General features: G+C 52.5%; 2 protein-coding genes and 1 long non-coding RNA gene across 16 annotated transcripts; 2 read left to right on the top strand and 1 right to left on the bottom strand.

Annotated features, from left to right (window-relative positions):
- Window positions 1-12,186: 12,186 nt before the first annotated feature.
- Window positions 12,187-17,434, bottom strand: LOC309452586 (olfactory receptor 14A16-like; the record flags this gene model as incomplete). The annotated part of the gene is made up of 3 exons (XM_082077211.1): window positions 12,187-12,219; window positions 13,155-13,915; window positions 17,431-17,434. 3 exons carry the CDS (start codon window positions 17,432-17,434, stop codon window positions 12,187-12,189), a joined length of 798 nt encoding a protein of 265 aa, XP_081933337.1.
- Window positions 17,435-18,272: 838 nt separating this feature from the next.
- On the top strand, window positions 18,273-30,449 carry LOC309452583 (ubiquitin carboxyl-terminal hydrolase 42-like; the record flags this gene model as incomplete). Its single annotated transcript, XM_082077210.1, has 13 exons — window positions 18,273-18,459; window positions 18,903-19,013; window positions 19,089-19,191; window positions 19,336-19,403; window positions 19,564-19,634; window positions 20,165-20,247; window positions 20,485-20,596; window positions 20,851-20,991; window positions 21,209-21,309; window positions 21,560-21,656; window positions 28,463-28,533; window positions 29,897-29,982; window positions 30,376-30,449. The coding sequence occupies 13 exons, from the start codon at window positions 18,273-18,275 to the stop codon at window positions 30,447-30,449; spliced, it is 1,305 nt and encodes a 434-aa protein (XP_081933336.1).
- Window positions 30,450-42,288: 11,839 nt separating this feature from the next.
- Window positions 42,289-50,335, top strand: LOC309452584. 14 transcript variants are annotated; one of them, XR_014186586.1, is made up of 7 exons: window positions 42,306-42,320; window positions 42,864-42,949; window positions 44,437-44,719; window positions 46,969-47,252; window positions 48,634-48,873; window positions 49,789-49,927; window positions 50,297-50,335. It is a non-coding gene; the product is annotated as an uncharacterized lncRNA (long non-coding RNA). The 14 variants fall into 14 exon arrangements; XR_014186587.1 differs by lacking the exon at window positions 42,864-42,949 and adding an exon at window positions 42,483-42,768; XR_014186585.1 differs by lacking the exon at window positions 42,864-42,949 and having other exon boundaries at window positions 42,291-42,316.
- The last annotated feature ends 19,151 nt before the right edge of the window (window positions 50,336-69,486 follow it).

Below are 69,486 nucleotides of genomic sequence, written 5' to 3'. Positions count from 1 at the left end.
TGCAGAGTGTGCACCCTGTGGCTTAACGTGGCCAGTCACTGCCATTCTGCCTTCTCCCTGGGAGAAGCGCATGAGCACAGGCTGCTTCAAGGCACCATGCGAACGGTTTGGATCTCCGGGTCTCTGAGGGCGAGAGTAATAAATGTGATCTGTGTGTGGCGCAGGAACTTCCCGTCCACTTGCTCCTCCATTCAGTCAGGTGCTGCAAGAGAGGGACAGAGAAAGAAACAGTTAGGACTGGATTAACAACCTCGTCATCCCTGTCCCCAAACCTGCAGGCGTCCTAGGAGGCCTGATCTGTTTTGCTCTTCTCCCTCTCTTTGCTGGAATACTTTACTGCACAAATTTCTGTCATGAACACTCTCTGAACCAATCTGATGTGTTCACAGTTCCCAGCCCAGCATCCATTCCTCAAGGTACCTCAGCATTTCCCTTTGAAACCAACCTTAGTGCCATCCCATCCTGAGCTACCTCAGCATTGCCCACTGCAGCCTCCCCGACGCCATCTCCTCCCTGAGGTTCCTCAGCGCTCCTCGGCCCACGCGCTTCTGCAGCATGGCCCCGCCCATCCCGCACAGGAGCCAATCCCGTCTGTGCCCGCCACCGGGCCCCGCCCCCCCTCCCGGCCCGGGAGTAGTTACAGCTTCCTTACCATCCCAAACCCGATGTCTTCCAAAACAAAGCTTGCAAGCAGTGGAGGAACAAGCTGAGACGACTCAATGTGAGTGATAGAGCATAGTTCACTTTATTGGGCCAGGGTACACATATCCGCCTCAGACCACTACACATCTCACTGTTTTCTAAGGTCTCAGCACCCCACGTTTAGCCCAGGACACACATGGCTCATTTCACAAACCCAGCAATATTTTCTTTCTTGTAGGATCTCTGTGGTTCTCCACTGGGTATTGAGATAATACGAAGATGTTGTAGGACAGGTTTGTATCCTGGAGGGAAACTCACAGCTTGGAAGGAAACCTCAAGGAGATAGCAAAGTGTCCTGATAGCATTTGATTCAGGGAGTCTCAGTTTGCTGTCCAGCCTCACAGACTTCATTGCCCACACCCCACAGGTCAGAGCAAAGCTGGGACATGTGTTCCCATGGACACACCTGCAGGAAAGGACCCACAAGATCAGGCTGTGACTCTGCAGCTGAAACTGCCATCCCCAGACAGCCTGACAGCAAGAACAAGATCCCAACAGCAGTGACCCAGAGCAGGGGAGCAAGAAGGAAAATGCGGTGAGGGTGGGTGTGAGAGAGGCCAGGGCAGGCACAGCCGGGCACTCAGACAGCATCACCCTTCCCCAGCTGTGCAGCCACCTCCCAGACACCAACACTGCCGGGCAGCTGCTCTCAGCCCCTGTGCTCTGCAGAGGAACTGGAGCTCTGGCTGCACAGGAGCTGCTTCATGCCTTGGAGCCCCCGGCCCTGAGGGCAGAGGCTTTGCTGCGTGGGACAGGAGGCCAGGGGGCTGCTCAGAGGAGGGATCTGCACTGCAGGGGATCAATCAGAGATTTCTACATCCTCCCTCCCACAAGAGCTCTGTTTTTTCTCCTCCTTCCCAGATCATGTCCCTGCTGCCAGGAGATTTTCCTCCTGGGAGGTGATTCCCTGTCCCATGTCTTTTCCCTGTCAGTGCTCACAGACCCCATCCCAAACTCTGTGCCCTCCCCCTGGCCCTACAGACACCTGCCTGTTTGCAGGGCACTGCTTGGGAGCATCTTCCTGTTTGCAGGTTGAAAACAAAGACAGGTGGGTGATCCTGCTGGGTCCAGCAAAGGCGATGCTGCATCTGTCCATGGGCAGAGGAGTGGATGAATGCTCATCAGGAGGCTCCTATCAGACCTACTAACTGCTTGAAGTTACAGCTGAGTCGTCTCAGTGATTTGTTCAAGTATGAGAGCTACTCTTCCTTTTCTCCTCTCAAATTCCCCAAGAGAAAGAAATTGAAAATAAGGACTTGGGAAAGCTCCTTAGCTTTACTGTAACCTCTTCCTTTACCTTCTCCTTGAAAGAGCCCATTAGAAATGTCCCTCTGAAGGTGCAGCAGAGAAACTCACTTCTATATAACATGTTTTCTCTACACTGGAGAAACTGCAACGTCCCTCCTGACAGATGCCACAGCTTGTGGAATGTTCCAGCTTTAGCATCTCTCCAGGAACTGCAGCTGAATTGGGCTATGGCCAGAGACTTACTCTTTTCAGGGCTGTGAAGATTTGTCTCCCAGTGATCTCTCAGCATCCTCCACCCCATGTTGTCTTTAACCTCTCTTTGCCTGTCTCCTGTGCCCTTGGTGCTGCAGGCAGAGCCCTCAGCCCTGCTGCGTGTGCAGAGGAGCTGCTCCTGGGCAGAGCTGTCTCTCTGCAGCGCTGCCGCTTCCATGAGCTCCCTGTGTCCCAGGAGCCCAGCCCAGCTCAGCAGCACAGGAGCAGCCCATGATATCCCTTTCTCTGTCCCCTCTGGGCTCCCTCCAGGTGTCACTGGGGCTCCGGGGACACAACCTTTCAAACAGCTTCAAGTAATCAGTGATGTTGATTCTCTCTCCTCTGCACAGACACTTCTTGCCAGCATTATATTCTTCCTATTAGAAAATAAACTGGCATGAAAATCATCTCTTCTTGTCCCATCATTAGACAGGACACCAGGAAGGTTACAGCAAAGGATCTAATTTCTCCAAGCTGAAGGAGGAATATCTTCAGTTGAATGGATTTAGTAATTTTATTCTGGTTTTATACTCCTAGGTCTAGAGAGACATTCATCAATCTTTGACCATGTCATGTCTGTGCTCTGATTCAAAGCCTTTGCACACATGGGCTCTTGGACACTTGGTACCAGGTTTCTTGTGGCAGGTCAGAGCTGGGCTGGTGCCACAGCTGGGGTGGTTCAGCCCAGATGTGAGGCAATGTCCTCAGCCAGGGACCTGACTGGGGGAGCTGGAGCTGTCAGTGCTGCAGACAGAGCTGTGACATGGATGGAATAAACTGCCAGGCAGGGTGGCAGAAGTAAGTTCATCTGGTCTGCAAGGACAGCAGCCTCCAAGCACAGCAACAGTCCAGATCAAAACTCAGCCCAGACCTGTAAGGCAATTCAAGGGCCCCATAATGAGCTGTTACTACTGCAGGAACAGTTAAACGAGAAACAAAGTCACTGTGTGGCCACTGATGAATTTAATAAGGGAAAGCAGCGATATTCTCTGTGTCTCTTGTCCTCCTGCAGATAAATAATGGAAAGTGGCTCAGTGATCCCCTCTGCCAGTTCCCTCAGAACCCTCGGGTGTATCCCATCTGGCCCCACAGACTTGTGGGTTTCCAAGTGGTGTAGCAGGTTGCCAACCATTTCCCCTTGGATCATTGGGGCTTCACTCTGCTCCCCATGTCTGTCTTCTGCTTCCAGGGGCCGGGTACCTGGAGCACAACTGTTCTGACTGTTAAAGACTGAGGTGAAGAAGGCATTTAGTACCTCAGCCTTTCCACCTTTTTCACCCCCCACCACCTGGATTCCTCCTTTTGTGCTCTGCCCGCTCCAACAGTTTGTCACTTGGTTATATGGTCAGTTTATCCTCAAGCCACTGAGAGCTTCTGTAAGCGGTGAGACAGCACACAAAGCCCATCCCCTTTGCTGCCCACCCTTGGAGTTCCCTAGAAATCTCTACAAACCCACTAAAGGAGCAGCTTCACTGCTGTTCAGATCAGCCAGTCAGGTGAACACTGGGCTCTGGAACATACCACAGGGCAACAGGGCAGTCCCAAGGGGACATGAGGGCAAAGGGGGACCTGGAGACACCTGAGAGCACCCAGGTGCCCAGGGCTGAACTGGCCTGTTCCTCCCAACGGGACATGATGCCCCTCGCTCCCCAGGCGCAGGGTCACAGTGGGGCCCTTTGTGACCTCACATGGTGACACCCACTGCCCTGCCTGTGCTCAGCGCAGCTGCAGCCCCAGCCCACACTGTCCGGCAGGACGGTGACGAGACAGGGTGCGAGCACGGAGCTGGCGAGAGCCCCCGAGCGTAGCCCACGTCCTTCATTGAGTTTGAGAATTAGAGAATCTTTTTGGTTGGAAGCGAACCTTTAAGATCATCGAGTCCAACCATACCCTCACTTCAGCTGCCCCTGGCAGACTCCCCTCTGCCCCCGGCAGACTTGTGCTGAGGACTCCCCAAGTGCAGCCCACGTCTTTCCCGGCTGCCCTTGGCAGACTCGTGGTGTTTCACCAAGTCTTCCCAATTCCTCACCCATACCTCTTTCCCCAAACCCACGAGATGGCAGACAAACACCTCACCTGCCCCGTGGTGGCCCTGGAGGAGGACAGGGCTCCCCAGGAGAGCAGCTCTCCAGCAGAGCCCCAGGAGCTGTGCATGGCCCAGGACCTGGAGATGGGTGAGTGAGGGGCCCTGATTGTCTGGGCAGGGTGGGGGCCAGCGAGCGCTCCCTGCTCAACACCAGGATCACGTTTCCCTGCACGCTGGCAGGGGGGTTCCACAGGTGTTGGCCAGGATGCTGCCTGAAGCCCAGGGCTGCTCGGAGCTGGGAGCCGGCCCCAGCACAGCCTCTGCGGGCAGAGGGGACCCAGCTCCTGCTGCAGGGCACGGGCAGCGAGAGGCAGCTGGGCGGGCAGGAGGCAGCCGTGCTGTGGGACGGGGACCTTTCCTGCCCGTCTGAAGCGAGTTCCTCACCCGCTGCACTGGGGGCTTTCCCCGTCCTGCCTGGCTCCAGCATCGCAGCCCGTCTGCCGGGCACCCTGCAGCCCTGACATGCACGGGGAGACTGTGCCGGGGCAGCAGGCATGCGGCTGTATGGGGGGCAGATCTCCTTCTGCTCTGTCCTGCCTGCAAACCCTCTCTGCAGCCCTCCCTGCTCTCCCCCTTTATTAGATGCCGCTGCCTTACCTGTGAATGGACTTCTAAGGGGATACATGGACTCCATCGTGTCCTTTCTCAGCAGCCCAGAAAAGGTAACCGCGGCCGCTTTAAAGGCGGCTGTGCTGGCATCTGCTGACAGGGGCTCTGCTGTGGAGTGCTGGAGGGTGCAGGCTGGGCAGAGCTGCTGCTCCCAGGTCTCTAATGGGCACTGCACCCCCATGCTGCGGTGCCGCTGGCCGCGTGTCCCCATCTCACGCTCCCTGTTTGCCTCTCTGCTCCCCGGCTGCCAGGAGGAGAGCCACAAGATTGGGTTTCTTATGGACATCCGTGACCTGTGTGACACCAGCAGGTGCCACTGCTCGCCAAGGGGCCTGGATGTCTTCTGCCGGAGATACAAGCTGGCAGAGAATATCGAGGTGAGGGGATACCCGGCGGCTCTGGGGAAGGGGTCGAGGACTGCGGCACCGGCACCCTGTGAGGACAGCGTTGGGCAGGGCCGGGGGCTGGTGGCGCTGGGTGCTGGCAGCTGCAGGTCCCATCCTGGCTGTGCTCTGCAGGTGCTGCTGGAAGAGGAGCCCAGGGACCAACTGCGCACGGCGCTGCGGCAGATCGCCATGCGTGCCATTGCTGAGCTGAGGTACCTGCCCATCCCTCTCGGGGCCGCCTGCACGAGGCCTCGAGGCGCTGCTCCAGGTACCAGCGTGCGGCTGGCTGCTCTCTCTCTTTGCAGCGCAGTGGAGAGGGTGCTGGAGGGCAAGGAGACACGGCTGCTCCAAGCCTGCTTCTCCAGTGTCTTCGCGCTTCCACCAGAAGTGGAGGACATGGACCGTTACCTCTACTTAGAAGTAAGTGCTGCGTGAGCTACAGGAGCCCCCGGTCCCTCTGTCTGCTCCCCAACCACCCCGTGCCACGATAGAACCAGAGATCCAAGGCAGGGCAGGGTCTCAGGTCTGCTGTCCCACCCTCATCCCTTCGTCCCCTGCCTGTGGGCCTGGCCACGTCCAGTTTCACAGGCTGCTTTGCCCAGAGCAGATTGTTTGCCCCGGGTCTCTCCCGGGCACAGCGCAGCAGTGCGGGAGTCGTCCTTCAGTGCTGGGAGTTCAGATCAGTCTCCTGGGAGTGAGAGGGGTGGCAGGAAACACGACCACAACCCGTTGTGTTCTTGCAGACCATGCGGTCCATGGACAACATGCTGCAGGCGTTTCTTCTCAACTCTCGTGCCTCCAGAGTCAGTGACCTGCTGCACAATATCTTCCAGGTCTGGATGTGCAAAGTTTGGGCTTCGCAAGGGCTGTTCCTCACCCTGGGGGACAGGGTGTCCACTCTGGAGCGGACAGTCCCACCCCGTGCCGTGCAGAGAGCGCTGCCGGGAGGGTGCCCACCTCCCCGGGGAACCAGGGGCTGCCCTCCAGGCTCTTCCGCAGCACAGTGGCCGCAGAGGGTGGCATCTGCCTTCCTGCCTGGCCACAGGGCTGGCCTGGGGCATGTGCCCCAAGCCTGCCAGGGACCCCAGGGCAAGAGCCTCGCTACAGGCTTTGGTCGAGTCCTGGGGAACCCTTAATGGAGTGGGCCAGTCCAGCACAAGAGTTGAGCGGTGCTGCTTCTGCTGGAGTGGTGGCGGCTCCCAGTGCTCACCAGCACCTTCTCTCTTCCCAGATGCTCTTGACTTTGAGCAGCTCCGAGAGAGAACATGTGCGGCAGAGGACCGTGGGGAGGATTGAGGGGCTGAGCTTCATGTTGGCTGAGAATCCCACACTGGGGGTAAGGAGCTAGGCACCCTCCGGCCAGACCGTTTGCCCATCCCTGCACCCCAGAGCAGCCTGCAGCTCTCCCCACGCGGGGCTGTTGCCCACCCAGCTGCTTTGGGAGCTGTGACCGGCATGGCCCTGGACAGTCCTGCCTGCCCACGGAGCCCTGGACACGCGCTTGGGTTCAGGGCTTTGGCAAAGCCGCCTGCCCTCAACCCTCCTGCTGTTCTGTCTCCCTCGCCCAGGCCTGGTGCCGCTCTAGGACAGACATACACGGCCCTGTCAGCTATAGAGACATCCAGATCCCTGAGCTGGGACAGCTGCTGGGGCATCTCCTCCTTTTCCAACATTCCTGGGAAGAGGCAAGAACTCTGGCTCGAGATGCAGTGCAGCACCTTTCTGTCTTCTTGGCTGGACAAAACAGTAAGAGAAGTTGTGTTGGGCTCAATTCCTCTACACACAGACATCTCCCAATGGGTCTGCTCCTGTTCCTCACCTCCTTTGTCCTTCCCAGCTGCTTCCCGTAGCATCCCAGCTGCCATTTTGCTGCAGCAGCTGAGCCCTCTCCCAAAGTCTGGGATCTGTTCTCTGCTGCTCTCCTTCCTCCCTCCTTTCGGGATCCTGAAGCCCGCTGTTCTGTGGTTCCCAGACCCAAACATACGGCTGATTGCCATGACCCAAAGCCATGGTTTTCCTGCCAGTGAAGAGCAGGTCTATCTCTGAGTCCTCCTGGCTAGAGCTTCCAGTGCTTGTAGCAAGAAGCTGTTCCTGATGCCCTCCAGAATTCTCCTTGCCCACTTACGCCCTGCCATCACGAGGGCAGATCTCGGGGTGCTTTGGGAAGCTTGCTGACAAAGCTGCTGTGCTTTACTGAGTTCTCTCTGTTTCCCTGCTGTTCAGACAGGAGGAATCAAGCACGACAGCCCCACTTGGAAGATCCCGACAGCTCCTCTGAGGATTGGCTAAAACCCGACGTCATGGTAAAGAGCTCCTGCTGGCACTCTTGTTGGTGGCACCAGCAGGGGACTCGTGTGAACAAAGGCCTCCACAATCAGGGGGCTGGCGTGGCCTCCCTGTCCCTGCTGAGAGGGTTCCTGCTGTCCCCAAGCAGGGACGATGCGAGGGCTGCTCTCCAGTGTCCCAGCAGCAGCCCCAGTCCTGCTGGCCACCAGCAACCCCTGGTTCACGGCAGGGCCAGCAGCCTGTGCCCAGGACCCCAACCCTCCTCCCTCTCCCCGGGCCTCTCTTCTCCTCCTCCCCAGCAGTCACTGCTGCCCCTGCTGCCAGCTTTGCTGCGGGCACTGCCGCAGCACTGCCGGGTGTCTCTGCAGGGCTGCTGGCACTGCCCGGCTACGCAGCAGCACCGGGGCACTCGGTGTGACTTGGCTTTGCTGCCTCCCTTCCTCCCTTAGCTCTTTACAGAATACCTCCAGCCTTCCGAGAAAACAGACATAGTCCTGGTGTTCATCGAGGCCATGAGCGACTCCAGCACCTTTAGCAAGGAGGCGGCCAGAAACATGCTGGACATGGTCAAGAGAGACTGCGATTTCTGGCTGGTGGATGTAAGTGGCCTTTGGCTGGATTGTCCTGCCCTTCGGCCCTGTCAGGCCTTGTTCCTCCTTCCATCCATCTCTTCCTCTCAAATCCCAGTAAAATGAAGCCACATGAAGGTGGCAGAGAGGGATGGCAAGGAAAGCTGAGGAAATGGCTGCACTCCAGTGGCAGCACCATCCTCACCTGTGTCTCCTCCAGGTGCCAAAGATCACGAGCTGCATCTATAAAACCCTGGAGTGCATCAGCACGGCACCAGCCCAACAGAGTGTTGAGACCCTAATTGTCCCCCTGGCTGACAAGTGCCCTGGGGAGGTGGTGTCGACGCTGCTGACAATCGCACCACCAGGAGACAGGTACCGGCCCCAAAAGCCATGAGGGCTTGTTCCCTGTGGGGAAAGGGCCCCGGAGACACCCTGGCTGCCAGCACCAAGGAATCCTGCAGGACACCCCCGAGGAGCAGGACCCTCCATCCCACCACGCTTTCCAGCGCTGGGGTCAGCCAGGCCCGCAGCAGCCACAGCTGAGCAAGCCAGCCCAGAGCCCCCTCACTGCGCTCCTGCCAGCCCCACGGGAGCACCAGCTCAGCCTCTGCTGCTGCCCAGGGCATCCCAGGCGTCCTGCAGCGCGGAGCCCAGACACGCTGCTGTGGCCCAGGCTGCCCTGCTGACAGAGCGCTCTCTTGCAGCACTGCCCTGGCACTGTGGGAGGTGATGTTCTCCGTGCCCCAGACCCTGCAGAACGTGTTGAAGGAGCTGCACATCCAACTCCAGGACCGGCACTATAGGGTCCTGTATACACACCGGGAGGACACCGCCATCCTTCGCTTGGCTGTGAGTTACTGGAAGAAGCTCCTGGTGCCCCAGGAGCTGCACGGTGCCAGAAGCCCCAGCAGCTCTGCCGGTCACTCACTGCTGGCTTGCTTTCAGATACTGGCCAGCAGTGATCTGCAAGAGGAGGAGTTTGCTCCAATGTACCTAGTTATGAGGTTTCTGAGGCAACGAAGGCCAACGGTGCTCTCCCTGTTGCTCAGGGGAATGATGACGCTGTCACAGAGAGACGAGATGGTGAGTAGGGTGTCGCCAAGGGCAGCCATGGTGGCAGCCAAGGGCCGGGGCAGTGGGTTCGGGCTTGGCCTTGGCTGGCAGTCAGGCGCTGGGGTGCCTGCTCCAAAGGCCCTCCCTGCCATGGTGGGGCCTGGGGGCTGCCTGGGGAGCTCTCCACACATGGACCTGGTCCCAAAAGGGCAACTCTCTTCTTCATACAGGCCAGAAAGATGAAGGTCATGCTGCCAGACCTGATGTGGGTCCTGCAGTATGGCAATAAGGCCATCAGGATGAAGGCTCTGGTGGTCTTCAGAAACGTGATGGCTCAGCTGGAGAGGGAGGAGGCCAGTCCCATCGCTGTGCTGCTGGCAGAATTTCTCCTGCCCTTCTTTGATGACGTAAGGCTGATGTATAAGACTGATGTATAAGCCTGAGCCCCGCGGGTGGGCACTGGACAATGACAGCTGCCCTTCTGCCCAGCCACTCAAAGCAGGGGCTTCACTCCTTTCTCCCTGGGGCTCTTGTGGGATGGTTTCTGCATTCTGCAGCCCAGCCCAGCTTCTCCCTGCCAGCTGCTCCCACAGCTCCTCCCCACCATGGCTGCTGAGGCTGCTGGGGGATGCGGGGATGGCGTTTTGAGGCACAGGCACTGCCTGAGCAAGTCCCTTGAGTGGCCCTTCACGCACCCAGGGCCGCAGATCTGGCCACAACTGCAGTGTGCACAATGCCGCCCTGGAGCATCTCCCCTCCCATCAGCCATGCAGGAGCTTCTGCTCCCCGTGGGCAGAGAGCTGCTGGTGCTCAGGTCCTACTGTGCTGCTCCCTCCCAGGAGCTGAGCCAGCTGAGAGAGAGCTCCATCAGCTTCTTCAGAGACCTGATGAAGATGGTGGTGCAGAACGACAAGAGGGAGATGAAGAACACAGTGCGACTTGGCCTGCTCCCTCTCTTCTTCCGCATGAGTGACCAAGTGCTGAGTGTGGCCAAGGTACAGATTTCAAAGCCGAGCAGTGATGCAGGGAAGAGACCCCTGGGCGTTTGGGCCAGGGCATGTCCCCGGTCCCTAAGGGCAGAATCACCCCAGGAACAAAGCACAGAGCAGGGGGACACCAGGTCTCCTGCCCCAGAACATGGTGTCATCTCCCAGCTTCTGCTGTTCCGTAGGTTGCCAGGGAAGCCCTCCTCGGTGCCGCAGAACTGCTCAGGTGGAAACAGCTCAAACACCTGGTGCAGACAGAGCAGACATGGCGGATTGGAGAGAGCTTGGTGAGGACAACCCCCAAGGCCCAGGGCCCAGGCTGGACAGGGCTGCCCCACATGTCTGTGCTGTGGGCTCTGCAGATGTGCCTCGCCTGTCCTGCTGCAGCCCCGAGCTGCATCCTTGTTCCCTGTCGTCAAGAACAGAGCCCCCAGGGGCTCTTCCCTCTGCCCCGCAGCCAGCGGGAGGGAGGGCTCTCAGCACCCCTGGGACCCCTCCGCCTGTGTCTCTCTCTCAGCCCCACAGGGCTCCTGGCTGGAACACGTGGATGGCCGGGGGGGAAGGGGAATGTGGGTTGTTGTGGGGAGGGACTGGTCCGGCCAGCTGGGGAGGGACAGTGACGTGCTCACACCCTTGTGCTCTCTCCAGCTGGAGCAGGACAGGAGCAGAGCTCAAGAGCTCTTGAGCCTGAGCCTGCCGTACCTGAGGGATGCTCAGGCCAGCTTGCGAGAGGCGGCCGTGAGGTTCATCGGTGAGTCACAGCCCTCGGGTCCCTCTTTCGGCAGCCTGGCCCCAGTCCCCACTGCTGCCCTGGCACAAGGAGCAGCCCTGTGGCTGCCAGAGCCCCGGCTGCCCCGGACAGGGCCTTGGCCTCCCCTCCCAGCCCTGCCCACGCAGGTGGCCGTGGTGGCCGCCTCGCTCGGTCCCAGCATCTCGGCTCCTGCTCTCCCCTGGGGTCAGCCCTGATGAGGGGAGGGAGCAGGGGCTGACGGAACTCTGTGCCCAGGGCTGGCTGTGCGGCACCTGAGGGACCCAAGCAAGGAGAGTCTGTCTGAGATCTGCAGCGGTGAGTAGGGAGCGTGGTCTGGAGGGGATGCCTGGGGGTCTCTGCAGCCATGGGAGCTCATCTGGGCTCTGCTTCTTTCTGTTGCAGCCCTTCAGCCCTTGGAGGAGGACAGCGAACCCTCCATCTGCTCCCTGGCAACTAAGACCATTGTCATCGTGTGCTCTTCATGGAAGCGGCCAAGATCTCGATGGACCCTGAGAGCCCTGTGCTGCTGGCGCTAAACCAGGTGGAGGAGCAGCTCCTCTTGAGGAAAATGGCTGGATTGTAATAAAGAGCCCTTCTTGAAGTTGGGTCGGATGTCTGCTTTTCCAAGGACCCCAGAACCTCTATGAGTGCTCTGGTACTTTTGAGAGCACAACCCAGGATCATGGGCAAGGGTGATGTAGCAGACAGGAACACTTGCAATGAGCCGTTCCAGCAGCTGAGATGAATATCACCAAGGCACTGTTCGTTCTTGGAGTCACACACAGAAATGTCAAGTTCTGTCTGCCATCCAAGTCTGAGCTGGCCTCGTGAACTCCTTCTGCACCCAGGGGTGTTCAGAGACGGAATCTTTCCCTGTTGCACATAGAGGCCGTACTCTTGGTTTCCCTCTGGCCTCCTGGTGCCACTTCCAAAAGACGGGAGGCACCTCAGCCCTGTGGTGTGTCACCTGCTCTGCACTCATCTGACATGTCCCACATCATGAGGAATGGACACGGGGACCTCAGTTCAAGGAAGCATAACCCAGTGCTGCATTCAGGCAGTTTCCCATAGGATGTTTCTCCCAACATGAAGTGACCTCAAGACACTGTCTGTCCCACAGGCCTTCATGGAACCTCCAGGAATAGCTGATGTTTTTTGTGCTCACTTGGGTACATCTCACCTCACATCCAGGATGTGCGTGCTCACATCTCATCTGTACAATGCAGACATGGAGTGCTGACCTAGTCATTCAGTGTCATTCCATGGAGGGAAGAACAATCTCTGTGAGCTGGGAGAGAAGTCAGGGCTGGAAATGGTGGTTGAGAGGGGCCCGTCCATGATGATGCCCTGGGGCAGATTCTGTGGGGTGTCCAGTGAACAGGGGCACAGCCCAGCCCCTGCTCTGCTGGTCCTGCAGGTCTCTGGCAGGAGCCTGGCTGTGAGAGGACACTGCTGTGTGCCAGCCCTGCACACACACGCTGTTCAGCTGTACACTGGTGTTTGAATCTGTGGGACACTATCGTAAGCATATGCTTGAAGATATAACCCATCGTGTATTGCCCATAGGAGATCACCTTTCTATCTGGAAAGGCTGTTGTGAGGCCAGCTCTGTCACAGCAGTGCCCATTGTCTGTCTCTGCCTGTGCTCACAGGACTGACACACAGCAGGATGGTGACCAAGCTGCCAGAGCACTCAGGCCTTGCACCAACACAAGGGATGAGAAGGAGAGTGTGGGAGTGGAACCAGAACAGCTCTGGAAGAACAAGTGCTGGTGCTCCCTGGCAGGGCTGACATGGAAGAGCTGTTTTCCCCTCCACCCACACACAGGAACTGTCTCTGCAGCTCCAAAAAGCCCTTGCAGGAAAGATATACTGAAAAACAAGTCGCTAAACAGCCCTTTATTCTGTTTAGAGACAAGGAGAGCACTGCTGCTCATTTAAGCAGCCAACAGTTATAAAAGAAAAGCCAACAGTGAATTAGAAAGGGGATGACAACATTATCACAATAAGAAAACCACCAAAAACACCAGAAAATCCAGTTGACAGGCTGGGCTTGTAATTAGCTACATTAAAACTCCTATATAGAAGAAGATGGGCAGTTTATTGCTTCAGAAAACACTAGGATATGAGTTTCCACAGAGCATCCTTGAGCTGCTGGTTCCTCATGCTGTAGATGAGGGGGTTCACTGCTGGAGGAACCACCGAGTACAGAACAGACACCACCAGGTCCAGCCATGGGGAGGAGATGGAGGAGGGCTTCAGGTTGGCAAACATGGCAGTGCTGAGGAACAGGGAGACCACGGCCAGGTGAGGGAGGCAGGTGGAAAAGGCTTTGTGCTGTCCCTGCTCAGAGGGGATCCTCAGCACGGCCCTCAAGATCTGCACATAGGACACCACAATGAACACAAAACACCCAAATCCTAAACAGACACTAACCACAATAAGCCCAAGTTCCCTGAGATAGGAGTGTGAGCAGGAGAGCTTGAGGATCTGGGGGATTTCACAGAAGAACTGGCCCAGGGCATTGCCCTTGCACAGGGGCAGTGAAAATGTATTGGCCGTGTGCAGCAGAGAATAGAGAAACCCAGTGGCCCAGGCAGCTGCTGCCATGTGGACACAAGCTCTGCTGCCCAGGAGGGTCCTGTAGTGCAGGGGTTTGCAGATGGCAACGTAGCGGTCGTAGGACATGATGGTGAGAAGACAATACTCTCCTGAAAAAAAGAAGACAAACAGAAAGACTTGGGCAACACATCCCAAAAAGGAGATGGTCCTAGTGTCCCAGAGGGAATTGGCCATGGATCTGGGGACAGTGGTGGAGATGCAGCCCAGGTCGAGGAGGGCGAGGTTGAGCAGGAAGAAGTACATGGGGGTGTGCAGGTGCTGGTCCCAGGCTATGGTGGTGATGATGAGGCCATTGCCCAGGAGGGCAGCCAGGTAGATGCCCAGGAAGAGCCAGAAGTGCAAGAGCTGCAGCTCCCATGTGTCTGTGAACGGCAGGAGGAGGAACTGGGTGATGGAGCTGATGTTGGGCATTTGCTGCCTGTGGGCATGAGGACCTGTGCAAGGAGGAAAAGACAGTGGCATATCAGGGGAGACTTCTCTGAGGAAAATAAACATGCTGTTTCTCATGGAAAACCCCCTCCCTGATGGAGGGATGTTTCCGCTCATTCTGTTTCTACCAACTGAAGAAAAGAGTTCATCACAGTTTAAAATGGAGTTTGGGCATTTAGTTTCCATGAACACAGCTCTGGGGCAAGACCCTCTGAGCTGGTGTCAGAACAAAAACTAACCCACACTCCCACCCCAACCCCAGAGAGCAAGAGCACTAGGGACAGGTAGAGAAACAGGGAAGGACACTGCAGTGCTACCAGAAAATATAGCAAGGACAGAAAGGCAAACGGGCATGCTGTGGAACCTTCTCCTGACCCAGCTGTGCTGCTGCCACTCACATAATGACACTGTAGAGCAAGTACTTTTAGCACCTTTTTTGTGTACCACGTTCCAGGACCCCTTCACCTGGAGGTCCAGCTGCTGAGGTGGAGACTTGTGACCTGGACCCCATGGCTTTGGGGCAGAGGGTCTGCTGGGGAGGAGAGGAGACCAGGGGTTGCACTGGGAAATGTGTCTGCACTGCAGGGGATTGCAGGGGGGTCCTGAATCCCCTCCCCAGCATTTCTGGTCCACCTCCTTCTCCCTGCCCATGTCTGTGCTGCCTGCAGCTGTGTCTCTGTCCCTGGGTCTGCTCCCTGTCAGTGTCACAGACCCCGTCCCACCCGCTGTGTGCTCAGCTCTGTCCTGCTCACACCTCCTGGCACTGCCAAGGGGCAGCTCTGTGTGTGCAGGGGCTCAGGAGCAGCTCAGACAAGTCCTAACGAGACCTGGGGTCTCAGTGTCTGCTCCAATGAGAGAAATAAATCCCCATCTCCACTGCACACCCAGACGAGCAAGAGTGGAGAACTGAAAGCACAGACTCCTTCCCTTGCAGCTGTTGCTGTCTCGATGTCGTTGGTCAGAAGGACCCTCTGCCATGTGTGTGGGGGGATCTGGAGCTCTGAGCAGCCCTGACCCACACAGCCCCCTTCAACCCCACAAGCTCCCTGCCTGCCCTGCCGGGGGTCGCTCCTTCCACCCACAGCTGCTGCCGTGGGATCTCCCGGGCAGGCTGAGCGCTGACCCTGGCAGGCGGCAGAGTCCCTGCCCGGCACAGCCCTGGGGTGCAGGGACCCTGCTCTGCAGGACAGCCCTGGGCACCCCTAGGTGCTCCCCCTGCAATCGCCCTCAGCAGAAGCTGCCATCTTGCCCTGTTCCTCTGACAGTGCAGCAGCGAAGCGCTGGTCTGGACCATGTTCTTGTCCTCTACATGAGAAAAACTGTGAGAGAGACCTGACAGACCCTGTAAATTGTGGGATGTATCATCTTTAGGAGATCCCCCAAGAAATGCAGCTGCATTGTCCTACAGCCAGAGACTTACCGTGTTAGAACTGTGAAGATTTGTCTCTCAGTGAGCCCTCAGCAACCAACCCCCCACATTGCCTTTCCCCTCTCTATGCCTGGCTCCTGTGCCCTCGGTGCTGCAGGCAGAGCCCTCAGCCCTGCTGCGCTTTGCAGAGGAGCTGCTCCTGGGCAGAGCTGTCTCTCTGCAGTGCTGCCGCTGCCATGAGCTCCCTGTGTCCCAGGAGCCCAGCCCAGCTCAGCAGCACAGGAGCAGCCCATGATATCCCTTTCTCTGTCCCCTCTGGACTCCTCCAGGTGTCCCTGGGGCTCTAGGAGCACATCCTTTCAAACAACCTCAATTAATCAGTGATGTTGATTCTCTCTCCTCTTCAGAGACACATCATTGTCGTCTTTGTATTAAACAATGAATTACTATGAGAATCAACTTTTCTTGTCCCATCATTAGACAGGACACCAGGAAGATTACAGCAAAGGATCTAATTCCTCCAAGCTGAAGGAGGAATATCTTCAGTTGAATGAGTTCATGCATTTTATCCTGGTTTTATACTCCTAGGTCTAGAGAGACATTCATCAATCTTTGCCCATGTCATGTCTGTGCTCTGCAGCAAAGCCTTTGCACACATGGGCTCTTGGACACTTGGTACCAGGTTTCCTTGTGGCAGGTCAGAGCTGGGCTGGTGCCACAGCTGGGGTGGTTCAGCCCAGATGTGAGGAAATGTCCTCAGCCAGGGACCTGACTGGGGGAGCTGGAGCTGTCAGTGCTGCAGACAGAGCTGTGACGCGGATGGAATGAACTGCCAGGCAGGGTGGCAGAAGTGAGTTCATCTGGTCTGCAAGGACAGCAGCCGCCAAGCACAGCAACAGTCCAGATCAAAACTCAGCCCAGACCTGTAAGGCAATTCAAGGGCCCCATAATGAGCTGTTACTACTGCAGGAACAGTTAAACGAGAAACAAAGTCACTGTGTGGCCACTGATGAATTTAATAAGGGAAAGCAGCGATATTCTGTGTCTCTTGTCCTCCTGCAGGTAAATAATGGAAAGTGGCTCAGTGATCCCCTCCGCCAGTTCCCTCAGAACCCTCGGGTGTATCCCATCTGGCCCCACAGACTTGTGGGTTTCCAAGTGGTGTAGCAGGTTGCCAACCATTTCCCCTTGGATCATTGGGGCTTCACTCTGCTCCTCATGTCTGTCTTCTGCTTACAGGGGCCGGGTACCTGGAGCACAACTGTTCTGACTGTTAAAGACTGAGGTGAAGAAGGCATTTAGTACCTCAGCCTTTCCACCTTTTTCACCCCCCACCACCTGGATTCCTCCTTTTGTGCTCTGCCCGCTCCAACAGTTTGTCACTTGGTTATATGGTCAGTTTATCCTCAAGCCACTGAGAGCTTCTGTAAGCGGTGAGACAGCACACATAGCCCATCCCCTCTGCTGCCCTCCCTTGGAATTCCCTAGAAATCTCTACAAACCCACTAAAGGAGCAGCTTCACTGCTGTTCAGATCAGCCAGCCAGGTGAACACGGGGCTCTGGAACATACCACAGGGCAACAGGGCAGTCCCAAGGGGACATGAGGGCAAAGGGGGACCTGGAGACACCTGAGAGCACCCACGTGCCCAGGGCTGAACTGGCCTGTTCCTCCCAACGGGACATGATGCCCCTCGCTCCCCAGGCGCAGGGTCACAGTGGGGCCCTTTGTGACCTCACATGGTGACACCCACTGCCCTGCCTGTGCTCAGCGCAGCTGCAGCCCCAGCCCACACTGTCCGGCAGGACGGTGACGAGACAGGGTGCGAGCACGGAGCTGGCGAGAGCCCCCGAGCGTAGCCCACGTCTTTCATTGAGTTTGAGATTTAGAGAATCCTTTTGGTTGGAAGCGAACCTTTAAGATCATCGAGTCCAACCATACCCTCACTTCAGCTGCCCCTGGCAGACTCCCCTCTGCCCCCGGCAGACTTGTGCTGAGGACTCCCCAAGTGCAGCCCACGTCTTTCCCGGCTGCCCTTGGCAGACTCGTGGTGTTTCACCAAGTCTTCCCAATTCCTCACCCATACCTCTTTCCCCAAACCCACGAGATGGCAGACAAACACCTCACCTGCCCCGTGGTGGCCCTGGAGGAGGACAGGGCTCCCCAGGAGAGCAGCTCTCCAGCAGAGCCCCAGGAGCTGTGCATGGCCCAGGACCTGGAGATGGGTGAGTGAGGGGCCCTGATTGTCTGGGCAGGGCGGGGGCCAGCGAGCGCTCCCTGCTCAACACCAGGACCACGTTTCCCTGCACGCTGGCAGGGGGGTTCCACAGGTGTTGGCCATGATGCTGCCTGAAGCCCAGGGCTGCTCCGAGCTGGGAGCCGGCCCCAGCACAGCCTGTGCTGGCAGAGGGGACCCAGCTCCTGCTGCAGGGCACGGGCAGCGAGAGGCAGCTGGGCAGGCAGGAGGCAGCCGTGCTGTGGGACGGGGACCTTTCCTGCCCGTCTGAAGCGAGTTCCTCACCCGCTGCACTGGGGGCTTTCCCCGTCCTGCCTGGCTCCAGCATCGCAGCCCGTCTGCCGGGCACCCTCCAGCCCTGACATGCACGGGGAGACTGTGCCGGGGGATGATCCAGGTCAAGACTCCAGAGGGAAAGGAAGGTTGCTCAGGGCACAGAAGTCAGAGTGTAGAGTTGTTGCACTTTTGGCAAAGTGAGCAGGGGAACATGCTGTTTTCCAAAACTGCTCTTTGACCAGGAACTTTCAAGAGCAGTGTTAGGCTTCCCCCAGTTTTTCTGTGTGGGAGCTTAGAGCTTGTTTTCCTGGGTGCTCCTGTACAGAACTCAACTTTTAAATCTGCTTCTGTGCAAGAACATGGACTCATCTCTCTTCCAATGTGGTTTCTTGGCAGTCGTTGCTGAGGGAATGGCTCCGCCGCAGAGGATCCTCTTTCCCCCAGAGAAGATTTGCATGGCCTGGCAGCACAGCCAGAGAGCTGGAGCAGGACTGCACAACCTGGGCAACACGTGCTGGCTCAACTCTGTCCTGCAGTGCCTGACCTACACCCCGCCTCTGGCCAACTACCTGCTCTCTGGGGGGCACAGCCGGGCCTGTGAGTACTTTTGGCAACATTCCTTGTACATCTGTTGAGCAGGGCCCAAGGGCTTCCAGAATCTGGAAGCCGATCTAGGAGAAAAGTGGCCCTCCTTTGTCAGCTCCCTGAGTTGGTGTTCTCGGAACACTCAAGCCTAGAAGCAGCTTGTTGTATCTGGATGTGTTCATCTTCAGAAAGGCACCTCTTTCTATCCCAGGCTCTTGGTCCCTGTTCCTGCAAGTTAAACTCCTTTGCTTATTGCACAGAAAGCTTCCGTCAGTTCAGCATCCCTCTGAAGAAAGTTTTCTGTGCATTAAAATGTCCCGGGCTTGTTGGGACTTGGGCACCTTGGGAGGAATGGAGAATTCTTAAACTGCAAGACCTCCATTAGGTTTCCCATCGCTGTGGATATTTTGCAAACCTCAGGAGCTTCCCTCTCCCATTCCTCCCTCCCTCTCCAGGTCGCCGGAAAATCTTCTGCGTGATGTGCAGGATGGAAGAGCACGTTCAACAGGTCCTGCATTCCTCAGCCAGTGCCATCGAGCCTTGGGCTGTCGTCGATGTTCTCACACGTGAGTCCGTGCAGGTGCTGTGACATGATTGATGCCATTCTTGTAGGAGAGAACTAGTAACTTCTTCTTTCTTAGAAATAGGAGAAAATTTCGAGCATGGCAGGCAGGAGGATGCCCACGAGTTCTTACGCTGCATCGTGGATGCCATGCAGAGAGCTTGTCTGAGAGGAAACAGAGAGTAAGCAAGCAAATTGCCCAAGCCCTTTGTTCCCAAGCCCTTTGGAGTCCTTGATGTCCTCCCCTCAAGGAGAACTATGCCCAGGGCTTTCAGACAAAGCCAGACTCTGGGAGGAGATAACTCCACCTTCCCGTTGGTTTGCAGCTTGGACATCTCCTCTCAAGCCACTACCATCGTCCATCAGATCTTTGGGGGCTTTCTGAGATCCAGAGGTACTTTTCCACAGCTATTGCTCTCCTTGGAATTGTCTGTGCCCTCCTGTCTGCCTGCAACAACAGCCGATGGTGTGATTGGTGCAGTGGGTGTGAAGAGGGTAACCCGGCACAGTCAGTCGACTTCCCCTGTTGCTGAGCATTTCCATCTGCCTTCCAGTCACATGCTGGAGCTGCCAAGCGGTGTCCGATTCCTACGAGGCCTTCCTGGATGTTCCTCTGGATATCAAAGTAAGAGAGTTTGTAATTGTGCTTCAAGATGTCCCAAGGCCCCTGTAGCTTTCCAGATTCCACACAGTTGGCTTAAGACTGTATCTGACAAGAGAGGTTGGTGGTGGGCAGGAGGTGGAATGGACTGTGTTCTGCAGAGGCCATGGCAGGGGTCATGGTGCTGGTTTCAGCTGGACAGGCACACGTGCCCCTCTCTGCACTGTGACGTACCCTCCTCCTTCTTCCCTTGCCCTCCCTCAACACCTGTCTGGCTCCCAGGCTCGTGGGGGTGTTGTTTCCATCACTGGTGACACCCATACCATCGTAGCTGAACTGTGCAGTGCCACAAAGAGGTGGAGAACCCTAGGAATCCCTGAGAAATGAGGGAGATGTTCAGCATCACACCCTCTTTCTGCCTCCTGGGCACTGCTTGCGGGTTCACAGTGGGTGTCCTCAGCGTCATCAAGCTGTTTTTTTTGCGTAAACTCCTCGTAACTGTTTGGGTGTGGGAATTTCCCAGAGCTCAGGGCTCTCCCTTCTCACTCCTCCAGGCAGCCACATCTGTCACCGCAGCTCTGGAAGACTTTGTGAAACCTGAGCACCTGGATGGTGAAAACTGCTTTAAATGTAGCAAGTAAGGCTATTATTGATGATGTATTCATACTGGATCCTGTGCGAAGGTGTCATTGAGCAGAAGTCAGCTTTTCACATTGGATTAAGGCACAGTAATGAGACACAGGTTTTTAAACATGGCATTATGGTACTGAATAGCCTTAAAAGAGCACAGGGATGTGTGAGACAGGAAAGGCTGTCTGGCCTTTGGGGGAAAAAATGGTGTGTTTCAGCCCTTGGCTCTGTCCTGGCTTTCAAGGTGTGACAAGACGACTGCCGCCTCCAAGAGGTTCACAGTCCATGGCGCGCCCAAGGTTCTCACGGTGTGTCTGAAGAGGTTTGAAGCCTTCACCGGCGACAAGATCAGCAAGGTGTGTGCACAACTGGAGTGCAACGTGCTCTTCCTGGAGCGGGTTTCCCAAAGCTGGACGCTCTGTCGCAAGCTGCTCATGTTGAGATTTTCATGTTCCCTTCTGGGGACAGTTCCTGTGGGAAGACAAATGTGTCCTCTGCTCCCACAGAGCTGCTTTGGTCCAGATGAGTTTCCTGCCACCCAACTCATGACATATTGCTGTGTCCTGAAGTGTTCCAGGGTCATTGCTGAGCCCTCCTGGTCTCTCCGTAGGTTGTGGAGTATCCCCAGTACCTCGATCTTCGCCCGTACATGTCTCAGGCAGCCGGAGAACCGCTCCTCTACTCATTATACGCCGTCCTGGTGCATGAAGGTGACAGCTGCCGTGCAGGACACTACTTCTGCTACATAAAGGTGAAAAGCGACTTCCTTCTGAACAAAGGAAAAATGTATCCTGGGGAAAACTGACTTTCCTGGCCGTGTTACTGACAGCCAAGGATTTGAGGGGAGAAGGTTTCCTCAGGGGCTGGAATGCATATGTTTTGAACACTTCTGGTTTGGCAGTTTTTGGCCTGTGTTTTGTGGAGAAGCCGTGCCATTCATCTCCAGATATCGACGCTTTTCTTTGCAGGCCAGTGATGGACTGTGGTACCACATGAATGATGAGACTGTGAATCTTTGCAACAGTGACACAGTCCTCAGGCAGCAAGCCTATTTACTGTTTTACATCAGGTAATCACAAGTTTAAACTGTGTTCAGAACACATTTCCTTTTCCTGGCTTTGCTATTTTTCTTCTCATCCTCCTGAGCGTTTCTGTCATAGCAGACAATTACCACCTGCATTGTTCAGCCCAACCACATTTCCCATTTGTGGTCTTAGTTGCATCTTCTTCCTGTCATATAAACTGTTCCAAGAAAATGCCGGAACTCAGAGGAGGCTGCAAGAACAGCCCTCAACAAAGATCCCTCTTTTTTTCCCCAGGTGCTCTGATTTGGAAGTTGGACAAAGGGCTTCTTCCTCACCAGCACCACCAGAAGCCCGTTCCCTCCTCAGTCAGTGGGCGGCCGGCAGCAAGCAGGTGCGTTCTGTGGGAACACAGCATCTGCCCCATAGGACTAAGGCGGCTGTGAGGAGGTGGTCAGGGCACCAGATGGACAGCGGGTTTCTTTTGGGAATCTTGGCAGCGCTCTCTTTTCCCTCCCACGCGGCAGCTTTCTGCACAGTTGCAGCACGGCTCCCACGCCCAGCATCCACCTGGATCCATCCCATTTGTCCTCCCTGGCCCCTCTGCAGCCTCCAGGAGCCTTTGAGAGGCCCTTAGCTGTCCCCTCACAGCTTCTGGGGGTTCTCCACTGGTGGGTCCGGTCAGGAGGAAAGGGCAGGAGCTTCTCACAGCTCTCTTTGCAGGACATGGTGGGGGGCATGGAGGACTCTCCAGAGGACAGCAGCTCATCCGCACCAACCATCACCAGCCAGCAAAGCCGGGCAAGAGCGCAGGAGGCAGCTGCAGGCTGGCCGTGCCCCGTCTGGCCAGCCAGGATCAACAGCAGCTCCTCCGTGGGCTCCTGCTTGCGTCACTTCTTCCACGGCTTTCTCAGGCTGGTGTTCAGAAGGAAAGCTGCGTGCCCACTGCGCTGTCACCCCCGTGAGCGTGTGCTCCACTCTGCACGAGAGGACAGCAGCAAAGAGGAGCAGGGATTCAGCCCTTCTGCCCACTGCCAGGAGAACGGTGCCAGGGAGAGGCCCAGGAGCAGATCCCCGCACTGGGGCAAGGATCTCCGCAGCTGGGTTGTGGAGACCGGGGACTACGAACACTCAGACAGGAGGAGGGGTAGAACCAGTCCCCTGAGCTGTGATCCCACTCACAGGGACGAGGCAGCTCCAAGACCCTCCGATGGCAGCGCCCAGCCTGCACCAGCACCTCCAGTGTCCTCCACCAGCAGCTCCCAGTCTCTTCCTGCCACCAGAGCTGCTCAGGGGCAAACCCGGCCAAGGCGGAGAGATCGGAGCAGATCCCCGCGGCGGGACTATGATCTCCGCAGCCGGGTTCTGGAGATCACAGACCAGCATCGCTCAGCAAGGAGGACGAGGAGCTGGAGAACAAGTCCTCCACGGTGTGACCGAGCCCTAAGGCATGATGCAGCTCCAGGGCCCTCCAGCGGCAGCTCCCAGTGTCGTTCTGCACCCACAGCTGCTCGGGGGCAGACCCAGCTGAGGCAGAGGGAGCGGAGCAGATCCCCGCGGCGCCGCTATGATCTCCACAGGCAATTTGTGGAGATCACGGACTGTGACCCCTCAGCACAGAGGAGGAGGACGAGCAGGAAGGCTTCAGTGCCCTGGAGATGCAGATGAGGAAAGCGGTTGGTGGTGACGGGGACAGATTGCAGCCTGGATGAGGGAGGACACAGCATCTGACGCCTGTGATGCTGGAGAGGAGGAAGAGGAGGAGGAAGAGTCCAGGAAGCAGCAAAGCTGCCCCAGCAGGGACCAAGCTGCCCCAAGTGCACCAGCAGCCAGTGCTGCCTGTGGCAGGAAGAGCTCATAGAGCCCTTCCAGAGCCACGGGCAGCTCTGCCGGCCGGCCCGCCTGCCCACAGGCCCTGGAGGAAGAGCTGAACCTGCGTGCTACGGCTGGGATCGCTGCTCAGAAACACTCACTGGGCACCAGAGGGCAGAAAAGCCAAAGACACGGTTAAAAACAAACTCTTGTTGGCCTCGTGTGTCTCATTTATGGGATGTTTGCTTCTCTGTGGGTTTTGAGGCAATTGGAGAAATCCCCATTCTGAGAAGTCTCTGTGGTGGGTTTTGGGAGCTGTGTGTTGTGTGTGCCCATCTTGCCGTCTCTTCTGTTTCAATGTGGAGTTGTAAGGAGCCATTGGAAGGGGGAATGTTGTTTTTGGAACTGATCTGGCACCTGACCCCAGCAGGGGAAGGACTCAGAGACATCAGCCTACGAATCCGTAACGTAAAACAAAGTCCATTTGAAATAATCCCAGAATCCAAACTGATTACTGTATTTTAAAAGTTAATCTAGGGGGAAGGGTAACCAAAGAGCCAGGAATCCATATTTTGAATAAATCAGTAAGGTTAGAGGGTTGTTAGAGTTAGATGAATGAGACAGGTAGACTGAGGCAAGCAGTGGGTAGTCTGTAACCCTGCAGAACCAGCCGACGGGGAGCAGGGGAGGGATGTGCAGCTGGATCGGTGGATATGTAAGCGGGGGGTTTTGTCCTATTCCCGGTGCCTGTCTTTGGGTAGAACACCTGGTCTTGCCAAATGGTTTATAAAATACACTTTGCTGAGAGATCCTGCCCGGGCTCTTCTCTTGGCGAGGCGATTGTTTCCTACAGCAGGATTTGCAGCAGAAGTTTGGCAGGACAAGAGGCCCATGTGGTCAGACAGCACAGCAGACACTGGAACGTGGGGTCACGGGCACCAAACCCAGCTCGGGTGGGAACCAAGAGGGTGCCCTCGTGGTCAGGGTCTAAAGCACCATCTGTAGCATCTGCCTGTCCTTCTGAGTGCCCAGAGCCTCCTTCCTGGGGCCAAATCCTCATGTTTAGGGTCCCCACGTGTCTTTCATCACCCATGGCCTTTGCTCAGGGCCCACAGCCTCATTTTCAGGTGGAGCTTGCTGCCCGGCAACAACCGCCCGGAAGTCTGTGGACAGTCAGTGGATGAAATGCAGCCAATCACATTTGAGGAGGCAGGGCAAGTCATGTGATTGAAATGTAAGCAGCCAATCAAGCTTTGAGACCTGCAGGACAGTTGGTGACAGTGGGACAAACTGGGCAGTGATCAGGGGCAGGCTGTGCTGGCGCAACAATCACACCTGGTGGGAGTGCGGCACATGGATGATTGACAAACAGTCTGACCAATCATTTGGTGGGGAGAGCAAGTGGGAAATCCCAGACAGCCAATCAGAGGAAACAGTGCCTCAGGGAAGGCAGACACTATGGAGGGAGTGACCCCTCAGGCAGCCAATCAGAGAAAGCATCGCCTCAGGGCAGGGTGGGCCCCAAACCAGGGGAGAGTCACAGCCCAGGCAGCCAATCAGCTGCAGGATCAGCTCAAGGGAGGAGACTGACAGCCCTCCCGACCAATGGTGGCACAGCCCAGGTGGTTGCTGTGCGGGCGGCCAGGGTGAGTTTTGCCATGGCGGCCGTGGAGCTGCCCCAAGGCTGAGCAGCCCCGGCCCAGCCCTGGGGCCCTTCTTCCTCCCTCTGGGGCCCTGGGGCTGTTGTTGCTGCCTCTGGCTCAGGTGTGCGTGGGCTGCTCTGGGCTTGTTCTCCTGGGCGGGGGAGGGGGCAGGGGGCACTTGGTGGAGAGGAGCTGCTGGGGCTGGAGCTGGAGCTGGAGAGAGCAGGAGAAGGGGAAGCAGCTGGAGGGTGAAGTGCAGGGGATCCCCACAGCTGCTGCTCCAGCTGCACAGAGACAGCTGCCCCTCTGGGTGAGGAAGAGTCCCTGTGAGCAGCCTCAGCAGAGCAGATCACAAACGTGCCCCGCATGGTCTGTGTCAGTGAGGAAAATTACTGTACGGCTGTAGAGTGTGTGTGTGTGGTGTGTATCCGGGAAGCGTCGTGGTGTAAGAGCTGTAGAACACCGATGTGTTCTCTTAGGTGCAGGATGGGCGAGCGACTGGAGCTACAGAATAGGAGGGGAGGAGAAGACAGACAGACAGAAGTGCCTGAACTCCACAGCTTGCCTGGCAGTGCAGAGAGCAGGAAGTGCGGTGAGTCCTGGGCCCTTGGGGACATTTCACCCTGTTTTGTGTCCCAGTCCCTCCCTGCTCCCTCCTCTTTCCTGCTGTGTCCTTCTTTCTCTTCATCTCTTCTCTCTCTGTCCCTCTACTGCTTCCTCCCCTATTCCTCCACCCTTCTGAATCTCTGTGCAGGGTTTCTCATATCTCCCTCTCCGTCTCCATTCCTCTGTGTTCTCATCATCCCTGGTTTCTCTTTGTTGTCATTCTTGTCTGTTGCTCTGGCCTGCTCCCTGCCCCATCATTTCTCACTGTATCCCTCTGTCCTGCTCCCTGCGCTTATTCCTGCCCCTCTTCTTTTTCACTCCCTCTCCATCTTGCTGCCCACCCCAGGATTTTTTCCCCAATCTCTATCCTGCCCCCAACCCTTATTGTTGTTTGTCTCTCCTGCTCCCTTTCTGTCTTTCTGCCTGTCTTCCCTTTCCCTGTTCTTCTTTCTCCATCTCTGTCCAGATTACTGCCCCTTTTCCTTCTTGATATCTTTCTGTCCTGGTTTTCTTTCTGTCTTCCTTTCCTGTTCCCAGTCCCATCCTTTCTCACTATATCACCCCTGTCCAGCTGGCTCTGCCTTTTCTTTGTCTTCTCTTCCTCTTTCCTGCTCCTCAGCCCTCTATTCCTCTTCCTCCAGCTCATTGCTGCATGTTTCCCTTTTCCAGTCTCTTCATTTTGATCCGAACTTTGCTTTATTTCTCAGTCTTTCTTTTTGTCTCTCCATCTGTACATCCCCCTCCCTGTCTTTCTCTACCCCCTTCCTGCTTCTCCTCCTCCCCCCTCCCCATCCCTCTGTCCTGCTCCTCAGCGCTGCTGTTTCTTCCTCCCTGTCTCATCACGGCTCCTTGTCCCTTTTTGCCTTGATCTCTCCATCTCTCCATCCTTGTCCCTGTGTGTTTCTTTCTCTCTCAGCTCCTCTGTCTTCTCTCTTGTCTCATTTGTCTCTTTCTAGTCCTCTGTCCTTCTCCCCAGCAGCTTCAACTGAATGACCAGGTGTCTGTGCACTCTGGTGTTTCCTCATCCCTGCCCTGGGGAAGATCTGTGTCTGAAGGGCTGGGGATCATTTAGGAGCTGGTCTCCTTCTGCAGACAGCAGAGCTGGGTGCAGCTACAGCAGAGGTTGTTCTCAGCTGCTGCTTATGCAGCTTGTTGGAAGAGCAGCTGTGGGGCTTCTTTGGAAGGGAGGTTTCTTGTTCTGTGCTTACTGCTCCTCAGGATCCTGCACAGGAGCGGTGTTGGGGTCTGCAGGGACGGGTGGGACCTGCTGTGATTCCTGGTGAATGTGAACTCAACTTGTCCTGATGTCCTCGAATGAAACCAGACTGACTGTAGATGGTTTTCTTGCCTGTTTCAGTTCTGAACTACATGTTTGGCACTAAAGAATTGAGACTTTGTGCTGTTTTCCAGATGTCAGTGACTGCGAATCAGCTGAGAACATCACTGCCTTATGTACCAGGGCAGGTGGCCTGTGATCAGGGATGTGGACTTGCATAGCAGTGCTTTTATGAACATTTTATGGTCTTGCCACTTGAAAGCCCTTCATTTTCCTAGAAATTTTAAGATGATATTTCTTATTTGGAGGTTCAGACTCTGGTTGGACTTGATGTTGAATGGTCCATATAATGGGGTCCATAAAATAAGAATCTCGCTTCCTTGTTGTTTTCTTACACTGTCTGAATTTGGTAAGCGAAATAAAGAGTGGTTGACAGTGTCTGTTTTTTGAGAGTAACGTATTCCTGACTCTCTCTCTTTGTATGGTGAAGGTTTCTGCCTGCACTATGATTTTGCTGGGCTGTGAGGCTGTGTTGGAGCAGCAGAGGTAAGAAGTGGTGGCTTTAAAGGCATTGAAGCTGTGGCAAAACTAGCAGGAAAAGCTCATTTCTTCCTAGAGAGCTGCCTGACAAAAATAGTTACAAGTAAAGACCCTTGAAGTTGTTTTTTTTTTTTTTTTAATTTACTCTTAATATGGAGCTTTTGGTATTGATTGATTGATTGATTGATTGATTTCTGGGAAGCAAGAAGTGAGAGCCTGTGCACTCCCATAGGCAGCGCTGCCTCCCAAAGAGGTGCACCCTTCTCCACTTCTGTTCCTTCCATGCTCGTGTAGCACAAGGCCATGCAGTAGTGTGTAGATGTGGTGATTCCAATGTGGCTATGAGGTCACAGCCCCACGGTGACGTGCTGTGCTGTGTCTTGGCAGCAGCAGCATCATGGTGCGAGCGTGGGGCCATGGTCCTCACCCTCCTCCTCCTCCTGGTGTCCCTGCCAGCCCGGGACGCCCAGGCTGCTCCAGCCGAGCGCAGGGAGCAGGTGGGCAGGCAGGGGCAGCACCAGCCCCGAGCAGCTCAGCAGGGCAGCAGTGGGGCCAGGGATGGTGCTGGGGCCGGGAGAGCAGCTGGGCTGGGCCGGGCAGGGCGAGCCAGGCAGCACCAGGGTGTGGGCAGGGGGCAGACGCCCCGCAGGGAGGGGAGAGGGGCTGCGGCTGCTTCAGGGGCAAGTTCTGGGCAAGCAGGGGCTGGGAGTGGTGGCACAGGGGCAGAAACCAGCACTGAGTCCCTGTGGGGCCCTCCCTGCCCCCCAGCCTTGTGCCACACAGCCCCATCCCAGGGCACGCTTTGAGCCTTTGGGCCTGTTTCTGGGCATACTTTGACTTTCTGGTCCAATTTCACTCCAAATCTGGGGATGTTATACTCCTTTTTGGCCAGTTTTGATCCAAATCTAGTGGTGCTTTGGTTTTTCTGGCACTTTTTACCCGATATGCTCAGGTGCTTTTGCCCTTTTTTTCCCCTAATGGAGGTGCCGTGTTCCCAAATACAGAATATTTTTACCTTTGCCAGCAGTTTTGCTCCCAAATGTGGAGGTTTTTGCCTCTTTTGGCCACTTTTTGCCCAAATACTCAGAATCTTTTGCCTGTATTGGCCAATTTAGCCCCCAAATATTTGGAGTATTTAGTCATTTTTCCAGTTTTCTCCCTAAATAGGGCTATTTCTCTGCAATATATGGGCATTGTTGTCCTAAATATGTTGTGCTGTGTTTTGTTTTGTTTTTTCTCTCTTCTTTATGTCCTCTTTTACTCGAAATGCAGGAGTATTGCTCTGTGAGCCTGGAAACCTCTCTGATCTGTGCTTGACTCCAGGGCATGGCATTGGCAGAGGTGATCGAGCTTCTCAGCTGGATCCTGGTTATGAGCCTTGGGCTGTCCCAGAGGTAAGTTGTCACTGTCTGTCTGCTTGAGGGAATAAACTCTCATATTTTAATAGGTTATTCATGTGTGATTGTACCCAAGATCATCTCAGAGGCTTTTCAAAAGCTTTTTGTGCCTTGGTGGTGTTACACAGACAGGTCATAAATACTATTTGCCTGCAAACCTGCTAGGTCTCAGCAAAAAGGTCACCCATGTTCCATTTCTAGCTGTGGGAACGTACACCTTTGTATGTGTCTTGTGTCATTATCTCACCCCCTCCCATCACTGCAGGTGACTGAGGAAGAAGGAGATCACAACCTGCCATGGAAGCTCCTCACCCATGTTTGACTCCCTGTTTGGTTCCTGCAGTCCATGGTGATCAAGCCTCTTGGTGTAATCCTGTTCCTGAGCCTGGGGGCAATCCCAGGGGTAAGTGTTCAGTCTTCATTGGTCACTGGCCTTTTGCATTTGCTAATATTTGGTTTATTATTTGTTAACATTTTCCTGCAATAGTTGAGTCTTGCAGTAGCCAGCAGGCTCTTTGCTAGAAGAAACATGGATGATCATTTTTTGCCCTGGTGCTCCATGCTTTTGTTTTGTGTGTGTGAGAGGTTTCCTGGTCAGAAGGCCCTGAGAGCCCCCATGTTTGTCCATCTGGTTCTTGAGGGGTGTTGCATGTGGCCTGGACACAGTAGTTTGGAAGCTGCCAGGTCCCAGCCAAGGGATCTGCAGCCCCTCTGCAGCTTTGGAAATTTCAGCATGCGTCTGGGCCCCATGTTGTTGCCTGACCCCCGTCCAGGCACTGCAGGTCACTGAGGACAAGGTAGATCACAACGTGAAATGGAAACGCTTTTCCTTTCTCCTTGATTCCAGCCGTCCCTGTAGGCAGCGGCTACTTGACTTCTTGAACTTGAGTCTGTCCGTGAGCCTCAGGGCGATCCCACAGGTACGACCTTGGAACAAGTGAGCGTTTACATGTTAATTTTCTGTTCCTCTGAAATTTAGCTTTCTACTTTCTTGGCTGACGCTCGGTCACGCAGAGGGGAAGTGGGTCCGGCTCAGTGCTGTGCCCCAGAGGGCTCTGCCTTGCAAAGCTCTTTGCCAACTGCTCCATCTCTGCACTGCTCGCAGTGCCGGCTGCCGAGCCAGCAGCAGGTTGGGGCTGAGTTTAGAGCTGGGTGAGCTCCAGGGAGTCCTTTCTCCTGACAGCTCAAGGCCTGGTCAGTGGCCACAGCAAGTGCTGGATAAATGTTGGCAAGATGCTCCTGATGGAAAGGGAGAGAGGAGCTGCCACTGGGATGGGTTTGGATCCTGAGGACACAGCGGTGGGTGACAGGGGTGGCCATTGCGGAGGGCCAGTGTGAGCTCTGGTGCTGCTGTCTCCAGGTTGGATCACCAGACCCAGGCCACCATGCTGGTTCACCAGATCTTTGGCGGATCCCTGTGGTTCTGTGTTGAGCGCTGGCTGCCAGGTCCTGGGCCTGTGACTCTCAGGGCAGCGGTTACCCTGAGAGCCTTGCAGTAAAAACCTTTTGGGAAAACTGCTGAGTGTGTGTAACTTACCCAGAGGTGCAGCTGGTCAGTCTTGTGGTTCCTGTGGGTTGTGGTGTGTGTTGTAGTGATGAAAAAAGCTGTTGGCTGGGGGCCCCCAGCTCTTTGCCCCCAGCTGAGTAGCCCATGTTGGCAGTTATGTACCAGCACTTGCTGTCCCAGCACACAGTGGAATTGCACACTGTGAATCCTGGTGCCGACATCCCAGAGCCCAAAGCTGGAGAGGGGGAAGACGGCAGCTGCCTGTGCTGTGCTGGGGTGGTGTTGGGTGCAGGTGTTGTGCCAGGGTGTGCTTACTGCTCTTGCTTTTGCAGTGAAGTTCTCAGTGTGCAAGAGCATCTGGGAGACCTCTGACCCTTTCCTGGACCTGGTGCTGGAGATCAGGTAGTGGGGCAGGGTGTGGGTGGAGGGAGCTCTGCTCTCACAGGGGATGTTCCTGCAGCTGCACCGTTACTGCTCTCGAGGCTGCGTAACTGCCAGTGTCAGGCAGGGTGCAGGCAAGAGGGAAGCAGCTTCTGTTGTTGTGCTGCCTCTGTCTGGCAGAGCAGAGCCTGTTGTCTGAGCATGAGCCACGACTCCTCCATTGAGGCTCCACGGGACTGGGGACAGTACAGCCGTCCCTCATGGCATGCTGGCCAGTGCCTGGCTGGGGTCAGGCTCAGGGGTTTGGTGCAGTCTGTGGCCCTGTGCTCATGATCTGTTTTATCTCTTGGGGCCATCGTCTCTGATCAGGTGAAAAAAGCTGTGACCAACAGACCCATGTCTTCACCAGTGACAGGCCAGGTGAGTCCTGAAGGCTGTTCTGGACCAGAGCTGCAGGGAGCTGCTGCCCCTCTGCCTGCTCTGCGAGGGCAGGTGGGCTGCAGCTTGGCAGGGAGGCAGGCACTGCACCCAATGGACAGGTGTGAGGGAGGATGACTTGCAGGAAGGATCCTGCTCAGTTAAGAGTTGCTGTGTGAGCTTGGAGAGGATGGGATTGCAGTATCACCCTGTGTCCTTGGCACAGTGATTCCGCCTGGAGGCCCAAAAAGCTGCTCGTCCTCCTGCAGCTGCCTCCTGTGCCCAGAACAGTTCAGAGCTCCTGCAACACCAGCAGCACAAGTGGGGCCAAAGCAGAGCTGTCCTGGCAGAGCTCCTGGGAGAGCAAGCAGCCACCTACCTCACCCAAGCTGCTGCTGGAGCCCATCCCCAGCCAGGAGCCCAGGGGCAGTGGGGAGAATGCTGAGACCCTGGAGAGGGACTCCTGCAGCAGCAGTGCTGCCAGCCCAGTGCACGGCACAGCGGGGATCTGCCCAAAGCGTCCCAGAAGGCCCAGGGTGGAACCAGGAGCTTTTGCACCTCTCAGGAATCAGGCTGTGGCATGGACCTCGCTACTACCTCCAGCACCAAGATGGCTGCACCCAAAGACTCCAAACTGGCAAAATTGAAATCCTCCCTGTTGGCCAGTGCTGCTTGGAGCTGAACATCACCATGTCACCACCACCAGCCATGAAGCTGGTACTTTCTCCCAAAAAGTGAGTCTGAGCTTCTGCCTGGAGTCTTCGACAGGTGCCTTGTGTCTTCTGAGCTGGAGATTGTGTTGGGGAGAGTGTAGACTGGATGCTGGGTGTCTTGCTAAGCTGGAGGCAGACAGGGAGAGCCCCTCAGCCCCAGGGCTGCAGCAGTTGCTCTGGTTTGGGGTACAGGGCCAGGTCCCCGCTGTTGTTCCCATCCCTGATTAAGGCTGGAGAAACGCCTCCTGTCTTCTTGCTCAGGACAGAGGGGCGGCTGTGCCAGTCCCTGGAGCGGGGTGGCCTCACCAATCTTCTATGAGTGTCTTGTCCCCTGGGGCGATGGGAGCAGGTGACTCCCCAGCTGGAGGCTGCAGAGTCTCCTCCTCCCCACGCAGGGGCTGGGACTGGCCCTCTGGGCGCCGCTGTGCAACCAGGGCTCAGGACAGTGCGCTGGGGTTTCTGTTGTTTAAATTTCCTTCCTTCCTTTTTTCGTTTCTGCTTCTAACAGAAAACACTTCTGATTTGTTGACCACCCCACACTTTCCTCTCCCCTTCTGTGTCTTTACCCTTCTTTTTTCTCTGGGCTCACCTTCTTATTTTCTTCTCTTGCCTTATGGAATCCTCTTTTCTTTAGATCACCAAGTTTGTTGTTTTTTTCTTTTTCATGTCAATAACTGCAGCGCAGCATCCTGTGGAAGGCGAGCAGAAGTGACCATTGCACACCACCTCAGTCACAATTTGCCAACCACAGCTACCCGTTGGACACCACCCACCCCAACTCCTTGGCCTTTTGGCAAGTCGAGGTAAGTGGTGCCAGTCGCTCCCAGGCTCCTGCATGGCAGCAAGGCCAGTAGTCCATGAGGCAACAGTCTGACATGGCAGGTGTCCCGGGGGAGTGATTTCAGCAGCCACCTCTCCTGTTCTCTTGGATTGGCTAAGATGGTAGCAGTTGGGTGCTGTGCTTGTGCACTGTGGAGTGTGGAGGAAGAGGGGGGCTCCTGCTCCTGACCTGGCCTTCAGATCATGTCAGCCTCTTTTCCTGTTCTGCAGGCTGTCCTCATGTGCTCTCCATTGGCCAAATCATGAAAAGCCGACCTTCAGCTTCATCCTCAGCTCAGCCCTTTGGCTCCCAGCCTCCCCATGACCAGCTGTTCCACTGCCCACCCTTCGCACCACCTTCCTCCCTGCAGCAGCGAGAAGGAGCCCAGCCAGGTCACCCCTGGTTCCTCCAGAAAGTGTCAGTGTAAGCAGCACTGTGGAGCAGACAGCAGCCCCTGTGCTCTGGCTGTGAAGGACAAGGATCAAGTCTCCAGCCCTCAGGGAAGAAGAAGAAGAATCTCACAGGAGGGCTCAGTGTCCCCTGCAGGGAAGGAGGTGGCAGGCAAGGGTCCCAGCGGTGGCAGGGAGGCACCCAGCTGTCAGCACCGAAAGATCAGGCCCGTGGTGCAATTGTCAGGCCCCAGGACCTGTCTGGACACAGGGCCCATCTGCCCCCTCAAGAGGAAGAAAAGAGGAGATGGAGGAGACTTAAGAGTGCTGCTCAGGGTTAGAATTAGGTTTAGCATTAGGGTTACAGATTGTGGGTAAGGGTTAGAATGAGGGCTTGGGTTTAGGTTTAGTGTTTAGGGTTTGAGTTAGTGATAGGGTTAAAGTTAGGTTTAGGGGTTAGGATTAGGATTAGAGTTACAGTTTGCTGTTAGGTGCTAGGGTTAGAGTTAGGGTTAGATGAGTGTTAGGGGTTAGTGAAGAGTATTATGGTAAGTAGTTAGGGTTAGGGGTAGGGACAGAGTTCAGGTTGGGTTTTGGTTAGAGGTAGGTTTATGGTTTAGGTTTAGAGTTAGTGTTAGTGGTTAGGATTAGGGTAGGGTTAGGGATGAAGAATTGGCATTGTAGTTAGTGGTATGGTTTGTGGATAAGGGAAATGGTTAGATTTTGGGTTTGAGGTTAGGATTAGGGGTCTGGTAGTGCTTGGAATAGTGGTTAGGGTTAAGAGTGTTAGAGTAAGGGTTGGAATTTGGGGTAGAGCTGGGGTTAGCGGTTAGGACCAGGATCAGAGTTTTGCTGAGGGTTATCATTTGTTGGTTATTGTTTCTTGGCTAGCGTGTATTAGTTAGGATTAGAGTTAGGATTAGTGTTTAGGGTTAGGTTTTGGTGTTAGGGTTAGGGGCTAGGGTTAGAGGATATGTTAGGTTGAGAATTAGTGCTACAGGTTAGGAGTAGGTTTTTATTAGCATCAGAGGTGGGGCTAGTGTTTCGTCAGATGTAGGGATAGGGCTTTGGGTAAAGCACAGGGTCAGGATTAGAGTTACCAGTTAGGGATTAGGGTTAGTGTTAGGTTGAGATAAAGTGTATGGTGAGGCTTAGATAAGGGTTAGGGATTTGGGTGTAGAGTTAGAGTTAGCATTAGGTAAGGTTTCAGGTTAGGTTTAGATTACAGGTAGGTTTAGGGGTTAGGGTTATAGTTAGGATTAGGCTTTGCGATTAGGGTTAGTCGTTAGTTTTCGAGTTCTAGTTAGAGGTAGGATTAGACTTAGCCTTAGGGAAAAGAATTAATTTTAGTTTTAGGGATAGGATTTGGGTTAGTGTTAAGGTGTAGGGGTTATTGTTAAAGTAAGTATGAGGTTTAGAATGAGGCTTGCAAGCTAGAGTTGGGGTTAAGGTTTAGGAGTTAGGTTTAGAATAAGTGTTAGGGGTTTGTTTTTGTGGTTAGAGTTAGAAGTAGATTTAAGGATAGGGTTATAGTAAGCAGTTAGGATTTAGGGTTATTGTTATAGTTAGGCTTAGGGTTAGATTAGGGTTATTGTTAGGGTTTGGTGTTAGGGCTTTGGTCAGGGCTAGAGTTAGCATTAGGTTTCAGGTTTAGTCTTAGGGTTAGGATTTACAGTAAAGGTTAGAGTTAGGGTAAAAATTAGGGCTTAATTTAAGGGTTAAGTTAGGGTTAGATTGAGAGTTAGGGTTAGGATTAGGTATAGGTCTAGCATTTAGATAAGGGTTAGGTTTTAGATAAGGTTGAGGGTTAGTGTTAGATAAGGTTTTGGGTTAGGGGCTAGAGTTAGGGTTAGAGTTTGGGATAGGCTTAGGGAGCATGGTTAGGGTTAGTGTTTGGGGTTAAGGTTTTAAGTGAGGGTTATGGGTCAGGTTTTGGGTTAGTCTTAGAGTTGGGATTAAACTTTGGGCAAGAGGTTAGAGTATAGCGGTAAGGGTTAGGGTTAGGAGGTTGTGTTTGGGTTAGATGAGGTTTAGGATTAGGGGTATGTGTTAGAGTTAGGCTTTAGGGTTAAGAGTTATGGTTAGTGCTAGAGTTAGGAGCTAGGGATTAGTCTGAGAGGTAGGGTTTGAGGTTCGGGTATGTGTTTGCATTGGGGTTTGGGTTAGGTGTTCAAGTATTAGGGGTAGGATTTGATTAGTGTTAGAGTTCGAGAGTAGTGTCAGTGGAAGTGGTTAGGGTTAGGGGTTAGTTTTAGGAGGTAGGGCTAGGGTTAGGGTTATGTTTAGAGTCAGGGTTAGGGTTAGAGTTAGCTTTAGGGGGTTGATGATAGGCTTAGGTATTAGGGAGAAGAATAAGGGTTAGATTGAAGGACAAGATTATGGCTAGGATAAGTGGTTAAGACTTAGGTTTAGAGTTATACTTCCTTTTAGGGTTAGATTAGAATCGTGTCAGTGGAAGTGGTTAAGGTTAGGGATTAATTTTAGGAACCAGGGCTAGGGTTAGGGTTATGTTTAGAGTCAGGGTTAGGGTTAGAGTTAGTGGTAGGGTCAGGGTTTGATTAGGATTAGGGTTAGAATTAAGGTTAGGGCTTTTGGGTTTGGGTTAGGGGTAGAGTTTGGTTTTAGGTTGAGGCTTAGATTTGTGATTACAGTAAGAAGGCTAAGCATTAGATTTAGAGTTGGAGTTAGAGTTAGGGTTAGGGGTTTGCATTAGCGTTCCATTAGGGTGAAGAGAATTGGGTAGAATTTAGGGTTAGGCTTTGGGTTGAGGGAGTAGCATTAGTGGACATAGTTAGGACTAGCTTAGGTGTAAGGGTTGGGGTTTGGGGTAAGAGTTAGCGGTTGGTCTTAGAGTTAGGGGTAGGAATTATAATTAAGATTAGGGTAAGGGTTAGATAAGTTTAAAGTTTAGGGGTTAGGCAGTAGTGCTAGAAAAGGTGGTTAGGGTTAGGTTTTAGAATTCTGTTGGAGATAGGGGTTCAGGTTCATGGCTAGGGAGTAATGTTATTGTAAATGGTTAAGATTAGCATAGGAGATTAGGTTTAGGGGTGAGGCTAGAGTTAGGGTTAGAGTTAGGGTTAGGATTCTGTTTAGAGGTCAGGTTAGGGTTAGATTTCATGTTAGGGTTAGTGTTGGGTTAGGTTGGTTTAAGGGTTATGGTTAAAGTTAGGTTAGTGATAGGGTTATGGTTAGGTTAAGGTTAGGGTTTAGGTTTAGTGTTAGGACTAGGATCCAAGTTAGGGTTAGAGTTAGTATTAGGGTTTAGGCTTACCATTAAGGTCATAGTTAGCGTTAGGGGTCAGCATTAGAGTTATCATAAGTGTTCGGTTTGTGTTAGGTTAATGGGTAAGGGTTTGAATTAGGGTTAGTTTAGGGTTAGAGTCAGTCGTAAAGGCTGCAGGTTAGGATTTAGGGTTAGGGCTTGGTTTAGTGTAGTGTTTGGTTTAAAGCTGGTGTTAGTATGATGGGTTAGGGTTAGTTTTAGGGTTAGGCTATGGTTATGGGTTAGGGTTAGAGGTTGCATTAGGGTAAGATTTCAATGGTTCGAGTTAGGGTAAGGGTAGAGTTAGGGTTAGTTTTAGTGTAAGTGGTTAAGGTTAGAGGTAGGGATAGGCTTAGGTTTAGGGTTAGGTTTAGGTTTTGGGTTATACTAGGGTTAGTTTTCGGGTTGAGGGGGTTTGGTTTAGGTTAGATTTTGTGCAAGAGGTAGGGTTAGGGTGGTGTTTGGGTGAATGTTATGGTTAGGTGAATAATAGGTGTAGGGTAAGTTTTAGGTTTAGTGGTTAGGATTATGGTTAGGGTAAGGGATGGATAAGTGTTAGGGTTATGGCTTAGGGAGTTTTGTTATTTGAATGGTCAGTTTTAGGTTTTAGATTTATATTGAAGGGTTAGGGCTAGGACACTGGCTTAGGGTTAGAGGTAGTGTTAGTGTTATTTTTGGGATAGGGGTTTAGGGTTATAGTTAGAATGATGGGTTAGGATTTAGCATTAGATTAGAGATAGGTTTAGGTTAGGCTTTAGGGTTAGGCTTAGAGGTTGAGTTAATGGTTAGGGTTAGATATTGGGGTTGGGTTAGTGTTAATTTTAATCTAAGTGCTTACGGTTGGTGGCTGGGTTCATGGGCTAGGGATATGAATGGGGCTGGGATTAGATTAGGGTTATGTTTAGCTTTAAGGTTTGGGTTAGAGGTGAATTTAGGGGTTAGGTGTAGATTTCAGGTTAGAATTAGCATTAGGTTAGGTTAGGTTAGTTACGGCTTACCATTAAGGTTAGGTTAGTGATAGAGTTAGTGTTAGGTTAGGGTTAGAGTTTAGTATTGGGGTTACAGTTTAGGGTTACTGTTAGAGTCAGGGTTAGGGCTCAGTTTTAGATTCACAGTTAGAATTAGTGGTAGGGGTTAGGATTAAGGTTAGGGTATGGGTTGGAATAGTGTTACGTTTCGGGGTTAGGGTGTAGTTTGGATTTACATTTAGGGTTTGGTTAGTGTTCAGGTTAGAGTTAGGGTTAGTGGTTAGTTTTAGATTTACAGTTAGGGTTAGGTTTAGGGGCCAGGGAGTTGTGTCAGTGGAAGTGGTTAAGGTTAGGGTTTAGTTTTAGGATTTAGGGTTTGAGTTAGGGTTAAGTTTCAGATTAGATTTAGGGTTAGGGTTAGATTAGAGTTAGATGATGGTGTTTACAGTTACACTTATGGTTAGGGGTTTGGATGAGGTTTACAGTTAGGATTAGATTAGTGTTAGGATATAGTTAGTCTTAGGGCTAAGGATTAGGTTTCGGAGTTAGGGAATAATGTTAGTGTAAGCAGTTAGGGTTAGGTTTTAATATTAGGGTTGAAGGGTAGGACTAGGGTTAGGGTTAGAGTTAGGATTATGGGTAAGTATTAGAGTTAGATTAGGTTTAGAAGAGGGTTAGAATGTAGGCTTGGAGTTAGCATTAGGGGTTAGTTTTATGTTTTGGGTTAGAGTTAGGATTACGTTTTAGCTTTAGCTTTAGGTTAGAGTTAGGGATGGGGTTAGCATTAGGGTTAGGGTTAGTGTTAGGCAATAGTGATAGTGGAATGGTCAGAGTTAGGTTTTAGATTTATATTAGAGATGGAGGTTGGGGTTGGCATTAAGGGTTGCAATTCTGGTTAGTGGTTAGGGGGTAGTGTTAGTGTAAGTCGTTAGGATTAGTGTAAGGGGTTAGGTTTAGGCGTTGGGGGTTGGGATAGCTTTAGGGTTAGGTTAATGGGTTAGGGTTTGAATTAGGGTTAGTTTAGGGTTAGAGTCGGTCGTAAGAGTTGCAGGTTAGGATTTAGGGTTAGGGCTTGGTTTAGTGTTTGGTTTAAGGCTGGTGTTAGTATGATGGGTTAGGGTTAGTTTTAGGGTTAGGCTAGGGTTATGGGTTAGGGTTAGAGGTCACATTAGGGTGATATTTCAGGTAATAGTTTGGGTAAGGCTAGGGTTAGGGTTAGTGTTAGGATTATGGGGGTTTTGGTTTAGGTTAGATTTTGGGCTAAGAGGTAGGGCTAGGGTGGTGGTTGGGTTAATGTTAAGGTTAGTTTTAGGTGAATGATAGTTGTAGGGTAAGTTTTAAGTGCAGGGGTTAGGATTAGGGTTAGGGTAAGGGATGGATAAGTGTTAGAGTTAGTGCTTAGGCAGTGGTGTCAGTGGAAGTGGTTCGGGTTGGGGTTTAGCTCAGGGTCCCAGGGGGATTTGTCAGGTTCCAAGGCCTGGATGAAGAGCTCCCTTCTTGGTCGCACACATCCACAAAGACAGGGACACGTCTGTGACTGATCTGCCTGGCGCTGTCCCACCAGCAGTGGCAGATGCATCCTGGAGAGGAGTGGAGCTGCCAGGCGCTGTCAGAGGATCTCCCTGAGGTGCCACTCGCTGCCCACCCAGACTCACACACTGTCCCTGGCTGTGACAGATACACCAGCTACGAGCTCTGGACACAGGACACAACAGTCCAGCAGCAAAGACCATCTCTCCTGTCCTGAAAGACTCTTATGACCCCTGGAGCCCAAAGCCATGGACCACATGAACTCATTGGACATTTTAGAGGTGTGGCCTATAGGCTGAGGAATGAGATCTGTGTGTATATCCAGAGATAGGAAAAGTGCTGTTGATTAACTGGAATGTATTGGAGAGTGTGGGACCCGGGCACAACACAGATGGTACAGAATAAGGGGGGGGCACTGTCCTGGTTTCAGCTGGGAGAGAGTTAATTTTCTTCCTAGTAGCTGGTAGAGTGCAGTGTGTTGGATTTAATCTGAGAAGAATGTTGATAGCACAGGGATATTTTGGTTGTTGCTAAACCATGTTTATACCAAAGCAAGGACTTTTCAGCAAGGAGGCTGGAGATGCACAAGAAGCTGGGAGGGGCACAGGCAGGACAGCTGGCCCAAGTGGTCAAAGGGATGTTCCACACCGTATGATGTCATGCTTGGTATGTAAACTGGAGAAAAGTTATCTGGGGGACCGCTGTTTGGGATCTGGCTGGGTGTCACTCAATGGGTTGTGAGCAATTGCATTGTGCGTGACTTGGTTTATATCTCCTGTTATTATTATTACCATTTTTGCAATTGCTACTATTACTACTGCCATTATTATTATTATAATTACTATTACTATAATTATTTTATTTCTTATCATTATTATATTATATTTGTTGTAGCTGTTGTAGCTGTTGTAGCTGTTGTAGCTGTTGTAGCTGTTGTAGCTGTTGTAGCTGTTGTTGCTATTGTTGCTATTGTTGCTATTGTTGCTATTGTTGCTATTGTTGCTATTGTTGCTATTGTTGCTATTGTTGCTATTGTTGCTATTGTTTTGCCTTTCTGTCTCATTAAACTCTCTTCATTTTAACCCAAGATGTTTGTTTCTTTCCTGATTCCCTCTCCCATCCCACTGGGCTGGAGGCAGTAAGAGAAGGGCTGTGTGTGATGTTCAGCTGCCTGCTGGGTTAAACAAAACAGTCCTGGTGAAAGGAGTGATCATGCAAGGTGTCCCAGAGGAAGAGGTGAACCTGAGGAGGGCACAGGGTAACAAGGGCCCTTCAATGCCAGGACAGGCTGTGAGGAGCCAGGATGCCAAAAGATGTCAGACTGGAGAATGTTTCAGGACACCATCTTGGTTCAGCCCTCCTCTGCCTTTTGTGCCATGAGAGACACCCCATGGTCCTGCCCAGCCTTGTCCTCGGCTCCTGAGCCAGCTGGGAAGATGGAAAGGGCTCAGCAGCAGTGATCCTCATCCAGCTGGGTCTGTTTCCCAGCCCAACCAGCGTGGCCAGAGCAGAGTCACCCATGGCCCCAGGGCACCACAGCCCCTCGCTCTGCAGAGCAGCATCGCCAGCTCAGGGCCCTGTGGGGAGTACAGGGAGGGAACCAGGACCAGCCGGCCAGGCCAGGCTGGACACCCTCACCTGGGGAAAGGGATGTCCCTGGAGAAGAGCAAGGGAGCATTTCTGTGCCTGCAGGGAGGAATCCAGGAGGAAGAGAAACCTCTTTCTGCAGACACTCATTTGGGTCAGGCTGCTCTGTTGCTGGAGCAGGACTCTTGTTCTGGTCTGAGGAGAGGGGCTGGCACTGATGGACACAGGTCATCTGTGGTGGGGATCTGCTGGAGTTGAATCTGCTTTTCCTGTCTGTCCACACCTCCTCAGGAGACACTCTGCATCAGTATCCATTGGAGAATTCTACTATCACATCTTCAAAGTGCTCATTCAAAGTGTCCTCTTTATCTGCTCTCCTGAAACCTCTCTAATTAACTCTACAAGCTTTCTAGAGCTTGAAGAAAATCATGCAGGAGACACAGCTTGTGAGAGCTTGGGGCATTTTAGTGAGCTCATGCTGCATTTGAGGCTGAGTCCATGAACCTCAGGTACTGAGAACAAACAAAGCTCTCAAGGAGGCAAAGTCAGAAACAAAACTTCAAAGCTCCTTGAAGTGTTAATGGGCCCCACTGAGGCCTGTTACTGACAAAGGCTCCCCAGGGATTCGTTGGAGGCTGTGATGACAGGTGCCCTTCCAGTGACATTTCTTCCTCCTGATATCCGGTCTCTATCTTCCAAGTTGCTCTTCTTGCCTTTTTTTCTCCCTCTCCTGCATTTTCCCACTACCATGGAAAGCTTGACCATCTCATAAACTGCCCTTCAAGCAGGGAACCCAACCTGTCAGGCTTCTTGTGGTCTTTCACCTCACCACACAGAAGTAACCTCACCGTGATCTTGTAAAACCCATGAGTGCCTTTCAGCTTCTCTGGTAGACATGACCATGTACCAGCTGCTGTCCTGCCATGTGCTCAGGCAGAATGGACATGACAGCCCATCTCCAAGTCCTCTTCGTGGACAGGGCCTGTCCTAGTGCAGAGGTTCTTTCCCAGCCATGTCCCTGCTGCTGGTCTGTCACCTCCAGAGCCAGAACTGACCCCATGGTCCCCTTCACAGCCACAGGCTTTTTACTGGATTATGAGCTTCTGAGACACAAATTACCTCATAACACCACGCCCATCATTCGCCCAGTAAGGAAGGGGTCTTAGGGTTAGAGTTAGGGGTTTGTCTTAAATTTTAGGATTAGATTTAGGATTAGTATTTAGGTTTACATTTAGGCTTAAGTTTTAGGATTTGGTTTAAGGTAATGGTTGGATTAGGGTTAGTGTTAGGGGTTCCGGAGTTGTCTTAGGGGTAGAGTTAAGTTTTGGGGTTGGATGCTTCACGTGCTTCACCATATGTAGAGGCATTCCTGGGGTCATTATGAATATGTAACACCTCACTGTATTTAAGCACACCTCTTATTGTTTAAAGGTGTGAGTGTTGGGCTGTTTTGCTTATGCTCTAATGAACACGTGTTTAAGGAATACAATTAAGGAATTGGATTAAACGTTGTTTATCCATAGAAAAAGCGTAAGTTATTTATTTCAGTTCTTTATTTGGCAAAAATGATGTAATTCTGTCCAGCACAACCCGTTGTCTTTATCTTTCCACCTCTTTCTGGCATTAATAATGACCAGATAAAACCGATCAGGACAGATACTGAGAAATGCACGTGGCCCATGGTCTGTCACGTTCGTTAGAGCTGCTGCTGTTTTGAGATTCCAGGAAGCGGAAACTTCTCTTCAGCGACTTTAAAATGGAACCTGTTCTCAGCAGCCAAGACTTTTCCTCTGTGACAGGACAGAACACTCCAGGTGTGGAATCCACAGGCCCTTAGTGCTGCTGCAGCCAGCGAGTGAGGTGACGAGCGAGCGCGGACACCGTGTGACCGCGGGACGTGCTGATCGCACTTTGTGCTGCGGGTTCAGCGGCTGCGGAGCGGGGAGGGAGGAGTTTATTTGAGAGCCGAGGCTGATCTTCAGTTCAGTGGATTTTCCACTGCACTGAGCCACCATGACGGCACGGCTACCCAGAGACTTTTTTATTTTAATAATGGTTCAACTCATTCAGATTTCGTATAAAAACTTCGCGGGTCAGGCGAATAATGGGACAGCTCTGGCGGGGTCCTGCCGGCAGCGCGGCTCGCCTAGCCCGTCCCGGTGACGCAATTTCCGGCTGCAGCGCTGGGCCGAGCGGAGGCTCCTGAGTGGGTCCGGGTTGGCGAGCGGCGGGTCCGGGTTGGCGAGCGGCGGGTCCGGGTGAGCGAGCGGCGGGTCCGGGTGAGCGAGCGGCGGGTCCGGGGGGGCGAGCGGCGGGTCCGGGGGGGCGAGCGGCGGGTCCGGGGGGGCGAGCGGCGGGTCCGGGTGAGCGAGCGGCGGGTCCGGGGGCGAGCGGCGGGTCGGGATCGGGGCGGGAGAAGCGCCCGCGGCCGGGGCGCGCGCACAAAGGTCCGTGTGCGAACAGGCCCTTGGAGCCCCCGGTCCCGGGAACCGCCGGAGCTGAGCCCACAGCTGCCGGCCTGTTGGTGCTTGTGCAGGGGGCAGCGCAGAGGCCGCCATGGGAAACCCGGGTGTCCCCAACACGTTCCTGTTGAGGCAGCACGTGGCCAGTGCAGCTTCGTGTGGGACAAGGGAGGTGACTGTGTCCGTGTTGACTCAGGTCGGTGCAGCTGCGCTTGGATTTAGAGCAGTAACCCTGGCTGGCTGAGCCTTGGGGGTTTTTATTTCTGAGAATGACAGGGGTCTGTTCAGCAGGTCTTTAATTGCTGTGCACTTTTACCCTGACAAGAAGGATTCATTTTCAGTGTTATTCATTCAACATAGCTCTCTCCATTGTACGGGTAAGTTTTCCCGCTCTCAAAGGTTCCCTCTCCATTTGGTGGTTGAATTTCTCATTGTCTCTGCTGCCATTTGTTTTCCTTCTCTTGCAAAGTGAGGTGGAAAAAAGAAGGCAAAGGCTCCGCTGCTTCCAGGCGGGGACTTGGTTGCTTGTGTAATGCACGTCTAGTTCATCTCGAGGAAGACAGAGATGAATGCTGTTAGAAATCAATAAGCTGCGTCCTGTTGGAGGGACAAAGTGTGTTGGGTTTGAAGCCGTTGGGCAGGACGGGAGGAGCTGCCTTCTTGGGTCAGTGATGGGTGTTGGCATGTATTATCTGAGCTGGAGCTGATGTCTGTCACCACTTGAGCTCTAGAATTACTCTGAGACCCAGGAATCTCCAGTTCCTTGTGGAGCTTTTCCAAGCTGTGGAATGCCCTTTCTGTCACAGGCTGTGACGCAGCCCATGGAGAAGGGGGCACTGTTTGAGGTTCCTCAGTGTGTGCGTTAGGGAGGCGTCGTTCTTGGGCTCACACTGGGCGTTACGAGGAGACGCTTTCACATGAGCTGAAGGCAGGTCTGTGTACCCAAAGCTGTTAACTGGTGTTAACAAACGCTGCTGCCGAGATTTGGGGGTGACGGCACCAGCCGGTCGTGACGAGCGTGGATGTTGCTGAACCGCAGACACCGTCTCGTCCAGGCTGCACAGCCAGAGCGTTTGAAGGGTGGTGTCCCAGCTTCCTTTGATTGCAATGAGCACTCATGTTGGGATTTGCTTTTTAAGGAGGGTGCTCTGCTTGAATCTTTTGCGTTGGGGTTTGTTCTGTTATTTCTGCAATGCCATGAAAGCTGAAGTGCAGGAGGTTGAGAGCTGTTGGAGCAGAGATCAGCACATCTTGTATTGCTTGGATTTTTGTGGGTTTCTGAAGGAGAGAAGACTTGGATCAGTTGGACCCCAAAAGGACATTTTGTACAGATACACAGGCACGTCATAAGAAGAGCCAGAGGCCACGAAAGCAATTGCAAGGAGCAAGTTTTATTGTAGTTCCCTCTCTTCTGGGGGATCTCCGAAGCCGCACCTGAGCTCCCAGCAGAGGTGACAGCAGCGGGGATGCAGGCGCTGGTCAGTCCAGCCCTGCTGGAAGGTCACTGGGCCTGCTGAGCTCGCCTGTATTTCACGGCTTCAGGCAGGCGCAGCCTCCCGCTCTGTCTCACAACAAAGCAGGAATCTCAGACACAGTGATAAGGTGCCCAGAGTTTCTCACAGTCCTGTGTTATCTGACACAGAGGTTCTGCTCATCAAGCACACAGGGTCAGTAGAACAGTTAGTGTGATGTATGTGCTTTTTCTACAGACATGTGCAAGTCACTTGAGCGTATTTACATTTAACTAATTACCTCGCCAAATCTTTCGCTATATCCCCTTACAGCGTTTTGTTCCAGGTTTTCCCTGGTGATTTGAATGTGTTGTTCTTGTTCCTGAAAAACTAATTTGTTTCCTTTCCTGCAGCCCTGCCTTCCAGGAGAAACAGCTACAACGCTCTCCCTGTGTGCTGCAGCCGTCCCGGCCCTTGTGCTGAGACCGAGCTCATCACTTGCACAGTACAGACTGTCCTGGTTAGCGCTGCCGAAGCTTCTGCGGTACCGAGCGTGGTTGGGAGATGCAGCGCACGAGCTGCTGTTGTGCTTGCAGGGAAAACTGGCTGCTCTCGGTGTGGGGAAAGCAGGAGGATTCGTTTTGTTCCCGCCTGAGCTGTGGTGGGTGAGGAGGTTTTGAGTGCCGCGCAGGACAGGTGAGTGTGTCTGTAGATGGAGATGTTTTAAATTAGCCAGTGTCACACGCTGCCTGTAAAAGTGTCTGTGCGATCCCTGTGTCAGACGAGGCTCTGGGCACAGCCGGGCTCTTGGTGCTGAGGCTGCTTGGGAGAATGCGACCTGGCCCAGGGCTGTGGTTCGACTTGGAGCTTTACTGTTGTGGGAAGACTTTAGCAAGCAGCGTAGCTTATTGCTACCGAGAGTTTTCTAGCAGTGAGCACGGCCTTCCGCTGAGTGAAATTTCCATTTCCGGAGAGTTTTCAGCCAGTTGGTGCTGCCGAGTGTCCCGAGTGAGCCCTGGTCCTGGGAACCCCCGGAGCTGAGCCCACAGCTGCCGGCCTGTTGGTGCTTGTGCAGGTGGCAGCGCAGAGGCTGCCATGGGAAACCCGGGTGTCCCCAGCACGTTCCTGTTGGAGCAGCACGTGGCCTGTGCAGCTTCGTGTGGGACAAGGGAGGTGACTGTGTCCGTGTTGACTCAGGTCGGTGCAGCTGCGCTTGGATTTAGAGCAGTAACCCTGGCTGGCTGAGCCTTGGGGGTTTTTATTTCTGAGAATGACAGGGGTCTGTTCAGCAGGTCTTTAATTGCTGTGCACTTTTACCCTGACAAGAAGGATTCATTTTCAGTGTTATTCATTCAACATAGCTCTCTCCATTGTATGGGTGAGTTTTCCCGCTCTCAAAGGTTCCCTCTCCATTTGGTGGTTGAATTTCTCATTGTCTCTGCTGCCATTTGTTTTCCTTCTCCTGCAAAGTGAGGTGGAAAAAAGAAGGCAAAGGCTCCGCTGCTTCCAGGCGGGGACTTGGTTGCTTGTGTAATGCACGTCTAGTTCATCTCGAGGAAGACAGAGATGAATGGTGTTAGAAATCAATAAGCTGCGTCCTGTTGGAGGGACAAAGTGTGTTGGGTTTGAAGCCGTTGGGCAGGACGGGAGGAGCTGCCTTCTTGGGTCAGTGATGGGTGTTGGCATGTATTATCTGAGCTGGAGCTGATGTCTGTCACCACTTGAGCTCTAGAATTACTCTGAGACCCAGGAATCTCCAGTTCCTTGTGGAGCTTTTCCAGGCTGTGGAATCCCCTTTCTGTCACAGGCTGTGACGCAGCCCATGGAGAAGGGGGCACTGTTTGAGGTTCCTCAGTGTGTGCGTTAGGGAGGCGTCGTTCTTGGGCTCACACTGGGCGTTACGAGGAGACGCTTTCACATGAGCTGAAGGCAGGTCTGTGTACCCAAAGCTGTTAACCGGTGTTAACAAAAGCTGCTGCGGAGATTTGGGGGTGACAGCACCAGCCGGTCGTGACGAGCGTGGATGTTGCTGAACCGCAGACACCGTCTCGTCCAGGCTGCACAGCCAGAGCGTTTGAAGGGTGGTGTCCCAGCTTCCTTTGATTGCAATGAGCACTCATGTTGGGATTTGCTTTTTAAGGAGGGTGCTCTGCTTGAATCTTTTGCGTTGGGGTTTGTTCTGTTATTTCTGCAATGCCATGAAAGCTGAAGTGCAGGAGGTTGAGAGCTGTTGGAGCAGAGATCAGCACATCTTGTATTGCTTGGATTTTTGTGGGTTTCTGAAGGAGAAAATCGACCCCAGCATCGGTTGGACTCCAGAAGGACATTGTTTGAAAATGCGTAGCCAGGTTCCAGTGATGTGTTGGCTTGGGCATGAATGACTGGAAGTGCCTGTTGGGAGAGCTCCGTTGGTGTGGACCCGTGGAGCCTTTATGATTGAGCTTCCAGGTGTGAGAATACAAAAGGAAACTTGAGCTCGAGCCGGTCTTCCTCTCGAACCAAAATGGTTTTGACTCCTGCCCAGATTTCTGAGAGAGCCGTGAATGTTCCAGGCAGCCGAGGTTGTGGCCCAGGGTGGGTGAGTCGCCCGCTCTGCAGTTGTCCAGCGGGCCCTGCAGATAATGTTTGAGGTGACAAAGCTCTTGGCAGGCGACAGCGTTTGAGTTCATTTGCTTCTATCTGGGGATATATGGACCAGCTGAAAAGGTGGTGTTTGTGTTTACCCGCAGCAGACAGACAGACCCCTGGAGTGTTCATGTGCCCTTGTCGGTGAGTGAGGAAATTGTCTGCGAGACGGAAAAGGGAAGAGTCCGGGGACAGGTTTTAGGTGTTTTTTCCGGCTCCCTGCAAAACCTGGGCTTTTAGTGTTTTGTTCCAGGTTTTCCCTGGTGATTTGAATGTGTTCTTCTTGTTCCTGAAAAACTAATTTATTTCCTTTCCTGCAGCCCTGCCTTCCAGGAGAAACAGCTACAACGCTCTCCCTGTGTGCTGCAGCCGTCCCGGCCCTTGTGCTGAGACCGAGCTCATCACTTGCACAAGTACAGACTGTCCTGGTCAGCGCTGCCGAAGCTTCTGCGGTACCGAGTGTGTTTGGGAGATGCAGCGCACGAGCTGCTGTTGTGCTTGCAGGGAAAACTGGCTGCTCTCGGTGTGGGGAGAGCAGGAGGATTCGTTTTGTTCCCGCCTGAGCTGTGGTGGATGAGGAGGTTCTGAGTGCCGCGCAGGATGGGTGAGTGTGTCTGTAGATGGAGCTGTTTTACAGGCAGCGTGTGACACTGGCTAATTTAAAAGTGTCTGTGTGATCCCTTTCTACAGGCAGGTGCAAGTCACTGGAGTGTATTTACATTTAACTAATCACCTTGCCAAATCTTTCGCTATCTCCCCATATATTCCACCCCCTCGCTCAGGTTCTTGCTTCTGCTGGGGCCAACGAAGCCAGCGTTGTTCATTTGTGCTTGTGAGGTGTAGCACAGAGCAATTTACAGGGGCACACAATAAACACAGAAAAAGGAAAAAACATATTTCTGCAATAATCAGGTGTCCCATTCATCTTGCCAAGGAGTTACACGAGCTATTCAGCCAGGCATTATCAGTAGATGGTTTCACTTGCCGCATTAGTTCCAAAGATGTGAGATGATGTCATCTTCCAGTAATACACACGCTGCTGCTCCAGCTCCGTCAGCTGGTGTCACTCTGGGTTTAACAACCTGCTGTGGGCTCATTGCCCACACAGACTGGAAAGTCGTGGCCTGCACTTTTTCAGATTGGACTTCAATCGGATGGTGAGTCTGTGACACCAATAACATTGTTCCAGAGCTGTCTCCTCTAGATAAAACACAGGTGTTCACTGAAGATACCTGACATACAAGAGCTCGAGAATCTGATGTTAGCAAAGGATGTAACATAGGAGGAGGTCAGGGTACAAAACCACACAGCATTCTCTGGAGTCATATGAATTTTTACATCTAGATCAATAGGCTGCAGTCCCACTTCACAATGCATTGGTGGGAATAATTTCATTTCCCCTGTAGTTGGTGCTGACACTGTATCCACAGCAGTGTATACATATTGCCAGGCCCTAGATGGGGGTACGTGGCCAATATAATCAACCTGACAGGTATTCAAGGCCCACTGACCCCGTTTTACCTTTCCCCATGCTCTTAAATGCAGCTGTGTACAAGCAGCACAATGATGTGAGCATGTTCTACAAGTATATAACAGCAAAGGGGTTTGATTGTGACCAGTGTCCCATGCGTGTGCAGCATAAGCTGATCCACGTCCACAAGCTATATGCACATTTAGAGCCTGAGCATGCAGCTCACCAGAGGTCACATTATCTGCTTTCTTACTGGTTTGGGACTCAAATGAATCAACTTTATTGTGCTCTGCTATTAACCCTTCACAAGGGGACTCCTCCTCCGCAGGAGATGTAGGGATGAAAATTCTCCAATGCCCTAAAAATCCTAAAAAGGCAGGTAATTGTTTTATTGGAGCTGGTAAGAAAGCTGCTGCACTGTGTGCTGTACTTTAGCTGGTGTTTCTCTAAACTGCCTATGCCAAACTATTTCTAAAAATAGTACGGTAGCACAAGGGCCCTGCATTTTCTTCAGAGTAATTGCCCAGCCCTGGTCCTGCAAAAGCACCTTCAAAAATTCAGCGGCTGCTTCAGTTTCTTGTTGTGACGCTGCCACAATCAACAGATCATCAATATCATGGCAATCAGTAACAGTACCCGACCATAGTGCTGTATCAGCTACTATCATCTGGTGGCAAACGGAGGGATTGTGTTTGTATCTCTGAGACAATACTCGTCAAGTCTATGGCTTTTGTTGCCAGGTAAAGGCAAACTGGTCTCGCACTGGGGTGGCAGGGGGGGTAGAGGGGGGGTGCAGTGTGGGCAGGGGGGCTGGGGCTGGTTGGCTTTTTTGCATAAGCATAAACTTTTACAAGCGGCAAAAACTTTGTGATGGTATGATCCCGCTTATTTCTGATGGTGGGATACCAGCTTGTACTAAGTCATCCCACACTAGTGTTCTCATCGCCTGTGGTGGGGTTTTGATGGATAAAGATCTGTTGCTGAATTAGTCTGGCTCAAAGGAATCTCAAGGCCGCTTTGGGAAGCTGAGAACAGAACCTGCTGTGAGAAAGAGGGGCGTCCTCAATCAGCGGGGTCCTGGCGTGGCATGAATCATCGGGCGCATCATCAGTGAGACTCCAGCGCACGGACAGCCCACGATACTCATTTAGCGAATCCATGCTTGGAGCGTGGACGCGTGATTAGAATATAGTTGCATATATAAGGAGGCTTGTTTCTGTAATAAATGGCTTTGGCGTGATTCACATTGAATCGACTTGTTTTGCTGAGTCCTTTATCGCGCCAACACTCGCCTGTGCTGTAACTCTGCTCAGTGTTGCCGGATTTCCATTCTCCACCACCCAAACAGAGGGTCCTGAAATTACAGCCCCAGTTCCCCTCAAGGCATTTGCCAGAGTGCCGGCATTACCTGTAGCACTTGGCACTGCTACCCTGTCCGAATTGGATCCATAATCAATACATACACCACCCCAATCTAAATCAATACTTTCCTCCATTGTGCACCAATTTCCACGGGACAACACAGATTCAGCAGGTTCAGCGTATGCTGTTAAAACTGCTGCACACAAACATTGATATAGCGTAGGTGCAATAATATCTTGCCTGTCCGGACCTCTGACAGTTTGCAGCTGAGCATATCGTTGTTGTATCTGATCACCATAGGCTATAGGGCTTAAGAAATCTTGTTCATCTGCCGATAAATGGATAGACACAGCTCCACTATCCTAAGCTGGCAAAATCTGTGCCGGAATTCCTTCCCCACTTGTCTGCTGAGAGATCTCTGAAAATGCCGTTAACTCCTTCGGAGAGTGAGTATGTGCGATCCACCCCCTCATCTGCTTGTTCCTGCTAAAGCATCATTTGTATGGGGGGTTGTGCTCCCACCACCTCCCTGCCATTTAAGTCAGGATCAAGTTCAGACTCAATATTGGAGTCTGAGGATCCACTCCAAATATTTCCATCCCATTCCTCGGGATTCCAAGAGTGGTTTGTGGTAAGAGTACAAACCTGAGAACACAAAAACTCACTTTTGGCACATTTTTCCTTTTGTTCCCTAGCAATAGATGCCAGCAGCCGGTCTGCATTATCCTGCAGCTCATAGCACCGTCTGCTTGAACAGTAATTACTTCTTGTGCGATCGCCTTTACATCCTGTAAAATCTCAACCTCCTTTTCCAGTTCTCTTATTTTACTCTGCAATGCAACAACGTCACAATCTAAGTGCCACAAATGTGATTTCACAGGGCAAACAGAGGAATTTGTCAATTCCTGGTTGTTATATGGCACATTGTAATAAAGCACAGTGGTAATTTTCATCGATTTTACACAGGATTACTGGCTGTAGCAGACTGGTTGCATCAAATAAATGTTGACTTGCTGCACTGGTGGCCTTGGGAACAGCAGATGGCTTCTGGAGGTGGTGACATCTCCTGTGAGCCCAGGAGTGCTGAGCCCATCGTACAGGGAACAACCTCCCCTCCCCGAGCAGGGCAGAGGACCCAGGGGCCGGGCTGCCTGTCCACACTCCTCCCTGCCCCAGCACCAAAATATGTTCCTCGGGGGATAGGTCTCACCAGAGCCCCGAGAAGAATCTGTTTCCCATGGTGCCTTCAAAACACAGGGTACCCCAAGGGCTGGCACTGTCTGCCCTTCACCTCACAGAATCACAGAGTGTCAGGGGTTGGAAGGGACCTGGAAAGCTCACCCAGTGCAATCCCCCCGGAGCAGGAACACCCAGCTGAGGTTACACAGGAAGGTGTCCAGGCGGGTTGGAATGTCTGCAGAGAAGGAGACTCCACAGCCTCCCTGGGCAGCCTGGGCCAGGCTCTGCCACCCTCACCAGGAAGAAGTTTCTTCTCATATTTAAGTGGAACCTCCTGTGTTCCAGTTTGGACTCATTGCCCCTTGTCCTGTCACTGGTTGTCACCAGCAGAGCCTGGCTCCATCCTCCTGACACTGCCTCTTTCCATACTGATCACCATGAATTGAGGTCACCCCTCAGTCTCCTCTTCTCCAGCTCCAGAGCCCCAGCTCTCTGGGGAGTTGCTCCACTGCCCAGCACCTCTGGGTGAAGAACCTTTTCCTATGTCCAAGCTGCCCCTCCCCTGGCACATCTTCCTGTCCTTCCCTCGGGTTCCGTCGTTGGTCACGAAAGAGTTCAGTGTCTGTCCCTCCTCCTCCCCTTGTGAGGAAGCTGCAGCCGCTGTGAGGTCTCCCCTCAGTCTTCTCTTCTCCAGGCTGAACAAACCCAGTGACTTCAGCCGTTCCTCGTATCTCTTCCTTTCCAAACCCTCCACCAGCTCCGCAGCCTCTTCTGGACACTCTCCAGTAGCTTTATGTCCTCACGGAAAGGGCGGGAAGAGCCCGCCCGCCGCGGCCCCCAGGAGGCGAGGAACCTCTTCCCACCCCCGGGCCCCGCAGCCCGCGGACCATCCTGAAGGGCCAGAGGAGGCTCTGGGGAGCCCGGACACGGGGAGAGGCGGGAGCTCCTCTCTCAGCGGCTTTTCCCGCCACTCCCCTCAGCGGCCGGTACGGGCCGCGCCGGGCGGCCGAACGCTCGCTCCCCTCAGGGCGCTGCCACCACGGCCGCCCTGAGCCCGCCCCCCGCTCCCTCCCCGCCGCCGCCAGCCCCGGACCGGATTCCTCGTCCTTCTGGTCAAACTTCTTAATCACGTCGCCGCCGGTCGCCCCCCCGCTTCCCTTGGAGCCGCAGCGCTCCCGCCGGAAGGCCCGCCCCCCTTCCTCAACCTCCGCGCCTGATTGGGCCGCAGCGCTGTCACTCAACCCCGGACGCGCTTCGGGCCCCTGAGCGCCTTCCGTCTCTCCAAGCCACGCCCTCTCCGTGCTACTGGGGGTGTGGGGGGCGTCTTAAAGGAGCCGCGCCACCATTTTGTGCGGGGTGTGTAAAATCCTGAGATCACTTTGCGTGTGAAACGAAGAAATAAGCGTAACAGCCGGGAGATTAAACTGTTAAGCGACTTTATTTTGTCAGCGCTGGGCAACACTGGGATCATCCTCCCCAAGTACTGCAAAGACTGGATGCTCTTGTGTTGCTTATATTCACATAATTATTACATATGCATTACAATTTTTAAAAATTTTGACACACAATACATCTATACTAAGAAATAATTCATGATGTTAATTATAACTGTTTAGTTTCTTACTTACATCTATTAATTATTAGTTAAATATCAACTAAGCACTCTGCTTCTGAACAACACATCACTTAATCTTCTGTCTCTCTCCTGTCATGCAGAAGGATCTAAAACTTGAAAAATACCCCTTGTTTTGCAGGTGGTCAGAAAGCATTTATCATGTTCATTAATGGTGGGTACGTCTTTTGTAACTTAATCACAGTATGAATTAATTGGGCAGCTTCTCTTCAGTTGGAAGAGACCCTCAAGATCATTGAGTCCTGGGAATTTAGTGTTCGTTGTTGATATGATGAACTATTACTCCTTGGAGCTCATATTCTGGTTGTTTCACACAAAAATGTGCTGTCCAGCATCTCACTTTCCCCCATCCTGGTTCCCGAAGCTTCTCCCCCTGCCCTCACCATCACCCCCAACACACAATATTGTATCTGGCATGAGAAGATCTCGATCTCCACCCAACTGTCTCCCTTCTCCTCTAGTGTATTCCAGATCCCCTTCCACCACCTTCCCCATCTTCCTACCTGTTCTTACATCAGAAAATACATTTCTTACCACCACTGAATTTATCTTTTGTAATTCTGAATATTATCCATGAGTCCCCTCAGCTTTATTTTCCCATTTACAAGCGTCTCACCGATTGCTCTGTCGCCTTCTTCATGTGGTCTCCATGTGCTGTGAGACACTTGCCAAGCTCACCTGCTGGGCCGTCTGCTTAATGTGAGTTTTCTTGATTTGTTCTTAATCATAAAATAAATGCAATTTTGTTGCTCCTCTTCTCCAAATATCTATTTGTTGTCTATACCATGCATTTGCTGTCTAGAACTCATTGAGCAGGCAACAATTACAATACCAGTAAAGCTAAGTTTGCTATCAAAACCATCCAGCACAGCAAAACGCCCCCAATGAGCTTGATTTATACAATAAAACACATAATTTCCCCTCAAATACTGAATTAAACATGCAGCTTAAGTTGTCAGTAGCCTTGCTGTTTGTGGCTTCCTTCTTTCTAGGCCACTCCTTCTCGGCACAGAATAAATAAAGGAGTTTCTGGACCCCCTTCAGATGAAAGGCGAAGACAAATTCTTCTCGTGTCCTTTCCAGGAGAGCAACTCGATGGTGTCATGTTTGTGGTGACAAGAGGAGGTGGCTGGGAAGCAACCAGAGCATGGTGTTCCACAGCTGCCCAAGAGCTTAACATTCATAATGCAATGAACAAATGAGTAGAAGAACCATAAATCTGTTTGGAAGCCCCAGTGGTCACTGGTTGGCCATCAGCCGAGCAACTGGAACCATCCGAGCTCCATCGTGGTGGCAGATCTTTATTTATCTCGTTTGATGTCCCAGGAAATATCAGATGGACCAACCTCAAAGTGTCCCACCTGCTATCAGGTCCCTGGTAGTGGCAATAATGAAGAAGATGAGCAATTACGCACAATTTGTTGCGAGAGCAGCCCTCGTTTTAATTTCTGAAAAATTAAATTGGTTTAGATGTTGTCACAGTCCCTTCGGCGATGGACTCGTGATGGTTCTTTTACCTTGACCTCAGAGCGCAAAATTAAGGTGACCAAAATGCCAAGGGGTTATAACTCAATCAAGCAGTGTTACTTTATTAATTTGCCCGTAAAGCGGCACATGATAGAGAGACAGAGTGAGAAAGAGAAAAGGGAAAAGAAACAGGGAGAAGTAAAGATGAGCAATGAGGTTGCATTTCTCACCATCCAGTTCCAGAAGCTCCCTCTGGTCTCCGGTCCCGTGGAGTCCGGCCGGTTCTCTGCCGTGGTTCGGGATCCTCTGGTGGGAAGATCTTCACCGGTGTCCATTCTGGAGTCACCTTGTGTGCTTCTTCACCCCCCTCGCTCCCATTGTTTCAGGCCAGTCTGCCTTGATTTCGCAACCCAGGCTTAACTGCGCAGGCTCGAAGGATCCACGCTTTCTTTTGCCAGTGCTTACGTGTCCAGCATTCAGGGTCTCTCTCTGGTCCACTGGGTGACCTCAGGACCCTTGGCGAGCTCTGGGCATGCTCTTTGTCATTGGCCATTGTTTGAGGGAGCAGGTGGGGGACACGTGTGACTGAGGCTGCAGGTGAGAACACATCTTCTGGACAGCAGCGATTGTCCCTGGGTCAAAGAGACCCTCATGACAACAGCTTTCCGGAGGGGGGGCTGGTTTGGCTGAAGCAGCAGCAAAGTCCACACAGCAGCCATTGTGAGCAGGAGGCCCCCGTATCAGAGAAACAGTTCAAACAATGCTGCTCCTCGGGCCTCTCTCCAAGTCATTGTCCATCTGTTCTTTCGGTCAGGGCCTCAGTTCTCTCAGTTCTTGATGGCGATGGTCAGGCCAATCCTGCTCCATCTCCGGACCCACTCTCACAGATGTTTAGCACGGGTCTGCTGGTCTGGATGAAACGCTTCTCTCGAATCCCATCCACAGGCAACACGGTGAAGTGACCGGCTGGTTCTGTGGGTAAAGTTGTGTCTGCAAGGACTTCTGCTGTCTGACACTGGGCTGTGTTATGTGGCTTTTCCTTCCGGAGCTTCTGGGTTTAGTACTTTCTCCTTTTGGTGCCACGAGTCCTCTGCACCATTCCTGAGAAACACGCGCTCCCCTCCAACATCTTCCGAGAGTTTTTCTATATCCCTGAGTTTTGAAAATTGCTGTTCTCTACATTTCCTTGAGTTCATATCATCTGCAAAGCGGGGTGACCAGTACTGGCTGTCAGTTCGCAGGGAACGGGCTTGTTTTTCAATCGCATAATGAATGCAGATGGATGACACTCAACATTTTTAATTCTGTTTTTCCATGCAATCCAACAAAGACAAATTCAGACAAGCTGCATTTTTTCAGCCAAAGGTTTGAATGACTACTTAAATATGATTAATTTGTCCAAATCCCCTGGTACCATCCTTGTTTTCATGTCTCCTACAGTCTCCCACAGGCAAAAATTCAAGTGGTGTCTGTTTGTTCCGGTGTGTTGCAATAAAAGTTGTTTGCTTTACTCCTCTTAGCAGCATAAACACAAAACCCAAGCAGAGCTCCTTGGTCTCTGAAATTAGGGTGGGTAGAGGACGTTTTTGTTTCCCTACATGCTGCTGGTGGAATCTAAGAGGTGGTGTTAACCCATTAATAGGATATTATGGAGCGAGAGAAAGAAGCAAGTCCTTGCCGTCTACCCAGGTGTTTATATAGTTGGAATATTTGAAAGAATTATTTGAGATCTTCCACAAACTGAGACCACACAATGTAATGTATCTGCTCTCCTGTTTATGGGGAATCATCAAGTCACAGTGAATCTTGATTCTAGTCCTAAAATCCCAGTCCTGCAAAATGTGATGATACTGGTTCTTTTCCAGAGCCCACTGTAGCTCCAGCAGCAAAAACCCTTTTTATTAGACTTTTGCTAAGGGTGTTAATTCATTGAATGCCTAAGTGTGTCTCTTAAAACACAAATTATTCCATTTTGTGAAAGATTTGGGCAACTTTCCTTCTGCAAGGTGGGAGCTTGTTACCATTAGCTCCCGGAGTTCTTCCCATGAACAAAGAAGAAATCGAGGACGCTCTTCCCTATCAATTATATCTCATAATTTAAGAAAATGATGCTTGAAGGGGCAGTTTCAAGCCAGCCCAAGCTTTGTAGATCTAAATCTCAACATCAGCTGAATACCAGGCTCCAAGGGAATTGAAGCAAACTGGATTATATGGCATTATCTATATTGTCGATGTGTAAATCTGGTGTAGAGCGACTCTCTGAGCTGGAGGGACGTGGTTTTAACCCTCAATTTAGGTAACGTAGGAAAATAACTTGAAATGTTATAGATCTCAAGAAAGACTACCTGCTCCAAAAGGTAATATTTGAGTTTAATTCTTTGTGTCTAGTAAAATATGATAAATTCACATCCATGATGTATGTGCATGAGCATTCACCTTCTGAAAACAATCCCACGTCTTTGCATCTTATTGAAAGCAATTGAAAACAAGTCAAAAAAGTGGGTAATACGCAAGACTGAGTTCTTCACCATGACCAATAACTTGTTCCTAACACATAAACTCTTCCAATATCATTTTTCTAGAGTGATTACTCTGAGGCTCAGGTTTTAATCCATCTCGCCTAATTGCACTCTAATCACATCTGCGTGAAATCATCCTGAGAAGAAAAAAATTTGCATTCATTTGTAATGAATATTAACATTTTAATTTTTATCCATGCACTGTAAGTATCTCTTGGTTTCAAACAAGACATCTCCTTCCAGAAAGTACAGATTCATGAAAAATAAGTCCAGTCTGGTTCTTTTCCCAAACAACTCTTCCTTCCTACTACTCTTTTCATCCCTTGTCCAAAACCTGGTGCTCTGCACCAGTTCATCGCTTCATCTCTGAATTTAATACATTAATGTGGCTTCAAGCCAAGGTCCTAACTCCGAATTCTTCATTACTGGGGGTGTGGAGGGTCTTTGTTTCATCCTCTTCGGCCAGTTCTGGTGGCAGCACTTTTTGGTTGTCCAGCAGGTGTTCAAGCTCTGCAGATGTGTTGCAGATGTGTTTGAGATGTTCACCGTCTCCCACCTCTCTCGAGCTCCTCTGCTCCTGGACCCTTTGCCCCATCCCAAAAACACAGCGGAGACTTTTCTTGGGCAGGAAGGATGTGCTTCTCAGTTGGACACTTTCCTGTGCTTGATGTGAAGAAAATGGGGGCTTTTTTGTATCTTGATAATACTAAAAGGATTAATAAGAAAAGGGGGAAGGTGTAAAAAGAATATACAGAGACAGAAACACAGTGGAGTAACATGGAATCATGGAATCACTTTGGTTGGAAGAGACCCTCAAGATCATCGAGTCCAACCATAACCCACCCCTGGCACTGCCCCCTGTCCTGAGAACCTCATGTCCGTCTGTCCAGCCCTCCAGGGCTGGTGACTCCAGCACTGCCCTGGGCAGCCTGTTCAATGCCCCACAGCCCTTTGGGGAAGAAATTGTTCCCAGATCCAACCTCAGCCTCCCCTGGCGCAACTTGAGGCCGTTTCCTCTGCTCCTGGCGCTTGTTCCTGGGGAGCAGAGACCAACATCATGAGGGCAAAGACGAGAAACGATCTTGATGGGCTGTCGAGATACTGCAGGCGACCTCAAATTTTGTGAGTGATGGGACCCTCAGGTCCTGGATATTGGGGGAGTTGATGAAACTGCAGATTGTCAGGGGAAGAGGATCAGGGAGGAAAAAAAGGAGGAATAGCCAGAAAAGAGTGTACAAGGGGCCAGTTGGGTGTAAATCAGGGCTGGTCACTGCGCTTGTCTGACCCAACCCTGCTCCTGGTCACCACAATCTGTCTTCTTATCAAACGCTTTCTTAATTAGCTCTCTGCAGAATCTCACATCTCAGGGACGCAATATGTCCAAACAAGTTTGCTCTTTCAGAAGAAATCCCTTTCTTTAACCCCTCCAGCTGTTTCCTTTCTTTTTTGTTGGCTCTAGTGGCAAGTTTTATCTCCTATTTGCTTCTCTGAATCTATGAAGAAGCCCCTGATTCTGCCCAGCTGCTCAGGTTTAGCATCCTGGAAACCCTTTTCACTAATACTTTGTATTTTTGTTGCCATACCTGTACGTTATTTAAATTGTTATGCAGTAAACATCAATCTGATGAGGTCACGGTTACGTCTCTGATGTTCTTCAGGAATGGCAGCATCTTTTTAATCCTCTTCTGAACCGTGGCATGGAGGAAGGATACGAATATACTGTACGGAATTTTTAATAACTATTTAGATAACGAGTCAGCTCATGGGCTACTCCATCCTCCTTACTTGTGTACCACTGCATCTCCAAAAACATGGTATAGAGAGAACCACCCATAAATACCAAGCTATAGGATTTATTAAGTTAGAGGACAAGTTTAATATATGGTTTCTGATGACATTAAATGAACAGCTGATTAATAAAGTGACTTAAAGCAGTTCAGTGGGATTTGTTGTAATCAAAACAGTGACTTGATGACAGATTTGATGATGTCAAGGGTCACGCTATGCTTGGACATATTAATCCATAGATATTTGAATATACCACGCACACCAACCTACAGCTTTGAGCATACGTATGTGAAATATATATGGAGATATACTTAAGGTTAAAATTTTCCTCTCAAGTCAAGCAAATTACTCACTTTGTAGCATTGGCATTTCCTAATGGGCAATTTGTTGAGACTGGAGAAATCTGTCCTCACTCACAGCTTTGCGGCATCGGTTGGTCATGATATGTGTCCAAGGGATGTCCCAGCTTGGAGGGAGAGGTTTGCTGCGATCCATGGAAGCTCCAAGGGCCTCACTTTGGAATTGCTCTTCAGAAGGTCATGAGATGGTTGGCTTTAGTCAGTATTTTTCCACTGTAGCCACTATTAATATTCTGGTGATGTCCAGAACTCTCCAGATCACATAATTCTGGTATTGTTACACTTGGACTGTGTCCCTGGTACCGAATTGTCACAAGGGACTGATGGTTTCCACCTTTCCAGGGCAGAAAGGGGTTTCTTTTCCCATACGGGAAGAACATGGAGGGTTGTGCCTTTGTGTCGTGACTTATTGCACTTGTGCTTCTGTTTTCCAATTTCATTGCACTTGCACAATGGGAATTGTTCTCCCCAGACCATATCTGACCTGCTCTGGTAGTTGAGTGGCCCAGGAGACACGGGATGGGTTGCAAACACCACAGAATATTCATTTTCTTATGCCAAAGAAAGGAAAAACGAGTCACCCTGAGGACAAAAGGGACCATAACAGGACCTCAGCCACAGCCCCCAGCCAGGGAGGACACCAGGGATGAGGTGGCCAGGGAGGGGACATGTGGCCAGCAGTGGTGATGGCTGCTCATGGGACCCAAAGGTGGAGTTCAAGGGACAGTGAGGTGACCAGGGAAGGGTGAGGTGGGAGGGGCTGAAGAGAGGTGACCATGGGACATAGGGATGGGGACATGGGACGTGGTCATGTCTTGTAGCCTAGGGGACCAAAGGGACATGGTTATGGGTGGTGGCAGTGGGGCATCTCAAAGCCAAGGGGACAAGGTGGCCATGGGAGATGGGTATGTGGGATGGGACATACAGGTGTGTCCACATGTCAAAGGCCAAGGGAGAAGGGGGACCAGAAGGAGGTGGACGTGGGACACGGGGACAAGGTGATGGGACATGGGGACAAGGTGATGGAGCATGGGGACGTGGCCACACTTCAAAGCCCAGGGGACAAAGGGGACAAAAAAGGACCATGGGACACAGGGATGAGGCTGTAGGACATGAGAAAATGAGCATGGGACATGTGGAGGTGGCCATGGGGACACAGTGGTGGGACAGGGGGACACTAGGTGACACAACCTGCCTGTCATTTGTTACGCTTTCTAGCAGAGACAAATGACATTGTGCACATTTATTTGTAACCCTGGGGAAATGAGAAAGGAAAGAAGCCCCATGTGACAGACATTGATGTGCTCCTAGAAAGTGATGGTAGAAAGACCCATACAAATCTTCCATTCTCCTTTTCGTTATCAGAGAATTGAAAAAACATAAAAGCAAAACCAAAACCAAAACATGAGCAGAATTCATTTTGCTTTAAGATAAATCCTCTGGGGATGCCATTTGTAGGCAAAAGGGGATGTGTCCAAGCCTCCAGCTGCAAATTTTACAGCCTCATGTTTCATCAGCAGCTGCGATTGTGGTTATTTGTTCCAGGATAAGTAACTTGTCTCCTAGGATCTGATTTAATAATATAAAGGCTTGTGAGAGAAGTCAGTCTGTTCTCTTTGAGAAAAGACTTCTCGCCAAAGACCTTAGAAAGCGAGAACTGCAATTCCCACAAGGCAGGAAACCCAGAAGAGGCAGGAAAAACCCCTTTTGCGGTTACATCAGCGCTTCCCCCTCAACTCCCATCGCTCCAAATGGAAAAAGAGATGAATTTCCCCCCCCCAAAAAAATCCCATTGGAGATCCCCTGTGAGCCCCCGAGCTGCTCAGACCCCACCCAGCTCCGAATGGATTCCTCAGCAGTAAAGTCACACTTTGGAAACTCCAACGTGGAGCAATTTCTCTCATCAAGCTCAGAAACAGCTTTTGGAAAGGCAGGATCCTCTCTGACCAGAGGCCACAAACACAACAAAGGCTCATAGCCTTCATTGGGGTGTTCCTCTGGGCAGCAAAACCACCCTGTTTCCACCAATTCTACCAACCTACCTCCAGAAGATGAAGTTTTCAATGTGCGTCAATGTGTAAAAGCTGTGGCGAGCATAAATGCAGTATATTTCAGCTTTGAGTAGAAAATGGCTTTGCCTACAATGCTAAGCACCATATCTTCTTCTTCTTCTTCACCTCCTTCTTCTTCTCTTCCTTCTCCTCCTTTTTTTCTTCATCTTGTCTTCTTCTTCATCTTCATCTTCATCTCCATGTTCTTAATCTTCTTCTTCTCCTTCATCATCATCTTCCTCTTCTTCCTTGTCTTCTTCTTCTCCTCCTTTATCTTCTTTATCTCCTTCTTCTGTCTCCTTCCTCATCTGTCTTCATCTCCATCTTCTTTGTCTTCTTAATCTTTGCCCAGGAAGGAGAGAGCTCCGAATCCCTGGTGCTGGCATCCTGAAACAAGCAGTTTGTCTCTCTTTAAAGACACTGGAGTGATCTCTAGTCCTGGCCTAGAATCCAGCTTTTCTCACCCCCAAAATCTCCACTTAAAGAGTTGTAGTCAATAACACAACCCTTCTACATGCCACATCCAAGGAGAAACAAGCAGAACTCCTCAACCGCTTCTGCCCAACCTTCCCAAAGCAACACAAGGCAAGAAGGTGAGAAGGATTTTTACATTTAGTTATGGATTTTAATTTAATTTAAATTAATTTTAATTTATTATTTAATTTATTAAATAATATATTAATATTAAATGTATAGATAAAATCCATATAGTAATATACTACAATAAGCTATAATATGATGAATAGCAGAAATATATATAATATATAATCTGATATAATTAACTGATCAACTAATATTCCATGATATTACTTAATGTAATTTATAATTAATATATAATGGCATAATATAATGATATATAACTTAATATTGTAATTATAATGATATTCATTATATAATATTAATATCTATATTAATATATAATTACTATGTAATGTATCTAATATATTATTACATATGTATCTTATTATATAAAGCTGTGAGGGACCATATTTGGGCGGGTTTTTGAGATTTTTAAGGCTGCTTGGTCTCCAATTCAATTTACTTCATTTTGGGGCTGTTTTTAGGATAATTTGTGCTCAAAGAAGCTTTTAAGATCCATTTTTTTGGCAGTTAATTTGCTCACTGGGTTAATACTGAAGCGGGGGGATTCGGGGCTGTTTCCCAGGACTGTGACACAAATAACGGCCCTTTCCTTCCCTTTCCCACTGCAGCTCCTGCTCAGTGAACAGGCAGCCTGGCAGCCTGGCCGCCCCCCTCCGGCTGACTGCACCCACCCCAGCTCCGGCTGCCTGCGCCCCCCCCCTCCGGCTGCCTGCGCCCCCCAGCTCCGGCTGACTGGGCCCCCCCCAGCTCCGGCTGACTGCGCCCCCAGCTCCGGCTGCCTGCGCCCCCCAGCTCCGGCTGACTGCGCCCCCCAGCTCCGGCTGGCTGCGCCCCCCAGCTCCGGCTGCCTGCGCCCCCCCCAACTCCGGCTGCCTGCGCCCCCCCCAGCTCCGGCTGCCTGCGCCCCCCCAGCTCCGGCTGCCTGCGCCCCCCCCAGCTCCGGCTGCCTGCGCCCCCCCCCAACTCCGGCTGGCTGCGCCTCCACTGCACACCATGGCGGGGACAGGAGGGGGTTCACAAGGGTCTATGGGGCGGTGTGGGGGTCAGGGCGGCTGTGAGGTCAACGGGGCTGTTGTGGGGAGAAACACCCCTGAAGAGGCTGAACACCCTGCAGGTGAGTGAACCACACGCTGACACACAGTGAGCCACAGTGCTCCATAGCACCTCCATTCTGCCCTATAGATCCACAACAATGCCCCACAGCACCCTATAGCTCCTGTACTCTGCCCCATACATCCACAGTAGTGCCCCCCAGCACCCCATGGCTCCTGCACTCTGCCCTATAGATGCCCAGTACTGCCCCACAGCACCATATAGCTCCTGTACTCTGCCGTATAGATGCCCAGTACTGCCCCCCAGCACCATATAGCTCCTGTACTCTGCCCCATACATCCACAGTAGTGCCCCACAGCACCATATAGCTCCTGTACTCTGCCCCATACATCCACAGTAGTGCCGCCCAGCACCCCATGGCTCCTGTGCTCTGCCCCATAGATGCTCAGTAGTGCCCCCCCGCACCATATAGCTCCTGTACTCTGCCCCATACATCCACACTATTGCCCCCCAGCACATCATGGCTCTTGCACTCTGCCCCATAGATGCCCAGTAGTGCCCCACAGCACCATATAGCTCCTGTACTCTGCCCCATGCACCCACAGTAGTGCCCCCCAGCACCCCATGGCTCCTGCTCTCTGCCCTAAAGATGCCCAGTACTGCCCCACAGCACCACATAGCTCTTGTAATTTGCCCCATACATTCAAAGCAGTGCCCCCCAGCACCGCATAGTGACTCTACTCTGCTCCATACACCCACAGTGCTGCCCCACAGGACCCCACAGGACTTGACTCTGCCCCTTAGATCCAGAGAGCTGCCCCACAGCAGCCTGTAGGTCCTGCATTCTGCCCCGTTGGTGCAACGTGCTGCCTCACAGCACCCCACACCTCTGTCCACCTGACCACCCCTCCCTCCTGACCACGCCTGCACTGCCCACTATGGGTGGGTCAACAGGGTCTATGGGGCGGGTGTGGGGGTCAGGGGGGCTGTGGGGTCAATGGGATTGTTGTCAGGTGAAACACCCCTGAAGAGTGAGTGACCCACACAGTGACCCACAGCAGCCCATAGCCCCTCTGCCCTATGGAGTCACTGCACCCCATAGCTGCTTTTACTCTGCCCCATAAATGGACAGCACTGCTCCACAGCACCCTATGTCTCCACTCTGCCCCATACATCACCCACAGCACCCTGTATCTTGTTTACTCTGCCCTATAGACCCACAGTGTAACCCCACAGCACCCCACAGTTCTTCTGCCCTATAGATCAACAGCACTGTCCCAGAAAACACCGTAGCTTGTTCACACTAGCCCATAGGCCAGCAATGCTGCGCCACAGCACACTGTAGCTCCTGCACCCTGCCGCATAGACCCACAGCAATGCCCCACAGTGCACCACACATCCAGTCTGCCCTATACATCACAGCACTGCTCTGCAGCACCATATAGTTCCAGCACTCTGCCCCATTGATATGTAGCACCCCACAGCTACTGGGTTCTGCGCATAGATCCACATTCCTGGGTCCTGTCACCTCACCAGATGTCCTGGGTTGCGATGCTGCACGGGGCCCTGTGCACAACAGAAAATGAGGGCAGCATGGCTGCTGGGCTCCACCCTGCTTGGAATCCAAGATGGCTGGGGGGGGGCTGGCACCCCTGCTGGCACTGCCAGAGGGGCTGTTCATCTGGGCCGTGCTCAGGCGGCAGCTCCCGGCTGTATCGGCTGCTCCCATTGGCCGCCCCTGTGGCCCTGCACCCTGCCCATGGGAACAAGATGGATGCCCTGATGGGTGGCCGTCTCGGCTGCTGTGTCCCTGCTGGTGGGTGGGGCCATGGCTGCCATGGCTGTGCTGGAAGGGTGGGGCTGAGGTGGGCGGGGCCTGCCTAGGGTGGCCATTTTGGGGTGGGGCCCAAGGTGGGTGGTGGGACCTGTGACTCTGTTTACCCCGATGGCCATCTTGGAAAAGGGCAGCGCTGTGCCGCTGCCATCCTGAAATTGCTCCCCCAGGGCCATGCTGGGGGATTTTTAACCTGGTTTTGGGGCCAATTTTCACCCAATAAAATTAAATAATGTAAAAAACCTTAAGCATGTGGTTTGTTCCATTTCCAGTGAGGAATTTGGGGGTGGGGTTTAGGGTTGAGGGTGGGGCTGAAAGTGTGGGCGGGGCCACTGCCAACCCCACCCCCACCCCCCTCCCAAGCGCTCCCCAATGTGCCTTCCTGGAGGGGTGTGCCCCAACCAGGCCCCACCCCCTTTCCAAGCACCCCACCCTCCCAGCTGGGCTCCTCCCCCTTGACCCACACTTCCACCCCCATTGGTGGGCTCCCTGCAGGGGTTGTGGCCTACAGACCTACAACTCCTTCCCCGCCCCTGCTGAGCCGTGTGACCGACAGCACGACAGGGGCAGACAAAGCTCAGGAAGGACCAACAGAGCCAGGCAGGGCCTGAGAGCTTGAGAAAGTCCAACAGGTCTCAACACTGCCTGACAAAGCCCGACAGGGCCCGAGAGAGTTTGGCGGATCCTCACAGAGCCTGACAAAGCTTGACAGAGCCCAACAGGACCCGTCAGGGCCTGACAAATCTTGTCAGTTCCTGATAGAGCCTCAATGTGTATGACCGAGCCCTGGGGGCCTCAACAGAGCCTGAGAAATCTTGACAGGGCTCAGCAGAGCCCAACAGGTCTCGACAGAGCCCTACAGAGCCCATCAAAGCCTGATAGAGCCTGACTGACCCCAAGAGGTCTCGACAGAGCCCTACAGAGCCCATCAAAGCCTGATAGAGCCTGACTGACCCCAAGAGGTCTCGACAGAGCCCTACAGAGCCCATTGCAGCCTGATAGAGCCTGACAGACCCCAAGAGGTCTCGACAGAGCGCTACAGAGCCCATCAAAGCCTGATAGAGCCTGACAGACCCCAAGAGGTCTCGACAGGGCTTCACAAAAACCAACAGTGTCTGACAGAGCCTGACAGGAGTGCAGGTGCTGTCATTTCCAGTGAGGGTCCAGGTGATTTGATAAGGGTGGTGGGCGGGGCCTGGGGTGATTGATCCCTCCCCTTTCCAGGGGATTGTGGGAAGGGGTGGGCGGGGCTCAGGGTATTTGAGCCCCAGTCCCCGGGTAGGGAGCTCACTCCGCTCCAGGATGGCTTTGGTGCAGGTTCTCTGTTGCTCCTTCAGCAGTCGGCAGCTTTTGAGCCATTTCAGCTACGTGGGCAGACGTCTCAGGAGAAGCGGAGGTGTCCGTTTGAGGGAAGAGCTTCGGGCGCAGCAAAGGTTCAGTAGCAGCTGTAGTAGAAAGGTTGTTTGTCATTATGTTTCATTTGTTGATTCAGTTCCAGGGGCTTTGCATTTTCCAGTAGTTCCTGACCATGATGAAGATGGAGCATTGGTTATTGTATCTCCTTTCTATCTGCTCCCTAGAAAACTGAAGTTGACATCCATACTGAGTCTCATTGTAGATGCAATAGCAGTAATAAAGTGCAGGTGCTGTCACTTCAAGTGAGATTCCAGGTAATTTGATAAGGGTGGTGGGCGGGGCCTGGGGTGATTGATCCCTCCCCTTTCCCAGGGGATTGTGGGCAGGGGTGGATGGGGCTCAGGGTATTTGAGCCCCAGTCCCCGGGTAGGGAGCTCATTCCTTTCCAGGACGGCTCCGGTGCAGGTCCTCTGCCGCTCCTTTGGCAGTCGGCAGCTTTTGAGCCGTTTCAGCTACGTGGGCAGACGTCTTAGGAGAAGCGGAGGTGTCCGTTTGAGGGAAGAGCTTCGGGCGCAGCAAAGGTTCAGTAGCAGCTGTAGTAGAAAGGTTGTTTGTCATTATGTTTCATTTGTTGATTCAGTTCCAGGGGCTTTCATTTTCCAGTAGTTCCTGACTACGATGAAGATGGAGTGTTGTTTTTTGGTTTGTATTGCTGTATTAATAGCTGTTAATATAATCTCTTCTCCTAACAGAGTGTTTTGTTTCCAGAACCTTTGCAGCATGCAGCGGCCCCTGGTAGGTCATTCAAATGTACCTCCCGGAACTCAGCCAAGGTGAGCAATGACTCGTAGGCTACTACCGATAAATATTATGTGGGTGCCTAATGTACACGTGTCCTTGCTTTCCTTATTGTAGGTGATGATGGAGAAAGCGACAACTGCAGGAAGATCCCCGTTAGCCCACATCGCGTTTTCTTCTGTTGAAGATGGATTCGGTCCCTTGGCCCTCTGAAAGTTAAGTGGAGGCACGAGGGCTGGGAAGGGGCTGGGAATTGCAGGGAGGGTTTAAAGTTCTAAGACAGAAAAGGGCAGTCCAGGAGCAGTCCCTTTTGGGCAGATAAATGGGGTCAGGGACCTTAACGGTGCCATGCCAGCGTGTGCCGGGCAGGGCAGCTCCAGCCCGCGTCTGTTGTCGTGTAGTTCGGGAAGCCGCCTCGCGCCCGTCAGACGATCCTGGGGTATCATTGCGCTCCAGGGGCACGAAAGTCATTTCAAGCGCCATCCCGGCGTCTGGAAAGCCGGTGCCGATCGGCGTAGCACCAATCGGCTGCCGGTTTTCTTGTATCGGCAGCCGAAAGGGTGCACGGTTCTTGCATCTTGAACATTTTCGGTCAGTTGTGTTTTACGGTGTAGTTCTGGGCTGTAACAGCAGCTCTGCTCTCTACCCATCCAGTCTAAAGGACTGGCACTTCTTCCCAGCATCTTGAAGGTTTTAAGTCTTGCAGCAGCTTCTTGTATTTGCGCCGTCTCTGTGTGTTTGCGCCAGCGCCGCCGTCTCTGTGTGTTTGCGCCAGCGCCGCCATCTCCTAAGCGGCCGTGCCGTTCAGCTCTTATTTTTTTCTGGGGTTGCAGTAGAGACTCCTCGCCTCACCGCTGCCTCCCTGCAGGTTCTTTTGATCGATGCAGTCTGGTTTGGAGTCGTTGTTGTTATAGAGCGTTTTTGGTGCTGTTGATGTGTTGTCTATAACGTTCTGAGGTGTCTGTCTGCGCACGTGCGCCTTTGGCTGGGAGCTGCTCTGCCCGGAGGCGTGGAGTCAGGCGTGGGTGGACGGAGCTCTAGGGGTGCACAGTTGATCTGTTGACGTGTTAAACTGCGCAGGCCAAGGTGGTGCAGTCATCTGGGATGGAGTAGCTGTGGGCAGGGGAGCGGACTGTCCCTTCCGCAGTGTTTTAGAGACTCAATTAGAGCTTCTGGTGGGATTCCTAAACAGAAAGCAGACCTGTGGGATGGTCAAGCTGTTGATGATCATCTGGGTGACTTGTTGAATACCTTGATTTCAGGTGCAGAGGGACGACTTGGCCTGGAAGAGCGACGGAGGAGGCGAGCCGCGCGCCATAAGCAGGTGGGTCGGTGCGTGGCGCCAGAGGGAAGCTGTGCCGTGTGGCTCTCGCTGAGCTTGGTTGTTTCTCTGTTTCCTAGGTGTTCCTGCAGACGCTGAAGAGGAACCCGGCGATGCTGGAAGATCCCAGTCAGCGCACGTGGCGTTTTCATCCGTTGAAGATGGATTCGGTCTCTTGGCCCTCTGAAAGCTAAGTGGAGGCTGGGGGGCTGGGAACGGGCTGGGAACTGCAGGGATGGGGGTAAAGTTCTGGTAAGGGAAAGGGCCGTCCAGGAACAGTCCCCTTTGGGCAGGTTAAGGGACCAGGGAATTTCACAGTGCGACACCAGCGTGTGCCGGGCAGGGCAGCTCCAGCCTGTGTCTGCGTTGTGTAGTTCGGGAAGCCTGCCTTGCGCCTGTCAGACGATCCTGGGGTCTCGTTGTGCTCAAGGGGCACAACGTGCATCTCGGGTGCCATCCTGGGATCTGGATGCCAGTGCCAATTGGCTTGGTGCCAATTGGGTCCTGGATTCTTGTGTCATCAGCCAAAAGTGTGGATGGTGTTTGCATTTCGGATGTTTCCGGTCAGTTGTGATTTATGGTGTTGTTCTGGGCTGCATCATCAGCAGCTCTGCTCTCTACCTATCCAGTCTAAGGGACTGGCACTTCAAGATGCTGGGAAGAAGTTCTTAGTCTTGCAGCAGCCTCGTGTGTTTGCGCCAGCGCCGCTGTCTCTGTGTGTTTGCGCCAGCGCCGCTGTCTCTGTGTGTTTGCGCCAGCGCCGCTGTCTCTGTGTGTTTGTGCCAGCGCCGCCGTCTCATAAGAGGCCGTGATGTTCGGCTCTTATTTTTTTCTGGGGTTGCAGTAGAGGCTCCTCGCCTCACTGCTGCCTCCCTGCAGGTTCTTTTGATCGATGCAGTCTCTGGTTTGGAGTCGTTCTTGTTATAGAGCGTTTTTGGCGCTGTTGATGTGTTGTCGATCATGTTCTGAGGTGTGTCTGTGTGCGCATGTGCACCTTTGGCTGGAGCTGCTCTGCCCGGAGGCGTGGAGTCAGGGGTGGGTGGACGGAGCTCTAGGGGTGCACGGTTGATCTGTGGACGTGTTAAACTGCGCAGGCCAAGGTGGTGCAGTCATCTGGGATGGAGTAGCTGTGGGCAGGGGAGCGGACTGTCCCTTCCGCAGTGTTTTAGAGACTCAATTAGAGCTTCTGGTGGGATTCCTAAACAGAAAGCAGACCTGTGGGATGGTCAAGCTGTTGATGATCATCTGGGTGACTTGTTGAATACCTTGATTTCAGGTGCGGAGAGACAACCTGGCACAGAAGGGGCGATGCAGGAGGCGAGCCGTGCGCTGTAAGCAGGTGGGTCATTGCGTGTTGTCAGTGGGAAGATGTGCCTTGTGCCTTTATACTGTGTGCTCTCTCTGCTTAGTGAGGTTGTGTTTTCTCGTGTTGCTGTAGATGTTCAGGAGGAACCTGGCGATGCTGGAATATCCCTGTCAGCGCACGTGGCGTTTTCATCTGTTGAAGATGGATTCGGTCTCTTGGCCCTCTGAAAGCTAAGTGGAGGCTGGGCGGCTGGGAAGGGGCTGGGAAGCGCAGGGAGGGGGGTAAAGTTCTGTTCGGGGCAAGGGCTATCCAGGAACAGTCCCCTTTGGGCAGGTGAAGGGCCCGGGGACCTTTCCAGTGCGACGCCAGCGTGTGCCGGGCAGGGCAGCTCCAGCCTGTGTCTGCGTTGTGGTGTAGTTCGGGAAGCCTGCCTTGCGCCTGTCAGATGATCCTGGGGTCTCGTTGCGTTCGAGGGACATGAAAGGCGTCTCGGGTGCCGTCCCGGGATCTGGAATGCCGGTGCTGATTGGCGTAGCGCCAATTGGGTGCTGGTTTTCCCATATCAGCAGCTGAAAGTGTGGCAGGTCATTGTGTTTTGGATGTTTCTGGTCAGTTGGTGTTGTTGAGGGCTGCGTCGGCAGCTCTGCTCTCTACCCATCCAGTCTCAGGGACTGGCACTTCTTCCCAGCATCTTGAAGTTTTTAAGCCGTTCCGCCGTCTCTGTGTGTGTTTGCGCCA

Source organism: Streptopelia decaocto, assembly GCF_964273445.1.
Source record: "Streptopelia decaocto genome assembly, contig: HAP1_SCAFFOLD_65, whole genome shotgun sequence".
NCBI classification, from domain to species: domain Eukaryota; kingdom Metazoa; phylum Chordata; class Aves; order Columbiformes; family Columbidae; genus Streptopelia; species Streptopelia decaocto.
The sequence above is the reverse complement of the archived record's forward strand: the minus strand, read 5'-3'. Positions and strand labels throughout refer to the sequence as shown.